The 72089-nt window shown below is 45.6% G+C and overlaps 1 protein-coding gene across 4 annotated transcripts; it reads left to right on the top strand.

The window, feature by feature from the left end:
- Positions 1–32317: 32317 nt before the first annotated feature.
- Positions 32318–39422, top strand: LOC109744289 (uncharacterized). 4 transcript variants are annotated; one of them, XR_012188906.1, is made up of 3 exons: positions 32323–32511; positions 33133–33226; positions 33380–35825. XR_012188906.1 is itself a non-coding variant. In XM_040397077.3 (3 exons), the coding sequence occupies exon 3, from the start codon at positions 38929–38931 to the stop codon at positions 39220–39222; it is 294 nt and encodes a 97-aa protein (XP_040253011.1). In that variant the 5' UTR covers positions 32334–32511; positions 38127–38162; positions 38903–38928; the 3' UTR covers positions 39223–39422. The 4 variants fall into 4 exon arrangements, 3 of the variants coding, with proteins under 3 accessions (XP_040253009.1, XP_040253011.1, XP_040253010.1); XM_040397077.3 differs by lacking the exons at positions 33133–33226; positions 33380–35825 and adding exons at positions 38127–38162; positions 38903–39422 and having other exon boundaries at positions 32334–32511; XM_040397076.3 differs by lacking the exon at positions 33380–35825 and adding an exon at positions 38903–39422 and having other exon boundaries at positions 32337–32511.
- Positions 39423–72089: the final 32667 nt, after the last annotated feature.

Genomic DNA, 72089 nt, shown 5'->3' with positions numbered 1-72089 from the left:
TCCGGAGCTCCGCCGGATGGGGCATCGATCATGGAGGGCTTCTACATCAACACCATAGCCTCTTCGATGAAGTGTGAGTAGTTTACCTCAGACCTTCGGGTCCATAGTTATTAGCTAGATGGCTTCTTCTCTCTTTTTGGATCTCAATACAATGTTCTCCCCCTCTCTCGTGGAGATCTATTCGATGTAATCTTCTTTTGTGGTGTGTTTGTTGAGACTGATGAATTGTGGGTTTATGATCAAGTTTATCTATGAACAATATTTGAATCTTCTCTGAATTCTTTTATGTATGATTGGTTATCTTTGCAAGTCTCTTCGAATTATCAGTTTGGTTTGGCCTACTAGATTGATCTTTCTTGCAATGGGAGAAGTGCTTAGCTTTGGGTTCAATCTTGCGGTGTCCTTTCCCAGTGACTGTAGGGGCAGCAAGGCACGTATTGTATTGTTGCCATCGAGGATAACAAGATGGTTTTTTTATCATATTGCATGTATTTATCCCTCTACATCATGTCATCTTGCTTAAGGCGTTACTCTGTTCTTATGAACTTAATACTCTAGATGCATGCTGGATAGCGGTCGATGTGTGGAGTAATAGTAGTAGATGCAGGCAGGAGTCGGTCTACTTGTCTCCGACGTGATGCCTATATACATGATCATACCTAGATATTCTCATAACTATGCTCAATTCTGTCAATTGCTCAACAGTAACTCGTTCACCCACCGTAAAATACTTATGCTCTTGAGAGAAGCCACTAGTGAAACCTATGGCCCCCGGGTCTATCTTCATCATATTAATCTTCCAACACTTAGTTATTTCCGTTGCTTTTTACTTTGCTTTTATTTTACTTTGCATCTTTATCATAAAAATACCAAAAATATTATCCTATCTGTTCTATCAGATCTCACTCTCATAAGTGACCGTGTAGGGATTGACAACCCCTTATCGCGTTGGTTGCGAGGATTTATTTGTTTGTGTAGGTGCGAGGGACTTGCGTGTAGCCTCCTACTGGATTGATACCTTGGTTCTCAAAAACTGAGGGAAATACTTAGGCTACTTTGCTGCATCACCCTTTCCTCTTCAAGGGAAACCAATGCAGTGCTCAAGAGGTAGCAAGAAGGATTTCTGGCGCCGTTGCCGCGGAGGTCTACGCAAAAGTCAACATACCAAGTACCCATCACAAACCCTTATCTCCCGCATTACATTATTTGCCATTTGCCTCTCGTTTTCCTCTCCCCCACTTCACCCTTGTCGTTTTATTCGCCCTCTCTTTTTTGTTCGCTTCTTTTTCGCTTGCTTTTTGTTTGCTCGTGTGTTGGATTGCTTGTTTGTCATGATGGCTCAAGATAATACCAAATTATGTGACTTTACCAGTACCAACAATAATGATTTCCTTAGCACTCCGATTGCTCCTCTTACCCGATACTGAATCTTGTGAAATCAATCCTGCTTTGTTGAATCTTGTCATGAAAGATCAATTCGCCGGCCTTCCTAGTGAAGATGCCGCTACTCATCTAAATAGCTTCGTTGATTTGTGTGATATGCAAAATAACAAAGATGTTGACAATGATATTGTTAAATTGAAGCTATTTCCCTTTTCACTTAGAGATCGTGCTAAAGCTTAGTTTTCGTCTTTGCCTAAAAATAGTATTGATTTCTTGAATAAGTGCAAAGATGCTTTTATCTCTAAGTATTTTCCTCCCGCTAAAATCATCTCTCTTAGAAACGATATTATGAGTTTCAAGCAACTTGATCATGAACATGTTGCACAAGCTTGGGAGAGGATGAAATTAATGATATGTAATTGCCCTACTCATGGTTTGAATTTGTGGATGATTATAGAAAAAATTTATGCCGGATTGAATTTTTCTTCTAGAAATCTTTTAGATTCGGCTGCGGGAGGCACTTTTATGGAAATCACTTTAGGAGAAGCTACTAAACTCCTAGATAATATTATGGTTAATTATTCTCAATGGCACACTGAAAGATCTACTAATAAAAAAGTGCATGCGATAGAAGAAATTAATGTTTTGAGTGGAAAGATGGATGAACTTATGAAATTATTTGCTACTAAGAGTGTTTCTTCTGATCCTAATGATATGCCTTTGTCTACTTTGATTGAGAATAATAATGAATCTATGGATGTAAATTTTGTTGGTAGGAATAATTTTGGTAACAACGCGTATAGAGGAAACTTTAATCCTAGGCCTTATCCTAGAAATTCCTCTAATAATTATGGTAATTCCTACAACAATTCTTATGGAAATTTTAATAAGATGCCCTCTGAATTTGTGACTAGTGTTAAGGAGTTTATGAATTCACAAAAAAATTCAATGCTTTGCTTAAAGAGAAATTGCTTAAAGTTGATGAATTGGCTAGGAACATTGATAGAATTTCTCTTGATGTTGATTCTTTAAAACTTAGATCTATTCCTCCTAATCATGATATCAATGAGTCTCTCAAAGCCATGAGAATTTCCATTGATGAGTGCAAAGAAAGAACCGCTAGGATGCGTGCTAAGAAAGATTGCTTTATGAAAGTGTGTTCTTCTAATTTTTATGAAAACAAAGATGAAGATCTAAAAGTTATTGATGTGTCCCCTATTAAATCTTTGTTTTGCAATATGAATCTTGATAATGATGGGACTGAATATGATCCACCTTTACCTAGAAGGCATTCCAAAAATTCGGAGTTTTCAGATCTTGATGCTAAAATTGATAAAAGTGGGATTGAAGAGAACAAAACCCTAGATATTAATAAACCCACTATTTTGGATTTCAAGGAATTTAATTATGATAATTTCTCTTTGATAGATTGTATTTCCTTGTTGCAATCCGTGCTAAATTCTCCTCATGCTTATAGTCAAAATAAAGCTTTTACCAAACATATCGTTGATGCTTTGATGCAATCTTATGAAGAAAAGCTTGAGTTGGAAGTTTCTATCCCTAGAAAACTTTATGATGAGTGGGAACCTACTATTAAAATTAAGATTAAAGATCATGAATGCTATGCTTTGTGTGATTTGGGTGCTAGTGTTTCCACTATTCCCAAAACTTTGTGCGATTTGTTAGGTTTCCGTGATTTTGATGATTGCTCTTTAAATTTGCACCTTGCGGATTCCACCATTAAGAAACCAATGGGAAGAATTAATGATCTTCTTATTGTTGCAAATAGGAACTATGTGCCCGTAGATTTTATTGTTCTTGATATAGATTGTAATCCTTCATGTCCTATTATTCTTGGTAGACCTTTCCTTAGAACAATTGGTGCAATTATTGATATGAAGGAAGGGAATATTAGATTCCAATTTCCATTAAAGAAAGGCATGGAACACTTCCCTAGGAAGAAAATAAAATTACCATATGAATCTATCATGAGAGCCACTTATGGATTGCCTACCAAAGATGGCAATACCTAGATATATCCTTGCTTTTATGCCTAGCTAGGGGTGTTAAACGATAGCGCTTGTTGGGAGGCAACCCAAATTTTTTTTTTGCTTTTTGCTTCTGTTTAGGAATAAATTTTTTATCTAGACTCTTGTTAGATGTGTTTTTATGTTTTAATTAGTGTTTGTGCCAAGTTAAACCTATAGGATCTTCTTGGATGATAGTTATTTGATCTTGCAGAAAAATCCAGAAACTTTCTGTTCACGAAAATATTTGTTAAAAATCACCAGAACGTGATAAAATATTGATTCCAATTGCTGCTGATCAATAAAAAAATTGCCTAAGTCGTCCTATTTTTTCTGATTTTTTGGAGTTCCAGAAGTTTGCGTTAGTTACAGATTACTACAGACAGTTCTCTTTTTGACAGATTCTGTTTTTCGTGTGTTGTTTGCTTATTTTGATGAATCTATGGCTAGTAAAAGAGTTTATAAACCATAGAGAAGTTGGAATACAGTAGGTTTAACACCAATATAAATAAAGAATGTGTTCATTACAGTACCTTGAAGTGGTCTTTTGTTTTCTTCCGCTAACAGAGCTCACGAGATTTTCTGTTAAGTTTTGTGTTGTGAAGTTTTCAAGTTTTGGGTAAAAGATTTGATGGATTATGGAACAAGGAGTGGAAAGAGCCTAACCTTGGGGATGCCATGGCACCCCCAAGATAATCTAAGTACACCGTAATGCCAAAGCATGGGGATGCCCCGGAAGGCATCCCCTCTTTCGTCATACTTCCATCGGTAACTTTACTTGGAGCTATATTTTTATTCACCACATGATATGTGTTTTGCTTGGAGCATCTTGTATGATTTGAGTCTTTGTTTGTTAGTTTACCACAATCAACCTTGCTGTACACACCTTTTGAGAGAGACACACATGATTCGGAAATTATTAGAATACTCTATGTGCTTCACTTATATCTTTTGAGCTATATAGTTTTGCTCTAGTGCTTCACTTACATCTTTTAGAGCACGGTGGTGGATTTGTTTTATAGAAACTATTGATCTCTCATGCTTCACTTATATTATTTTGAGAGTCTTAAAATAGCATGGCAATTTGCTTTAATTAATATCATGAGAAATTTGATGCTTGATAATTGTTCTGAGATATAAAGGTGGTAATATCATAGTTGTGCTAGTTGAGTAATTGTGGAATTGAAAAATACATGTGTTGGAGTTTGTGATTCCTGTAGCATGCACGTATGGTGAACCGTTATGTAACAAAGTCGGAGCATGAAGTATTTGTTGATTGTCTTCCTTTGTGTGGCGGTCGGGATCGCACGATGGTTAACTCCTACCAACCCTTCCCCTAGGAGCATGCGTAGTAGTACTTTGCTTCGAGGGCTAATAAATTTTTGCAATAAGTATATGAGTTCTTTATGACTAATGTGAGTCCATGGATTATACTCACACTTACCTTTCCGCAATTTTCTAGCCTCTTCGGTACCGCACATTGCTCTTTCTCACCTTGAGAGTTGGTGCAAACTTCGCCGGTGCATCCAAACCCCGTGATATGATACGCTCTATCACACATAAACCTCCTTATATCTTCCTCAAAACAGCCACCATACCTACCTATCATGGCATTTCCATAGCCATTCCGAGATATATTGCCATGCAACTTTCCACCGTTTCATTTATCATGACATACTCCATCATTGTCATATTGCTTTGCATGATCATGTAGTTGACATTGTATTTGTGGCAAAGCCACCGTTCATAATTCTTTCATACATGTCGCTCTTGATTCATTGCATATCCCGGTACACCGCCAGAGGCATTCATATAGAGTCATATTTTGTTTTAAGTATTGAGTTGTAATTCATGAGTTGTAAGTAAATAAAAGTGTGATGATCATCATTATTAGAGCATTGTCCCAAGTGAGGAAAGGATGATGGAGACTATGATTCCCCCACAAGTCGGGATGAGACTCCGGACTGAATAAAAAAAGAGGCCAAAAAAAGAGAAAAGGCCCAAATAAAAAAAATGAGAGAAAAAGAGAGAAGGGACAATGTTACTATCCTTTTACCACACTTGTGCTTCAAAGTAGCACCGTGATCTTCATAATAGAGAGTCTCTCATTTTGTCACTTTCATATACTAGTGGGAAATTTCATTATAGAACTTGGCTTGTATATTCCAATGATGGGCTTCCTCAAATGTCCGAGGTCTTCGTGAGCAAGCAAGTTGGATGCACACCCACTTATTTTCTTTTTGAGCTTTCATACACTTATAGCTCTAGTGCATCCGTTGCATGGCAATCCCTACTCCTCGCATTAACATCAATTGATGGGAATCTCCATAGCCCGTTGATTAGCCTTGTTGATGTGAGACTTTCTCTTTTTTTGTCTTTCCACATAACCCCTACCATTATACCTTATTCCACCATAGTGCTATATCCATGGCTTGCGCTCATGTATTGCGTAAGAGTTGAAAAGGCTAAAGCGCGTTAAAAGTATGAACCAATTGCTTGGCTAAAACCGGGGTCATACATGATATGAATATTTTGTGTGGGGAAGATGGAGCATAGCCAGACTATATGATTTTGTAGGGATAACTTGCTTTGGCTATGTTATTTTGATAAGACATAATTTCTTAGTTAGTATGCTTGAACTATTATTGTTTTTATGTCAACATTAAACTTTTATCTTGAATCATATCAAATCTGAACATTCATGCCACAATAAGAAGAATTACATTGAAATTATGCCAAGTAGCATTCCACATCAAAAATTTTGTTTTTATCATTTACCTACTCGAGGACGAGCAGGAATTAAGCTTGGGGATGCTTGATACATCTCCAACGTATCTATAATTTTTGATTCCTCCATGCTATATTATCTTCTGTTTTGGACATTATTGGGCTTTATTATTCACTTTTATATTATTTTTGGGACTAACCTATTAACCGGAGGCCCAGCCTAGAATTGTTTTTTTGCCTATTTCAGAGTTTCGCAGAAAAAGAATATCAAACGGAGTCCAAACGGAATGAAACCTTCGGGAACGTGATTTTTGGAACGAACATGATCCATGAGACTTGGACCCTAAGTCAAGGAAGCTTCCAGGAAGCCACGAGGTAGGGGGCGCGCCTACCCCCCCCCCCAGGCGCGCCCTCCACCCTCGTGGGCCCCATGTTGCTCCACCGACGTACTCCTTCCTCCTATATATACCTACGTACCCCCAAACGATCAGATACAGAGCCAAAAACCTAATTCCACCGCCGCAACCTTCTGTACCCACGAGATCCCATCTTGGGGCCTGTTCCGGAGCTCCGCCGGGGGGCATCGATCACGGAGGGCTTCTACATCAACACCATAGCCTCTCCGATGAAGTGTGAGTAGTTTACCTCAGACCTTCGGGTCCATAGTTATTAGCTAGATGGCTTCTTCTCTCTTTTTGAATCTCAATACAATGTTCTCCCCTTCTCTCGTGGAGATCTATTCGATGTAATCTTCTTTTGCGGTGTGTTTGTTGAGACCGATGAATTGTGGGTTTATGATCAAGTTTATCTATGAACAATATTTGAATCTTCTCTGAATTCTTTTATGTATGATTGGTTATCTTTGCAAGTCTCTTCGAATTATCAGTTTGGTTTGGCCTACTAGATTGATCTTTCTTGCAATGGGAGAAGTGCTTAGCTTTGGGTTCAATCTTGTGGTGTCCTTTCCCAGTGACAGTAGGGGCAGCAAGGCACGTATTGTATTGTTGCCATCGAGGATAACAAGATGGGGTTTTGATCATATTGCATGAACTTATCCCTCTACATCATGTCATCTTGCTTAAGGCGCTACTCTGTTCTTATGAACTTAATACTCTAGATGCATGATGGATAGCGGTCGATGTGTGGAGTAATAGTAGTAGATGCAGGCAGGAGTCCGTCTACTTGTCTCGGACGTGATGCCTATATACATGATCATACCTAGATATTCTCATAACTATGCTCAATTCTGTCAATTGCTCAACAGTAATTCGTTCACCCACCGTAAAATACTTATGCTCTTGAGAGAAGCCACTAGTGAAACCTATGGCCCCCGGGTCTATCTTCATCATATTAATCTTCCAACACTTAGTTATTTCCATTGCTTTTTACTTTGCTTTTATTTTACTTTGCATTTTTATCATAAAAATACCAAAAATATTATCCTATCATATCTATCAGATCTCACTCTCGTAAGTGACCGTGTAGGGATTGACAACCCCTTATCGCTTTGGTTGCGAGGATTTATTTGTTTGTGTAGGTGCGAGGGACTTGCGTGTAGCCTCCTACTGGATTGATACCTTGGTTCTCAAAAACTGAGGGAAATACTTACGCTACTTTGCTGCATCACCCTTTCCTCTTCAAGGGAAAACCAACGTAGTGCTCAAGAGGTAGCAATTTGTATGCTACAACCTTGCCATCTTGCATGAGTACACATCCAATACCTCTCATGGATGCATCACAGTATACATCAAAGCTGCGGTTGATGTATGGGAGAGTCAATACAGGTGTTGTTGTCAATCTGGTTTTCAATTCCTGGAAACTTTTCTCACAGTCCTCAGACCATACAAATTTCTTATCCTTCTTGAGAAGTTCTGTCATTGGCTTGGCAATCTTAGAGAAGCCTTCGATGAAACGACGGTAGTATTCGGCTAATCCAAGAAAACTCCGGATCTCAGTTACAGTCGTGGGTGCGGTCCAATCAAGAACGTCCTTCACTATGCTTGGGCCCACGGCTATGCCTTCTTCTCAGACAACATGCCCCCAAAACCCGACTTGCTTGAGCCAAAACTCACATTTGCTGAATTTTGCATATAACTCATGGTCACGAAGTCTTTGCAAGACTGCTCTGAGATGTCCCTTGTGCTCTTCTTCACCTTTCGAGTATATGAGGATGTCATCGATGAAGACCACCACAAACTTATCCAAGAAATGCATGAATACTTTATTCATCATATGCATGAAGAAAGCGAGGCGTTGGTGAGGCCGAATGACATGACCGTATATTCATAAAGACCGTATCGAGTAGTGAGTGTGGTCTTAGGAATATCTTCCTTCTTGATTTTGAGCTGGTGGTATCCGGTCCTCAAATCAATCTTGGAGAATACTTTTGCCCCACTGAGTTGATCGAACAAATCATCAATCCTCGGAAGTGGATATTTGTTCTTGATAGTGACCTCATTCAACTGACGGTAATCCACACACATTCTGAGACTGCCGTCTTTCTTTTCCACGAATATTGCGGGTGATCCCCATGGTGAAGAGCTTGGACGGATGTATCCTTTCTGAAGCATCTCATCAAGTTGTTTCTTTAATTCCACTAATTCTGAGGAAGGCGTCCGATAATACTTCTTGTATAATGGTGCGGTTCCGGGCACAAGGTCAATTGCAAATTCAAGCTCTCGGACTGGCGGCATTCCTGGTAATTCCTCAGGGAATACATCTGGAAACTCACTGACCACAGGAATTAATTCCAATTCTTCAGCTATAGCGGTGAAGACCATGTCTTTCTTGGGTATGCTTCTTTGAGCAAAGAATTTTGTTATCCGACCTTCCTGACTTGTCAGTGTGACTTTCCTGGTCGAATAGTTGATGCACACTTGATGTTGGGTCAACCAGTTCATTCCCAAAATAATATCCAACTTGGTAGACTCGATGACTATCAAAGAAGCTGGGAAGGTGACTCCCTTGATGCCAATTTCCAAATTGCGGCAAAGCAGATTGCTTCTGAGCACAGATCCAGGGGATTGTACCATCATACTCTTTCCCAAAATCAAGCAAGGAAACTTGTTTTGGGCAACAAAACTCCGCGAAATAAAGAGTGGGAAGCCCCAGAGTCAAATAAAATTATTGCAGGTATGCTATTAACAGGAAACATACCAATGACGACTTCTGGGTCCTCTTGGGCTTCGTCTGCGGAGAGGTGGTGCACTTGCCCTTGGATGGTCTTCTGACCAGGATATGGTCCCATGTGGTTGACTTGCGGCTTGAATGGAGCATTTGACTTGCCGCTCTTAGGGCATTGTCTGGCATAATGTTCGGTTTGCCCACAATTAAAACACGAATTGTTGCGCTGACATTCTTCGCGTACCGGGCTGGTCACGACATTCTTGACTTGGGTAGTGGTCTTGTTCATGTTCTGCTGCCAATTGGGCTTGTACTCAACCTAAGTCTGCTGCCAGGTACGAGCCTTCTGCACTGGCTGTCCATCCTTCTTGGGCTCGAACTTGTGCTTATGATCATTATTAGGGGGCTTATTGTCGTGCACGAGCTTATGTTCTCTTTCTGCAATGAGGGCTTTGTTTACCAGAGTCTGGAAATCCGAAAAGTCGAGCATATAGAGAGTGCATCTGAGGTGTTGATTCAGTCATCCAAGACATCGGTCGATCTTTCTTTCTTCCGTGGCCACATCATCAAGAGAATAGCGGGCCAAATGGTTGAACTTATGCAGATACTCACTTACTACCAGGCTTCCTTGGGTGAGAGCGAGGAATTCACACTGCTTGACCTTCATAATACCGGCGGGAATATGGTACTTGCAGAAATGGTCCTTGAATTTTGCTCAAGTGATTTCTTCGTCCCCAGGCCACATAGCTTTAGCATTATCCCACCATATAGCGGCAACTCCCTCAAGATAGTGTGTAGCAAAAGGAACCTTGTTAGCTTCTTCAGTATGAGCAATCTCAAGCTTTTTCTCAGTAGTTCACAACCAATCATCGGCTTCTAATGGATCGATAACTTGACTGAAACTGGGAGGCTTGGTCCTCTGAAAATCTGACAGTTTAGAGTGATGACCATTCTGGTTTCCATTCTGCCCAACCATAGCTTGCACACTTTTCATTGGCTCAATCAAATCGTTGTTCCTTCTTTCCTCGAACATGCACATGATTTGTTCAGTGGATGACGGATGTGGCGGTGGAGGCGGTGGTGGATACGGCTCGGGGGAATCTCCTGTCTGTCTCGCAAAGCGACGAACAGGGACATCCTCACAAGCGTGACTGCTGCTGCCTCCCTGCGTCATCCTATTTTTTATTTTTCTCAATATAAAGCAACCGAGATGAGCAACATCCAAAATGGGATGAAAAGCAAGCAACAAACCCGAAAGAGAGCAGCAAAAACCAAAGTGAATAATAAAAAGTTCCAACATAATTATACATAGACTCATACATGAAAGGAAACATCATGGCGGGTTCGACTACGCTCATACATGAAACAAGACATCATGACAAGTATGACTATACCCGTACATCGACATCATGACAACTGTGGATACTCTGATACTCTAGTGCTCTGCCGGTCCTCTTGGGTCCTCTCCTGATCCGGACTCAGATCCTAAACTGACGACATTAACGGAAACCTCCGGGTTAAAGGTGACACAACGACGCTGCCTCGAGGGCTCTCCCTCAAGGGCAGGTGCGGGATGAGGCTGGAGCATAGGGGCTACAGGAGTAGCGAGAAGTGAAGCCCACTCAGCACGGGCACTGTGGGGAGTCACAGTCGAGGTGCCCGAGCTACTTGAGGGAGTAACTGGGGGAACGGGCGAGCCAGAAACTGGTGCAATATAGGGAGTAAATCCCATGGAAGGTGGAGTGGGATAGGACCTAGCGGCTACTAAAGCAGTACGAGCACGAGTCAGCTCTCGAGCCAGCTCGTGAATCAGAAGATAACTAGCAGTGATATAGCGAAAAAGGTGACTAGTAGCACTATCGGCCACCGGGTCAATGATAGGAAAGCGGACACGACCATCATCGTGCGGGGATGGATAGTAGTAAAAACCTGGGTGGGTATGCATCTAGATCTCGTTATAGCGAAGCTCAACGAGGATCTCAAACGCAGCAAACTGCACGGCTTGAGCGGCGGTAGAAGCGAAACCACTCTTAGAGGTACGAGTGTAAGAGCCTGATGCTGAACTGCTGCATAAGGTAACCACGGCGTAATACTCGTATATTGAGTCTGCTAGACGTTCCCGGTACACTCGATACACTGGGTCCTCACCGTGAGGGTAGAGTCGACGCCATACATTCCGAAGAAGGTGCGGCGAAGTGTACGGTAGCAACTCCAACTAGCACGCATACGACACTGGAGCCATCTACACTCACAACCATTAGTCCGTTAGAGATAACAATATATCAAGTGCATGCAATCAGCAATCAGATGCAAACACTACCAGCACTCAAATTAAGCTAGCTACTGTTCGACTAACGCGTCGGCGGTCTAGCGTGTCCTATAGTCAGCGCGACTCTGATACCAAGCGTTGTGGCACCCCAGCTCAGAGCAACCTATTTACCTTGCATTGCCAGCCCAGAGATCAAATCTTCAGGCAACACACAACAACTTGGTACAGAAAACAACTGCTTTATTGATGCTAGCGGAAACATAGGTTCGATATTACATCAAGTAGTGAGGCCAAGTGGCACACATGGTGCAGCTGAACAATATGTACATTATTTAATGAACATGAAGGGGCCTCGATGACGACAACTACGCGACAGCGGAACGACGACGAAGTCGAACTCCGTAGCACAGGGACACCAATGTGGACACGATCTAGACACGTGAAGCACTTCCGATCCGGTGAGACTTTCCTGAAATCTGGCATGACACACCAGGTCAGTACATTGAATGTACTTTCAAGGTCACAACAAGCATAAGCATAATGGCAAACAATATTATGACAATTAAGCAGGTTAAATGCAATACTTCAACATACTACTCATGCAGTGAATCAAAGTTGTGCACCGAGTCCCTCGGACTCTCTTACCAAATGGGTTACCTCGTAACCAACATTATCAAAATGGTGATCATTCCCGAATCACAAACGAACCAACACTTTGGTTCCCATAACAACGACCATCTTCATGGTCTCACAAATCTCATCACAAAACCAGTGCCAAACATTTAACTTTAGTGTGCAAGTTTACTTAATCATGTTGATCCATGGTGTGACCTACTCATGAGCTATGTCCGTAACCAAGGATGTGACTATCGATAGATTTAATAAACACTCTGCAGAGGATAGTACATTGTACCCACACCACAGAATCCATGGCCTCGCACTCCCATTCGGGTGGACTAACCGCATTCCGACAGAACCCCCCCATTGCCATGACACCCTCCCAGCCAATCCGACCAACTCCCCTCTTGGGCTAAGTCATGGGTGGCCTCGACGTCTACCACAGACATCCAACGGCCACCGTCGTGGCAAAATAAATTAACGGTCCCAAACGGGGACAAGGTACCATAACAACAATGGGCACACAAAGGTTATGTCTGCTTACCGGGACAGGGTACCGCACGCCCATAACCTTCCCTCGTTGGAGGCACCGACTAGAGGCATGACAACGGACCGAATAAAGGCCTTCCCATAAAGGCAAATGTGGGTGCACTTGGAAAGCTCGATTCAGTGGCACCATGACCCGATCAACATTATGTTCAAGTTGAATTATCATCAGGTTTAACTTGAAATAAAATAACTCGAGTCACAGTATGCCATGAACATGCAGCTATATGACATGCACTATATCCACATAGCACTAAAGTGAACGGATCAACATCATAGAATCATTCTACTTGCACTACTCATCAATTTAACTCACTGGTTTCAACCTCACTGGTTTTGAATTTCATCATTTTTAGTTATGCCATTAACATATTAAAAATCAATAACTCTCATATGAAAGTACTACCGATCATAACCAAAGTATAGCCTTACTAACAAAATACTTCTACTGCCTCATACTAGTCCATGCATACAAACACTACTTTAAACTAGGCATTTCAAGCATGACAAAGTAACTAACATAAGCAATATTCATTTAATGATTAAATGCATGAAATAGATCACATTCAAGTTGAAAAAATCATAACTATTGAAATGACACCATGCAAATATTTCTGTGGCTTGCCTTAGCACAGAGGAGGGTCACACTCCTCCTGGTTCTCCTCTAAGCAAGCTTCTCCTTCTGAAAAATAATTAAAACAACAAAAAGAAAATATCAAGAACACTTTTGAAATTCACCAGAAATTCTAGGTAGTAGAGAAAAATCTCAAAATTTGTGTGCTGCTAGAATATTCCAATACAAACACAATGCAAAAGAATCAATTCATTTGGACTTATGCTTTAAAAGTTATGGCTGGTCAAAGTTTCTGGTCAATATTTGAATTAAATTCAAATAAAAAGAAAAACTAGGGGGGTGACGTCGAAGGCATATTTCCGCGAGGCTAGAGGTGGACGGAGTAGGTAGGTCGCGGTGGTCGTCTTCAGAGGCGTCGGCGGAGGGGGCTCGTCGGAGTTGGCGATTCCGGCGAGGCAGGGCCGGTCTAGCAGCTCCAACAGCACTAGTGCGACCAGTGGAGCACCACGAGCACCTTGGAGAGGTCGAGGGGAGGCGAGAGGCACCAGAGGAAGCAGAACGCCAAGGTGGGGACGGCGGTGATCCTGTCCGATCTCGGGTTCCGGCAAAACCCTTAAGGTTCGAACTCTGGGGTGCGCGCGAAGATCTTCCCCTCCTACCGATCCACGCCCTAGCTCACTAAGGTCTCGTGGATGAACTCGACGCACTCGCAACACAGAAAGACACGAGATTTATACTGGTTCGGGCCACCGTTGTGGTGTAATACCCTACTCAACTATGTGTGGTGGTGGATTGCCTCTTGGGCTGATGATGAACAGTACAAGGGGAAGAACAGCCTCCTGAGGTTGAGGTGTTCTTGTGCTTGGTGAACTAGCGTGGGTCTCGATTCCTCTGGATCAGATGCCTCTACTGTGGTGGCTAGCTCTACTTATATAGGCCCTGGTCCTCTCCCCAAATATTGAGCGGGAAGGGAGCCAACAACGGCGGGCAAATTTGAAAGGGGACAGCTAGTACAAGCTATCCTGACAAAAGTGGTCTTTGCCTGCTAAAGGCTCTGGTGATGACGCCGTCTTGGGCTCCACGGTGACCTCCGTCTTGCCGTCCTGCTGGTCTTGGTCTCGTTGCACCGATATGGAAACCTTTGCTTGATGCCTCGGTACCCTGCGCATGCGCCTGCCTCCTTAGCACCAAAGAGGAAACAAGGATGCTGCGCGCGCTGGCGCCCGCCTTGCGCCCGCCTGGTGTCGATCGTCATGGCCCACGTCACGAGAGCCTCGCGAGGTTTGCCCCGCCTTGATATCTCCGCTCCTCGTGAGCCTACCTAGCTAGGCTGCTCCTGAGAAGGTCTTGCGTTGTCCGCCTCGCGAGGGTCTTGGATGCCTTGTTGATGAAGATGGGCCGTACAGCCCGCTAGCTTAGCCACGCCGTGGGCCGCAGGCAGGCAAGTCTGGGGACCCCCGTTCCCAGAACGCCGACAGTAGCCCCCGGGCCCAAGGCGCGCTCGGGCTTGGCTTCGAGGCGAAGCCAAGGGTCAAGTACGGAGCACTGCGGGCCCCAAAAGCCTGTGGCCTCGGTTGACGCGTGGCGGTTGATTGGACGTGGGCGTCTCCGCTTCCCCACGCTGCCTCGGCAACTGCCCGACTTGACAAAAGGATGGCGCAGATAGTGCTCGCCCTCATTGCTTCTTCCTCGCCTTGCTCCAGATCCCCTTTCTTGCTTCTCACCTCCGGTACCTCCAGATCTGCTCCAATCTTGTTCTGAACCCGCGACAGATGGCGCCGCGCAAGGCCAAGTCCTCCTCGGCGCTGGCTTGGTACGAGCCAGCTCTTGAAGCGCCCACCGTCATAGAGAAGAGCCTTGCCTCCACGCGCTTGCTGACGGCGGGGGAGAGCAACGAATGGGGGGAGACGGAGCTCCGGCTCGCCTCCGACGTGCCGGAGCCTGAGGGGAGCACCTTTTTCCCCTTCTTCTCAAGCAGCGTTGCCGTCGGGTTGGTTCCCCCTTCTCTAATTTCTTTTATGAGGTCCTCGGCCATTACGGGCTGCAGGCGCTGCACCTCCATCCTAACTTTGTCCTCCTCCTGTCCATCTTCGCCTACTACTGCGAGGCATATCTGGGCGTGATGTCGTCCATGGCGCTCCTGCGCCACTTCTTCCTCCTTCATGTCAGTGATGGACACATCTCCGGGTGCGCCAATCTCGTCGCGTCCGGCAAGGCCAACTCAATCTCGAGCACCGAGAAGAGGGCCAACAACATCCGGGCCAAATGGGTCATGATGGACGCTAAGCGCGCCCACCCGCGCCTGGTACTACCGACGGAGGCGCCCCAATCCAACAAGGGGTGGCTCCGTGCAAAGCTTGCCGATGAGCGGGCATTGCCGGTGTTGGTGCAGATGCAGGCGGACCTGAAGCCGGGCAACGTGAAGGCGGCGAAGGTTACAGGGGCCATGCTCCTGAGGGAGTTCCTGGTGCCGTGCGTCGCCCCGCTTCAGGCGCATGGGCGTCCCTTGTGGGAGTTCGGGGGTGATGAAGACAAGACCCGCCTGAGACAGGGGGCCCTTCCTGGTGTCGAACTGGTTGCTGTCCTGCGAAGAATCATGAAGTACCCCGTGGGGGTGTGTAAGGACCCATGATGCCCTTTTGTGTACATCTTCCTTATTATGAAAATTTGCAAGCACATGTCCTGTCAAGGCTCGGTCTCCCCTTTCCAACCTCGCGATGGCTTGTTGCTCTACGCTGACAGGTCCCCAGGCAGGCTACAGCCGTCGCTGGTATGCCAGGTCGCGTGCCGTGGTCAAGGCCAGGAGGTGTGCGGCCCGAGGTCCGGTAAGAGCCCCTGAGGCGCGATGCTCAGGAGGTCCCCTTTAGCGCTCAAGCAGCCGCGGCAAGATAAGAAAGGGAGGGGACGTGGCCGCGACAGAGCTTGTGATAACCGTGACCCTAAGGTTCCAACGATTAGCTGATCCGAGCGCGTGACTTATCTCAGTGGTGCGGGGTCGATTCTTCGCGACGCGCCATGCCTGTGCGCGGATTCCCGCAACGTAGCTAGGTTAGGCCCGCACGAGTCTTCCCTCCCAATGCTCTCCTTAGTGCTCTACGTCCTCAGGTCCCGGCCCTCTAGCGAGCTCAGCCGCCGCTGGTATGCCAGGTCGCGATGCCGTGGTCAAGGCCAGGGGTGAGGGCTGGAGAGCCAGTAAGAGCTCCTGAGTCGCGATGCTCAGGAGCCCCCCTTTTAACGCGCAAGCGTATTGCATGTAAGAGGAGAGAGCCCGCGGCACCGCCCGCTATTATCCTCGGGAGGTTCCTGCAGGTCATCACAAGGAGAAACACGGTTTTGTCGTTATGGTTGCCAGCGCGCCGCTGGTCGATTTGAGACGAGATGAAGGCACTGAGGGCCTGGCGAGGTGATGTGTGCGGGGCGTGCCGCGAGCCAGAGCTCGACTGCTCAGGTTTGTCGACGTGGCAGGGACGGACCCATGCACCAGCGTCGTGCCTGTGTGAGGAGGCCCCGTGGGAGGCGACGATCGACTAGGTGGTAACCGGGTAGGTGACTGTCGTAGGCAGGTTAAGCATGGAAGGTAAACCAACTTAGGTAAATGCAGAAAGATACATGTCACTGGGTCAGGCCCGAGCGGCTTGGGGATGATGCAGCCTGAGGGGCGCTCCCAGCAAGGTAAGCTAAAGACATAAGCAAAGGATACACGCCACAGGGACAGACCCACGCGGCCTGGGAATAATGCAGCCCGAGGGGCGTTCCCAGCTAAATGAACTAGGAAAATGTCACCTGGTTCTGTCGGCGAAGAAGGGTTGGTGCAGCTGAAGGCGTGCGGCGAAGGAGTGGCTCCTCACGAGCCACCGGGGCCCTGAGCCTCGGGAGGCTCCGGGGGTTCAGGTGGTTCCCTGAAGACCATCTCCATCGCTGTCAGGACGGCGTGGTGCCTGGCCTCCTGAGCTGCCATGATACTCCGCATGTTGCGCTGATAGGCTGACGACACGCTCGGCAGGCCGAAAGGCATGCGAACGTAGCTGTGCGGTGGACCCTCGCAGCGTCCCACGCGCGAAGGCCAGAAGAGCTCCTAAGAAGCGGCCCTATTGAGCCCCGAGACGTCGATGCATACGCGCAGCCCAGCAACCTCGCCTGGATGGGGAGCTGCGCCTGGTGAGTGGCAGTCGCCGCGCATGGCCCTTGCGTCCTGCAGTTCATGAGTGGTCTTGGTGATGAACTCATGAGTGGTGGGCGCTCCTTGCCCTGTGTTCTCCTAAGGGAAACGTGCCGCAAAGCACGCCTCCAAGTGGTGCCCAAGCGCCTCCCTCATGAGGTTGCCAAGGTCTGAGGCCCTCCAGAAGAGAGCCCCCGAGCCCTGCCCGAGGAGGGCACCGGGCGCGCCTTCCTATGCGACGGAGGGAGGCGCCCCTGGAGCGGGCACTGATCCCGACGAGGTTCTAGCCGCGATGGCACCCTCTTGAGGCCCGGTGCGGCGTACCTGCTTCTTCTTGGGGGTGGCCTCCGGAGGGCCCCCACTTTTGCTGTTGGGGTCATTGATTGCTGCAGCTTGGAAGGCGCGCTCGAGGGAGCACACCGCATCTCTTTCTTCATATGGGACCGTGATGATTCCGCCGCTTCCCGGCATATTGAGGACGTTGTAGCCGTGGTGGGTGACGGCCATGAACTTGGCCAGGGCTGGATACCCAAGGATGGCGTTGTATGGCAGGCGGATGTGCGCGACGTCGAAGTCGATGAGCTCGGTGTGGTAGTTCTTGCGTTCCCCGAAGGTGACAGGCAGGCGAACCTGCCCTATCGGTGTGGTGGAACCGTCGGTCACTCATGAGAAAGGCTTGGTAGGATGAAGTTGCTCGTATGGCACTTGGAGGTTGTCGAATGTGTCGACGGACAGGACATTGAGCCCTGCGCCGCCGTCGATGAGGGTCTTGGTGACTTGTACATTGCTGATGACTGGGGAGCAGAGCGTCGGGAGGGCGCCAGCAGTGGCTGCGCACTTGAGCTGATCTGCAGAGTTGAAGGTGATGGCGCACTGGGACCACTTGAGCGGGCGCGTGGCCTCGAGCTTGGGGAGGACTGCGTTCACTTCACGAGCAAACTGTTTGAAGATGCGTTGTGGGGCTGGGGCCTAAGCTCCGCCCAAGATACAGGCAATCGCACGCGGCTCTTGGAAGCCCCCAGCCCCCTCGTCTTGGTGGTGGTCGTCGTTCCTTCTTGGTGGTGGCGGCAGCGGGGGAAGACCGGCGTTGCCCTGAGGGCGGTCCTCGCGAGGCTGGTCTCTCCAGACGCCCTCGCGAGGATGATCCTGCCAGCGGTCCTCACGAGGACGGTCGCGCCACTCCTGGCACGGCCTACGGTCGTCCCAGCGTCCGCCGCCACGTCCTCCTCCTTGGCCGTAGCCACGATCGCTGCGTTCGGGGCGTCGATCGAAGCGCCCTTCGCGAATGGCTCTGAGCTCTTGACAATCACTGGTGTTGTGGGTGTTTAGGTTGTGGAAGGCGCAGAACGGTCGGCTGCCCTTGGATGACTCGGGCTGATCTCTGCCCCGCTTGGTGTCGGGCTCTGCTGCGAGCACAACTACTTCCTTGCGCTTCATGTCCTTGGCCTTGGCCTTCTTCTCCTCTGCACCTGCAGCTAGCAGCTCGAGTAGGGAAAGGCGCCCCTCCTCAGCTCTTGCGCACTTGGTTGCCAGGTTGAACAGCTCTTGAGACGTGCACAGCTCCTCGTGGATAGCGAGCTCTTCCTTCATCTTGACGTCACGGACGCCGTCAGAGAACGCGGAGATGATGGCCTTGTCCGTGACCTTGGGGATCTTGAGGCGAGTGTTGTTGAAGTGCTGGATGTACTTCTGGAGGGTCTCTCCTGGTTGTTGCTTGATGCGGCGCAGGTCGCCCGCGGCCGGCGGGCGGTCGCGCGTGCCCTGGAAGTTGGCGACGAAGCGGTCGCGCATCTCATCCCAGGAGGAGATCAAGCCGTGCTGCGGGTTCAGGAGCCAGGAGCGGGCACCATCCCTGAGAGCCATGGGGAACCAGTTCGCCATGACTTTCTCGTCGCCGTTGGCCGCTTCGATGCTCAGCTCGTAGAGCCGCAGGAACTCCGCGGGGTCGGCGGTGCCGTCGTAGCGAGGGGGCAGATCCGGCTTGAACTTGCGCGACCAGGCGACACTACGCAGCTTGGGGGTGAAGGCGCGGCAGCCGGCCATGGTTGCCGGGGCCCGTCTCGAAGGTGGAGCTTGGTCTTGGTGAGGTCCGCGCGCCGCCACCGCAGGCAGCGCGCGGTCTTGACGAGGCGGCGCGGGGAGCGCAGGTGCAGCTTCTCGCGGCCGAGGAATTTCTTGGCAGCTTCTCTCTTCACGCACGGGCACCGCGCGTGGCGGATCACGCCATGGGGCCACGCGCCTTGGCGCCAAGGCGCGGTCTTGGGGCAGAGGTGGTGGAGGCGCGCCATGAGCCATGTCGCCTGTGGCTGGCGGAGGGTGAGGCAGAGAGAGGGACGGCGCCGGGGAGCCCCCTGCGGCGCGGACGAGCTCGGCGACGCGGTCGAGCCACTCCTCGTAGAGGTCGTCGACCGGGCGGTAGCACAAGAGTTCGTTCGCAGCAAGGAGTGCGGCCTGCGCCTCCATGGGAGCGCGGCGTGCATGAGACGAAGAACCGGCCGGGGTCAGCGATGGAGTGGCGGTGCGGCCGTCCTGCCGCACCGATGGGTGCAGCAAGGACGCTTGCTGCTCGTTCCCCACCGGGCCGGTGGCGGCGTTGGCGGCGGGAGACGGAGAACGACGTGGTGGCCCGCTGACAGGAGTCGTCTAAGCGACGCGGGCGGTGAGGGCAGCCCGGCGCTCAGCTCGAGCGCGGCGAGCGTCCGCCATGGAGACAACGGAGCGGCGGAGCGATGGGTCGACGAAAGGGAAGCTACGGCGCACCTGATAGAAGGCGAGGGTCCCGATCTATCGATGAGATGATAACTATCGATTTGGTGGAGACGACTTTGACGATCTGACTACAAACATGCACGACGTTGCGCCTTAGCAATCGCTAAACCAACTCCGAGAGGTTATTGACCACGCTGCAGCACAATCAACCTGACCACGAAGGTCTATTCCTGCAAGCAATCGAAGTACAAGCAAGAATATGATAATGCAATCTGAATATTGTGAATATAGATGAAGTATTGATAAAGGTGGGGATCCGTAAGCGGTCTTGGTCTGGTCATTGGACACAAACGAGGTACACGAAGTTGCAATGGCTAACTTTTAGCTAAACAAATCGCAAGCAAAAAGCTACTAGATGGATCTACTTATATAGGAGCAAGGGGTGGCGGCCAAAGAGGTGGGAGGACGTCCCAAGGCAGCCTAAAACTAACCCTAGGTCGTACAAGGTTCATGGGCCCAAGTGGAGGTGATGCAACACCTTTGGACTTGTTGTTTGACTCGGATTCTACTGCAACATCAGATTGTTTCTTCCATATCTCAACGCTCCGGGCGAATTTAAAGGTGAATCCAATTGGGTTGGAAAGAGGACGAAATCTACTTTCCAACAAAAAAAGAATCACCCAATTCGGAGTTCGTATGAAAAAGTTGTTGGCGTTTTGAGTCAGGTATGTCTGTGCAATCCGAATCTGGATCGAGAACGTGAGAGACTTGGACTCTATCTTCTCTTGGCCCAAAAGTGACGTGAGAGGACTTTTTGAACAGAACATAAACTTCTTCTTTTCCCCTATCTTCATATGTGGATTGTACAAATGTCCCATACACCTGCAATTAGACAAAACACAAAAGCGTGTGAAGTATTTTTGTTCTGGATAACATAAATAGATTATTGAATAGTTTGCACTAGAAATCACCTGGCAAATATGCATGTATGCAATATTTTTGGTCGTATCCAAGGTAGTCATGTCCTCATCATCCTCCCCTTCTTGAAAATAGAGTCGTCCTCGGCGTTGCTTAATCTGAAATGTGACTAACAAAAGAGACAAGGTGTACATGTTGTATATGTATATGTCATCCATTTTTACTTCCCGTGGATTTTGCACATATGACACATGTATAAATGAGTAACTTTCATAGTTAATAAAATATGAAGCCGAAATATTATCACAAGAAGTAGAAGGCATGAAAGTATTGCAACTCAGTTTGCACATATAAGTGAAGCTCTTATTCATATGAAAAGATTGACAATATTCATCATTAAACCATCCCAACATTGGTGAATAAACCTTACTTGCATCAAATTTACATGCTACAACATGCTTAAATAAGCAAACATGCAATAAGTCATTTGACACAGAATCATCACCAAGATTAGAGGTCATATCAAAATGATTAAACATTGGTTGTTTTGCATCAACAGTTAATTCATTGGGTGCACTCAAAATTGTTGGTATTTCAGTTGTTTGATCACATGACACATTCATGACAGTAACATGATTCTCTAAAATAGGTGATGTGCTCAAATCAACAGGTAACTCAACACATGATGTATTCAAGTTAACTAGGCATGCATCATTCTCATGTGAAGTTATATCATCAATACCTTTACAGTTACCTTGTCGCAAAGATGTAGCTGATGTAGGTACGGATGATGGCAATGTACCATACTCTTGAGATGATGTCGCGCTCACCATCTGAGGTGTGGCTGCTCTAGTAGGTGCAACGGTGGAGGAACCAAGTGGTGGTGGTGAGCATGAACTAGAATAGTAGTTGTTGTAGTCACCCAATGCATCCTCCTGTAACTGTCTCTCAAAGGTACAAGCACGAACATACATACTAGTAATGCAATGAGGAATATACTGAAATCGTTCCTGAATATCATGGTTCAAACCACGAAGAAATCTATTCATTGTATCATCCACAGATTCTTCTATGTCACAATGATGCATATAAGATTTGAACTCTTGGTAGTAAGCATGAACAGTGTTGTTGCCTTGTTTAAATTGTTCAAATTTGCGAAGCAATTCACGACGACAGTAAGGAGGGAAAAATTGTTGTCTCATTACATCTTTCAAATCTTTCCAAGTTGTGGGTTGGTTATCAATGTTTTTCCTACAATGCACACTCCACCAAACAGAAGCAAAACCAGTAAATGCTCTAGTGGCAGCTCGTACTCGCTCAAGTTCGGAAAAGTCATGGTGACTAAAAACTTGTTCTACTTCAAGCTCCCAAGCTAGATAAATAGCAGGATTAAATCTACCCTCAAATGACGGTAAAGAGATAACCTGAACATGTGCTTGTGTGTGTTGTCCCAACTCTCGTGATGGTGATGATGTGTTCGTCGTCCAAGAACTTCTATCTCCGGAACCTGTCATGATTAGTAGAAACAAGAAACAAAATTCGAGAATAATGTTTCGATGAACTACTAGGATGTGGTTGTAAAGTGCTTACAGTAAAGCAAATATCAATGTCTTACAAGTTCTTACCACGCGGTAGGTGGTGACAGGCAACCAGCGGTGTCAAATAACTCCGAAGATTGTGTAAAGCGATTGCCAGGAGAACGTACGTATACACGGTGTAGAAATATGTGGAGCTGGGTTGGCTATATATGGTAGCAAAATATTAGCAATAACCAATTCAAAGATGCAATGTTGAATAAACGCTCAACGACGGTACTGTGCTGGTCCTAGGCTAGACCGAAACTAGAGACGCGAGCCTAGAACACTAATAAGGTCACGGCGTAGCACAACTAGCATCAATAAAGCATATGAAGTAGCTCTAGACAGCAAGATATAACTGAAGATCACAATAGTAGTAAATATAATGATGCGAAACCACAGCCAAGCAGGATATATCAACAACTTTCTCCTCAACTTTTCTCGGGAAAAGTTTGTGCTAATTTTCTAATAATTTTTCTCAAAATGGCACTGACTTAAGCTTTCAAACGCAAAAAGAATCACTGAATTCCAAGTTGATATGAGGAGTCAAAAAATTCTAAAACTGGCTTGAAAACCTGGAATAAGTTGTGTTCATGAACTTCGGAGGGCAAAAAGACCTATTTAGAAGCCGATTTTGAGGTGCCAAATATTGAACTAGCTTTTGCAACTATTTAGATGCGGCTCGTCGCTAGCTTTCGCTTGAGTACTCGCGGAGCCAAAACGGACTTCATACGAGGAAGTTATGCTTGTTTTACTAAACAGTGCACAAAACAGATTCCAATCCGAATTCAATTACGAGATTGAGTCTAGATAGATCCGATTTTTTTTCTCTCTTTTTTTTACTCACACTTTTTTCCTTTTTCTTTCTCTCTTTTTTTCTCTTTTTTCTCTTTTTTTCTCTCTCCCTATTTTCAAAACAAACTAGATAAGATGCAGGCTGGATCAAGCGAAGATGTGAACGATCTCAACTATGATTATGACAATGAATGGTGGGTAGCACGTGGTGGAAATTGATGGATGGGTGGTGGACAGCGTAAGGGATAACGATGCAGCGGCGGCGTGACTAATGTGAACAGAACTCGAAACTCTAAAGGAACTAGACACTAAGACCAGCAACTCGACACGACGATGCAACCGATAATTCAATAATGGAAACTACGAAAAGAAGATTGCAAAGGCTCAGACTGGTTTGGACAAAGGATGAATAGATCAAACTTTTTTGTGGTTTTTTCTTGGACAATACGTAAGAAAATAAATCTAATCTAGGGAAAACTGGAAATTCTCACCGAGCAACCTGAAAACTGATACCACTTGATAGAAGGCGAGGGTCCCGATCTATCGATGAGATGATAACTATCGATTTGGTGGAGATGACTTTGACGATCCGACTACAAACGTGCACGACATTGCGCCTTAGCAATCGCTAAACCAACTCCAAGAGGTTATTGACCACGCCGCAGCACAATCAACCTGACCACGAAGGTCTATTCCTGCAAGAAATTGAAGTACAAGCAAGAATATGATAATGCAATCTGAATATTGTGAATATAGATGAAGTATTGATAAAGGTGGGGATCTGTAAGTGGTCTTGGTCTGGTCGTTGGACATAAACGAGGTACACGAAGTTGCAATGGCTAACATTTAACTAAACAAATCCCAAGCAAAAAACTACTAGATGGATCTACTTATATAGGAGCAAGAGGTGGCGGCCAAGGAGGTGGGAGGACGTCCCAAGGCAGCCTAAAACTAACCCAGGTCGTACAAGGCTCATGGGCCCAAGTGGAGGTGATGCAACACCTTTGGACTTGTTGTTTGACTCGGATTCTACTGTAGCGTCAGATTGTTTCGTCCATATCTCAACGCTCCAAACGAATTTAAAGGTGAATCCAATTGGGTTGGAAAGAGGACGAAATCTACTTTACAACAAAAAAAGAATCACCCAATTCGGAGTTCGTACGAAAAAGTTGTTGGCATTTTGAGTCAGGTATGTCTGTGCAGTCCGAAACTAGATCCAGAACGTTGGACTCTATCTTCTCTTGGCCCAAAAGTAACATGAGAGGACTTTTTGAACAGAACCTAAACTTCTTCTTTTCCCCTATCTTCATATGTGGATTGTACAAATATCCCATACACCTGCAATTAGACAAAACACAAAAGTGTGTGAAGTATTTTTGTTCTGGATAACATAAATAGATTATCGAATAGTTTGCACTAGAAATCACCTGACAAATATGCATCTATGCAATATTTTTGGTCGTATCCAAGGTAGTCATGTCCTCATCAGCACCCCTACCTGGCGCCAAATGTTGGATCTCGGGTTCCGGCAAAACCCTTAAGGTTCGAACTCTGGGGTGCGCGCGAAGATCTTCCCCTCCTACCGATCCACGCCCTAGCTCACTAAGGTCTCGCGGACGAACTCGACGCACTCGCAACACAGAGAGACACGAGATTTATACTGGTTCGGGCCACCGTTGTGGTGTAATACCCTACTCTAGTGTGTGTGGTGGTGGATTGCCTCTTGGGCTGATGATGAACAGTACAAGGGGAAGAACAGCCTCCTGAGGTTGAGGTGTTCTTGTGCTTGGTGAACTAGTGTGGGTCTCGATTCCTCTGGATCAGATGCCTCTACTGTGGTGGCTAGCTCTACTTATATAGGCCCTGGTCCTCTCCCCAAATATTGAGCGGGAAGGGAGCCAACAACGGCGGGCAAACTTGAAAGGGGATAGCTAGTACAAGCTATCCTGACAAAAGTGGTCTTCGCCTGCTAAAGGCTCTGGTGATGACGCCGTCTTGGGCTCCACGGTGACCTCCGTCTTGCCGTTCTGCTGGTCTTTGTCTCGTTGCACCGTTGTGGAAACCTTTGCTTGATGCCTCGGTACCCCGCGCCTGCGCCTGCCTCCTTCGCACCAAAGAGGAAACAAGGACGCAGCGCGCGCTGGCGCCCGCCTAGTGTCGATCGTCATGGCTCACATCACGAGAGCCTCATGAGGTTTGCCCCGCCTTGATATCTCCTCTCCTCGTGAGCCTGCCTGGCTAGGCCGCTCCTGATAAGGTCTTGTGTTGTCCGCCTCGCGAGGCTTGGCTCGTCGCGAGGGTCTTGGATGCCTTGTTGATGAAGATGGGCCGTACGGCCCACTAGCTTAGCCACACCGTGGGCCGCAGGCAGGCAAGTCTGGGGACCCCCGTACCCAGACTGCCGATAGATCCCCGGAGCAGAACGGCGGCCAGCAGCCTGCCTGGCCTGGCCGAGGCTATCTAGAGGAAGTGTGGGTGCCAGAGAAGTGCGGTGGTGGAGAGAAATGAGCTCGGGGGGGGGGGGGGGTCCTACTTATAGGCAGGGCGAGGGAGAGGATCTCGAGCTCCGCCGGAGTTCTCTAGAGACGGCGCCCGACGTCGAGAGGCGTCAGTGAGAGGGGGAGAAGAAGACATGGCTCACGCGACCACTTTGGGAGGAAGGAGACGAGCACAGGAGCGCGTGTGGTGACGAGCACACTGGCACAGGCGCACTGTATGCTTGGCCGCGTCGTGCCCGTGCCCGCTGAGGCGAGCTCCAGCGTCGGCGAGAGTTAAGGGCGTCAAGACGATGATTGTGGCGAGGTTTGGCAAGGTGCGGCGAGCTAGGAAGCGAGCACGAGCTCAATAGAGGCTCGGGCGCGACGCAGAGCGCGTCGGCCGCATGCCAGCACGCTTGGACGAACGCGGTCACCGCGTGAAATCTGGCATAGAGCCACGCCGAGCATTAAAATCATGTCTGGCGTGTAGTCCTTGATGGTTTGGGTTGAGCCAAGGCTTTGAGTTGAGCACAAGTCAACTATGTGCGAGTGTATCTTCCTGACAAGTTTCTGGACAGAAACTTGTGAGGTTAACTGAGAAAATTCTAGAAGGAGTTTAGGGCTGATCTTTGGTGGTTAAGGTTTTCTTAGGAGGGTAATGAAGCCCTTAAAATCTCAGCTTCATTTGATCAACGAAAAATGCACTTCATGTAGAAACTGCATTTGTTGTCTAGAACAAAAAAGATTTTCTGTAGCAAAAATATCCCAAATAACTATGAAATATTTTTACACAGGGAGGTGTGCTAAGGTCCAAAGAATATTCAGGAATTTTCTCAGACTTCTATGGGCAAGAAAAATGAGGGTTGCTTTGGAGCATATGTGACTGAATTCGTGATTTTCTGAGAGGAAATGAATATGTTTCATTTACGAAAAATATTCCTATGGACATTTTGGGATAAATCAGAGAGGAAATGATGTGTTTGAGAGAGAGGTAAGTCACTTGAGTGAAAATCAAGGATATGCCCAAGTGATTAAGTCCAACTGAGTTGATTCAAAACTCCAAATTCAAATCAAATGGCAATAGAATCCAGAAAAAGAAAAAGAGCAAAAACCAGGCTGTCACAATGACAAAGGGGAAGAATGGTTGACCAACAAGGCCCGAATCTCCTCCATCCTTGCATCTCCCTCCTCCTTTTTTGCAGAAAGCTTGTTGTCGAGGTAGTCTGTTGTGTGTGCTTCCGAGTGCCGTATGTCGATGGCGAGGTTATCGATGCGCTCTCTCAATCTTGATTGTGCGCCTTGCATTTGTCATTGTAGATCAAAGATGGACGTTTTGGCGATGTAGTTGGTCACGCCGTCGTTGTCGTGGAAGACCGGAGATGAAATGCTTTGCCTATCCATCACAAGACTCGAGCTAATGTGAGTGGGAGAAAGAGAAGAACTAGACCAAATGTACCTTACCCGATGTTGAAAATGGATCAATGATCACTCAATAATGTATCAAGGAAATAGCACAATTGGTACCGGATCTTGTCAATTCTCACACCTACACAATTAAGGCTTATGGAGTAGCTTGGTGAGGATAGTGGCACAAAAATTTGATGCAAAATGTTAGCAAGAGTCAATAAAGTTGAAAGAGATTCACAAATCCGCAAGTGAAACAAGTAGACCAATAGCAATGAATGGCACACGGAAACACACACACACACACGGATAGATAGATGGGGTTGTGCAACCAAGGATCGAGCTCAAAATGTGGAATCCACAGAAAATCCTCTTGTTGCACAACGCTAGAGAGACGCTAGCTCGATTGCTCAAAAGGCGGATACAACACTTGTGCACAACCTATAAGAGACAAAAATGCAACGACTTCTATCCCAAGTATGCTATGTATGTATGGTCCCCGGTGTTTCTCTCAAGATGATCAGATACGACAATCTTATATGCAATGTGGTATGATGCTATGGCTATTGCTTACAAGCTTCTTTTGCTCTCTTTTTCTTTGCTTAAAAGCTTTTTTTATATGGCCACTATGTGAAATGCACAAACCAAGATAGCAATTGTGTATATGCCGGAACAAGCTTGTGACACAAGGGATGGTACTATGACACCAAGATGATACCAATATGATATGGTACGTATGCAATGGAAGGGATGATCATTATGTGCACAAGTAACGTTGCCGGCAATACTCAAATGGCTAGTCTCGATAGGCAAGTGACCCAAAATGGGCTAGGGGTTATCAATACTATGGCAAGAAGAATGTACAATGATGGGATACCATGATACCAAGGTGATATAGAGGTTACCGTTCTTGCGTACGGTTAGGGTGTCAAAACGGTGAAGTGGTCGTTATTGATGACGAATCTGTGGCGATGATGAGAGGCGGTGCTCTTGATGTAGAATCGTTCCTGGTCATGCAAAGCACATATGTTTGAGGTAGTAGCCATGTCTCATGTGTGGAAAGTGAAGGTTCGGAGAGGAGCGAGTTAACCTTGTGTCCAATGGCGTATGGTCGAAGTCTCATCGTATGTCCTCTTGGGGCTTGGGGAGTAGTCATAGTGTACATGGGGATGATCGTAGGATGCTCTGCATCAATAGTACTTTGACACTATTCACCTACAATTTTGTCCTTTTTGTTTCTATTAATATAAGTTGAATTAGTCGCTAATTTTTTTGAGGCTGTATATCAAACATTAATGTGTGTCCACAAAAATTTTGAGGACATTTGAACATGTATTTTTTTTTAAAATAGATCTCGTCTAATGTAAGATCTCATGCAAGTCTCCCTAGATTCACCATAATTCCTGTAAACCGAACTCCTAGTTATAGTTTGTTAATAAAGGACGCCGTAATTCCTGTAAACCGAACTCCTAGTTATAGTTTGTTAATAAAGCTTGGTTTATACCGTAAAATAATGTGGCTTGCAAGACGTCACCGCTTCCCTCTCTCCTCCATGCGGCATTTTCTTCTCCCCACCCCCTCTCTCTCCTCTGATTCTGTCAACGAGAGAGATCCCCACACCAACGAACAATCCCGCCGCCCCAAGTCGTGGATCTGCTTCGACGCAGGCAACCCAGTCTTGCTGTGAGTGCAAGACTCCGACCCATTCATGTGCCATTTTTCCTATTCGTGGGTTGATTTGTTTGGAGATCGTCGACGAGCTTTTGACGGCGAGGGGGTGGAGGGCGCTGGGTTTCTTGTGAGGCGACTCAGATTTCGGGGGCCGGCGCCGGTCATGGCTCTCGGGTTGCCCAACACATAACTTCATTTCCACAAATGATTAAAGCTCTCCTCACTTCCAATCACCACAAATAAACATTGCCTCGCTATATACCTTTTTGTGGTGTCTTTGGACATCTCGGAGTGACAATCCTTTTTGCGGGAAATCTAGATCACCTTCTTAGGTATACGCAGCTGCGGCGGTGATCTTGAAGGAAACTAGACTGGAAGTTGCAATCCCTCCGAGCAATAGTGCAGTAGTCTCAACGAGACTAACAAGGTTGTGCCTGTGGAGACTCATGTACAAAGCCAAATCACTACGGTCAGGCAACACCATCTCTAGGAAAAACAATTATGGACATTTCTAGTTTTCCAGGTCCTTCTGTCTACTCTGAAGCAGCATGGAATTTAGGACCTGAAGGTCAACCGATAGTGGCAGGTATAGGCGTATTCATACATTTTTCAAGCGATCGATAGTGCAAGAACCTATGCACTTCGGTTGTTTCTCCACCAGTGACATCAGCCATATAGGCTGAAGCATTTGGCATCATGCTTGCATCCAAGATAGCAGAGCTGCTTCAGCTTCAGCAGGTCACTCTTCTGACGGACAGCGCGACTCTGGCAACAACACTTGCAGCTAACAGCCTGGTTCATACTCCAGGCCATAGGACCATTAGGCCTCAACTTGCTTACATTACAACCTCTCCGGCTTTTGATGCTACCGGCATTTACCATGTCAACAGGAGCTATAATTTTCGGGCACATCATCAAGCTAAACTAGCACTCAAAATCCAAAATTCTCTTTATGTGCAGGCAACAGATCTTGCCTTAATGAAGATGTAGCGTCACTCACGGAAGTGCTGAAGTGCATAGTTGTATATGTACGTTGTTGTTGATCAGTAGTATTTCCCATGTTAATAAATAAATAAACTCTAACGAAATATATAAAGTGATTAGAGTAACTCCAACGCGTCGACCCAAACAGACGGCGCATTTGTCCATTTTTTATCCGTTTGGATTGGCCGCTCACTCGGTGTCCGTCCTCTTTTTGATCTGGGTCGGCAGTGCGCCCAACACGCCAACCCATATTTGCCGGCGTGGCCGGCTGGCCTCCATTTTCAATGAACACTTTGCATATTTCACAAGCAAATATATAGTTTCACAAGGAAGCAGAGTTTCATAACCAAATATAAAGCATATTTTAACAAGCCCGAATATAAATTAAATTGTCCTCACATAGTTTTACAAGCCAAATAAAAAGGATACATCTATTGATTGCCAACATGAGCCCACATAGGCTCGACCAAATCATTTTGCAGCTGCATGTGAGTTTCCCAATCACGCATTTCATGATGAAATTGGGTGAACTGTTCAAACGTTGCCACTTCTCCATGCTCAGGCACAACATTCTCACCCTGAAGCTGAAACCCTTGATCGTAGATACGTTTCGGACGTTCATATTCCACGATCATATTATGCATGACCACACAAGCAGCCATCACCTCCCACAGCTTCTTCGTGCTCCAAGTCCTAACAGGATACCGAACGATGCCCCGTTGAGATTGCAAAAGACCAAAGGCACGCTCGACGTCCTTCCTAGCACCCTCTTGTTCTTGGGAAAATCATTTCCTCTTCTCTCCGACAGGATTGGGGATTGTCTTCACAATAATGATCCACTGAGGATAGATACCATCACCTAGGTAGTATCCTTTGTCGTAGTTGTGGCCGTTGATGGTAACATTCACCGGAGGGCTGTTGCCTTCGGCAAGCCTTGCAAACACCGGCGAGCGTTGAAGCACGTTGATATCATTGTGTGACCCGGCCATGCCGAAGAAAGAGTGCCAGATCCAGAGATCTTGTGATGCCACGTCCTCAAGTATGACAGTGCAAGCCCTGACATGGCCCTTATATTGCCCTTGCCAAGTAGAAGGGCGGTTCTTCCACTCCCAGTGCATGCAGTCTATGCTGCCAAGCATCTATGGGAAGCCCCTGCTGGCATTCATCGACAACAAGCGGGCTGTATCTTGAGGAGTTGGCTCTCTCAAGTACTCAGGGCCAAACACAGCAATCACAGCCTTGCAGAACTTGTACATGGAGTCTAGGCATGTAGACTCACGCATACAGACGTACTCGTCAATGAGATCATCGGGCACTTCGTATGCAAGCATCCGGACGGCTGCAGCGCATTTCTGATAAGGGAAGCCAATCTTTCCAAGGGCATCCTCTTTGCACTCGAAATAGTCATCGTATCCGACCACCCCCTCTCTAATACGGTTGAAAAGATGCCTACTCATACGGAAATGGCGCCGAAATTTCTGATGTTTGAACAACGGGTTCGTTGTGTCAAAGTAGTCCTTCCGAAGAAGGAAATGCCCGCTCTCTCGGTTGTGATTCAACAAGGGAAGGTGCCCCAGAATGGAGCCACGGAACAACGGTCGCTGGCTATTAAGGTGGTGATGGACCAGCACGGCAGCCAAGATCTCTTCCTCATCATCGGACGAGGAATCGTCGGAGTCGCAAAGGAAATTATGGAAAAAGAACTCGTCGGCGGAGTCCATTTTGTAACTTGGCAAACTGTCGAACAACTTGCCGGCGCCGACGAAGGAGTTGGCCGGCGAAGGGAGGCGCGCTGCCCTTGGACCAGCTGGCTGCCCTGACGGCGTCCGACGAGCGTGCCGGTGTCAGGACGAAGGAGTTGGCGGGGCGGCGAGGTGGCTTCTTGGTCGCGGCTGTGTCGGGGAGGTGGGGGTGGGAAGCTTTCGGAGCCCCGACGGCGAGACGACGGTGGCGGCGACGTGGGAGGTGGCAGCGTTGGAGGGGGATGGGGGATGTTACGTCACTGTCCGCTGGTAGAGGCATCGAAAAATGGGCAGCAACGGCCTTCGACGAAGGAGGTAGGCGAGGATTTGCTTTTGGAATGGAAGAGGATAGCCAATATGCCACCGACTAGCGGGCCAGGGGAAAAGTAGGTGAGCGCCACGCGCGTCCGTTTTGTGTCTGCGACGACGCAAATAAGGCTTAAAATTGGGTTGAAAATAGATCGACAGGTGGACAAAAAGTGAACGCGCATTCATTTAGGTCGACGCGTTGGACGGACTTTTCTGTCCGGACGCGAACCCAAACGCGGGCCGACGATGGGTTGCGGCCGCGTTGGAGTTGCTCTTATAGTGTTTTCACACAGTCACGCTATAAATAACAATCCCTCCAATATCACAAAAGGTCCACCGAAGGATACCCGATAAATTTCTGCTACTTTATCTTCCCCTTCTCTCTCCTTTCCCACAAACCGCGTCTCCGCTTCTCGAGCCCACCCACAAATCTTCGGAGAAGAGAGAGAGAGAGGGGCAGGGCGGCCAGAGGAGGCACGCCTGCCCGGATCATAACCAAGTAAGTACTGTTTTATGTATCCCCCACCCACTTTCCTCGGATCTGAGCTGCGCGCTTCCCCCGCATTTTTTTCTTTCTCTCGTTCTTCATGCTCGGTGTGCCTTGTGCTTTGGCTGTGGTAGACGAGATCTGTCTATTGCGGAATCATTTGATCATGTCTTGTACGATTGCAATCGGAGCAAACCTGGTTTGGATCGCCGTTTGGTGTGTACCGTCCGCGTTCGAATTTACTCCTATTTACGTTTTGGATTCACCAGCTATCCTGGAAGATTATGTTTAAGAAAGATCTGCAAATCATGAGCCACAGAATCAAGGATAAATAAAGCACAGTTTTGCACAGGTGGATAGAAAGCCACCTTTTAGTTTAGCTGATTTTGCACCTGGGGAGAATGTTGCCAAAAACAGGAATTGGCTGAGTTTGGCCCTTCCCTTCCTTTAGTTGTGTTATTAGTTTCTTGTAATTTGGCTTGTTCATATTCTTAAAATTTTGATAAATGAAAATTACCATAGAACAATTGTTCTACGTTCAGTGCTTCAAACATTCTTTTATCAAGGAAGACCACAACTGTGCTATAGGTGTTTGAGTTTCCAAATTTCAGTGTTTTGCTTTTTGATTGGCAGCTGTAGATGAAAGAAGGGTCTACAAGAATTAGATGACAAATAGCCTGGAAGCTGGCCTGCGTGTTAGGTCTGAGAAGACGAAAGAATTCGTTTGGTAGTAACTGATTGTATTTACCCGTGTTCATTCCAGTTTTGTGCTTAATGCTTCGGTGCCTGTGGTTTTGGACTGCAAGTCCACAATACAAGTCAACTTGTAAATCATGATGGACTTTAATAATTACTCAATGTTCTTATTTTGGACTTGTAGGTTTTCTTCAAGTAACCACGTCTAATTCATTAGACAAACATATTACAGGGATTACACACGTGATCATCACACAAAACAAACATAGGTGTCTTGCAATTTTGCACCAAAGACTCCGCAGCAAGTAGAACTATAATTTCACCCGTAGAGAATCCTGTGCCATGCTGAATCATCGTCCAGCATCGTCCTCAGACGCCACCGAGGCAACATCGGAGAAAGAGGGAAACTGCCACTATACCTAGATCTGAGGGAGCACCTTCGCATACAAGGATGCCTTTTGAGCCGATCAACCAGGCCGCCACAAGCGATGAGACCGAGGCTTTGTGGCCCGTCGGCCAGGGTTCTTCCCCATGTCCACCAAATCCTGGCCCTGTCAACTTCTTCCGATGCTGTTAAAGAAAAGGAACGCCGTCGCCTGCCACCACCCATGTACCCTGCAAGACAATAAACAAAACTGTACCGGTCACAAAATCAGATCGGATCTGGAGGCTGGCAAGAAGACCAAGCCACCTGCTGCCTTGTGCAGCCGATTAGAGCACCGCCGATTCAAGGGAAGAGCAGAGGCAGATTATTCCAACGCGGCGTCGTACCCACCATTGATTTAGCGCCTCTCGAAGCAAACTAAGCTTATCCTATGTCACCGTCGGACAGAAACCGATGAGGTCCCCGCCCACTCCTGCTGGACAAGGCCCTGCACCAACACTGACGGCGAGAGGAAGCAACAAAATAACCTCCCAATCGCTGCTCCAGAGAGGTTCCTGGAATGTACGGAGCGGTTTCAAGTGCTCATATCATGGATGGAGCATCACTTTCCCTCTTCACTTGCCTGCTTTTTTGAATATGATGGACATGGAGATACTCTAGCTTTGTTGTGTATGCTTTTCAGTTTTACAACCAGGTGGACACCAATCTTAGGTTGTATTTGTTTGGTCTGCAACTTCTGCGGCTGCAGCTGAAACGGCTCCGGCTGGAAGGTGCAGCTGTAGCTGCTAGCTCCAGTTGCAATTGTTTGGTAGTGGTACTGAGCTGCAGCTGGTGCTGAAACATGCTGAATTGACTAGAATGCCCTCTGTTGTTCTGTAGATTGGGTTCAAGTGCTGATTATCCTCAACAGTAAATGACCCGATTAAGAGCTGTTTTAGTCTCATATGTCCAGTTTTCACATGTTTGAACTGAAATTACAGTAGTTTCAATGAATTTGACATACTAGACGTATGACAATAATTTTGAACCCATCATAACATATGTTACGAATTACTATATATTACATGAAACCGTCCTTTGGTTGAAAAATACACGGTTTTGGTGAACTGCAACCTACTCTCTCGCCGTCGCCGCCATCATAGAATCAGCAATCATGTTACCAGTTGTGTCCATGGTTGTATTTCCACCTCCTGCATGGTTCCTCCAATTGTGTTGAGCACATTCCCTGGAGGATAGTAGTTATCATCATCATCACATGTAACAAAGTGGTAATCATACAAATCACTGTCTCTTATGAAAATTCTGCAATGTCATACAAACAATGATAATCCTCGCTTGCTTCCTAGGTGGGTAGCTAGGCAAGTGTTTTAGAATGCGCCATTTTGTTTCAACACAGCAAAGGATCGTTCTATGACATTTCTAAGTGATGAGTGGAGATAATTGAATATTTCTTCTCAGCCACTTGCAGCATGGCCAATATGAAACTCAGATAGATGGTATTCTGTTCCTCTGAGTGGTGTTAGATAACCAACCTGATTGGGGTACCCAGAATCAGCGAGGTAGTATTTTCCTACACAATAAAGATTAATGTCAAACAGGACACACAATACATTGTCAAGTTGAGTTGTGTGATTGTTTGAAGGAAATACCTGCTGGAGGATGAGGGAACCTTTCTTTGTGCTTGTCAAATGTCTACTTGAATACCCTTGTGTTATGTGCTGAACCAGGCCATCCAGCCACTACAGTAATGTATCTCATGTTGAAGGCACATACTCCCTCCTATCGAAATTAATTGACGCAGCCTCTATACAACATTGTATAGAGGCTGCATCAATTAATTCGGATCGAGGGAGTACAACCATCACATTTTGTGATGAATAACCATGTCGACCAAAATGGTTGATCATGTTTTTAGCTGGCACAGTGACAGGGATGTGTGTTCCATTGATGACACCAATGCAACCATTGAAGTGAGGAAAGAACTTAGGGTCTTGAAGTCTCTCCTGCACATTTCTGAATTGGGGATCAATGGGTCTAATGATGTCCGCAGCAAATAAAACCAAACACTTAAAACACATGGTTGAATTTTCTGTGAACTGTTTCAGTGAACCTCTTGAATCGGTTCTGGACTTGACTCACTGACTGGGCTGTCAACAGTCCACAAGAATATCCCTAGAGCCTCCTCAGAACACATGTTGCATGCTGCTCGTAACCCATAGTCACGTACCAGAGTCTCATGTAATAAGTCAAAAGAAGGTCTGTGCATACGAAACATCTTGTAGCAATCTCTGGAGGACCCCAAGCAATCATAGACCACTCGTCTAGTGCATCTTACCTCTGTCCTTTGTTTCTTCATTAGATACTTCTCATTGTGTGTGGTAACAACAAAAGCAACATACATATATCGATGAAGTCTCTTCTTCCTAAGCTTCATCTTCTTTATGTCAGATTCACTTTAACTTGCACTCTCACTTGAACAATGGTACCATCATTCATAGGTGTTTTACTCATCTATGCACATACAATTGAAAAAAAAAATCAGTACCACATACCATAATTCAATCCATACGTAACATGACATGAACAAAGTGCTCAATTAAGCAAGCAAATACATAGTTCAACAATTGTTCAATTAAGCAAGCAAAAGGTACATAGTTCAACAAGTTCTCAATTGTTCGAAACTAAGCAGGGAAATGCATAGAGATACATGACAGTCAACAGGATGCACTACTTCCTTTCATCAAACTGTCTCTTGAGCCAGTCTCCCTTCATTTGTCTCCATTGCATAAAAGAAGCTATGGTTTGATGGTTTAGCAAACAACTTGTAGCCATGTTGTACTCATCACTAGTCCCGGATGCCTCACACTTGGCAACCTCTTCCATAATGGCAAGAATATCATCATCGTTGGCTGTCTTACTAGTTTGCCCCGCACAGTCTTCCTGTATGACATGGTCAACAAACCTCCTTAAGTCTTTTGGCACATTATTTTTCTTGAACTTAGATGGACTACAAGGAATTGCATTTGTTGGACGCTTCGATTTGGTTGTTCTGGGCTTGAGTGTACTGGGGACTAGGAGCAGTAGTATCATTCTCTTCTTTGTACAAGTCATGCACATCTTCCTGCGTTTGAGTTTGTGCCACCTTTGCATCATCCATTCCTGGCATGACAGATGACTGTCCATCAATATTCGCCTTGTCAAACATGATCGCAAGCTCCGTCAAGCTGTGTGGAGGTCCTTTGCGGAAAGCTTTAATTGGCTTGTAAATCTGCACATAAAAGAATTAACACTTGTTAGTAGCATTATACAACATGGCATTTCTAAAACTGATATTCATGTACGAAATAAACTAACCGCGATAAATGCTTCCCATTGAGCATTGTGTGCCGTAATAGTTTGCTTCACATCATCTTATCCAAGTCTAGTTGCTTTGTTTTTGCAAATATCCATGCTGAATATATAGCCTTCATATCATCCCAACGATTTCTGAACTGTTTTCTTATATAGGTTCTTTGGGTCCGTGCTTTGAACTCTGCCTTGCCCTGATAGCCAGCGGCAGTTAAGGACCTGGTTGGCCTATGCCCAAGCTGTATTTGCTTAGTGGCACACTCACAAAAAAACTATGTTGGCCTCTCTATCCCACTGAGCTTTCACTTTGGGCTCTTCCATCTATATAGCCATTATCATTTTGCAAATTTATATAAACAAATGACAATAGAGTAGCACTCACTTGTCTCATAGCAGCAGTAGCACTCATTAGTACCAGTATCATTCTGCAAATGTTGCAGTCACTAGTACCAGTACAATTTGCAATTCTAGAGCAGTTCACTAGTACCAATGTCGATTAGCAAATCTAATGAAATGTTAGCTCTAGTACTAGATGAAACATGAACGAAGTTATGTCCAATCAACCGGCTGAGCACATTGCCTCAGGAAGATCATGCACACAGGTAACACACGAAGAGCATGCGCACGCCTCTGCGAGGGGGGAGGGAGCAGAGAGAGCTCTGAGGGAGAGAGGCGCAGGAGGTTACCATGGCATCCAAGTGGCCAGTGGCCGGGGTTGGGGCGGGTGGAGGCGGTACTGTGAGGGGGAGTGGCCGGTGGCAGAGGCAGTGGACGGGGCGGCGGCGTCTCTGATTTGCCGGCCGGTTGATGAGGTTGAGCCGGGTGGCGGCGCAGATTGGGAAAGACCAACCTAGCGGTGGGGTTGGAGCTAGCTGTGGCTGAAAGAAGCCCGAAATATGGGCCGAGGCTTTTGGACATTTTTTCAGGAGGGTTTCGACTTTCGGCTGCATGGAGCCAGCCTAAAAATGGCCCGTTGTTTGGGCTACAGCTTTTAGGGAACAGAAGCCACTGAAAAAGCCCGAAACAAACACACCCTTAATGAACCAAAATACATCACACTTGATGCATGTTGCTGGAGATTGCCTAATGTATACTTATACATGCTTTTGGTGCTGCATTTTGTGATCAACTGATGTAAACTGTAAACACTCAGTCAGTAACTTGTATTTCAATGTATGTAACATAGATATTTCTACAGGGTTTAATTTATCCAGGAATTTACAGAACAGTACTGGTATGTCCTTGTCCTTCAGTATGTATTTACCAAGGAACATGTGGTACACTAGGTGACAATTATTCAAGAAAATTCCTGGCAGTTAAGAGTGGAATTGTGGAAAGAACAGGCATCTTGGACATCAAGTCTTATTTTGTTACAAACTCATGTTTTTTCTTTACACTTGTTTTGAGCAACCCTACTCATTGTTCTGCTTTCTTTCTTGTTGTTATATATTTGTTTTTATTCTTCCTTTCACTGAGAATATCTGTTTTTCTTGAAGTTGCTGATTGGAATACTAGGTTTTCATAAAGTTGTCTCACTCGCAAAACATATGGATGTATCATAATAAATCATGAAATGTGAAGTACGGAATATACAGGTAGAATGCTTATGAAGAGTTAAGCATGTGAGTGAATATTTTAGTATGATACACTGCTATTTGCTGCTGCTTCGGATTTTCTTTTCTAGACCTGTGTGTGATTACTGACGGTCAAAGGTCTATTTGATAAAATACGAATTTCTCTGTTTATATTCTGAAAATGTCAGTTTGATTCTTGTTGAGTTACATAATAGTTTCACATCATTAAGGTTTGTATTGTGAGAGATTTAAACATTTAAAGTTTTTGTTTCATCCCAGGGTGACCTGTTTTGAATTATGTACTCCCTCCGTCCCAAAAAAATCATGGTTCTTGCTTATGAACATTTAAAGTAGCTTAAAATATGTATCTCTTGTTAAACTTATTCTTTGTTTTGTGCAGGATTCAAATTTGCCCGCTCATCAATCATGGTTCTTGATTCATTATCATCGCCTCACAGGAGGTCGCAAAACACATTCTTTCTGTCATCTCCTAAGAAGCCTCAATCATCTCGTGATGATGTTGGTAGTTGGTCTGCCCTGGTTGAGCGGCATCGCTTTCTCTTGACAACGCTAGTGGTGCTTGCCTTCCTGTGCACCATATATCTTTACTTCGCGGTGACCTTGGGGGCACCACAAGCTTGCTCAGGGTTGGCGGGCGATGAAATGACCGTATGTCAGGAAAAATCAGCCCTGCAACATGGAAAGTTGAAATATCGCTAACTCCGCTTGACAGTTTACAATGTGCTTGTGGTCCAAATTCGTATATTCTTTAGTTGTGGATGCTGAAAGGGCTTGTATTGATGCTGCTGTACATTTTAATGGAGTGATAGAGGGGATTGTATGTGCTCTGATGAAACCGTATAACTGAATAGGTCCCATTTTATTATTGTCACGGTGTACTAAAAATATCATGGCACTAATTCATCCTGGTGATTCTGATATTGTTATATATATATATATATATATATATATATATATATATATATATATATATATGTATATTGATACAATATTATCAATAATATGGGCGGGGTAGACAAAAAAGTGAATATTTCTGCAAGAAGCAAGCATCATCCACAAAAAAGAAGAAAAGAAGACCAAGCTTGAGCTTGGCCGCATACATCGCAGAAGAAGGCAGGTGTCTGAGTCAAGACAGAATGTGAGTAACGAAGCTGAGAAGGCTGCAATGCAAGTAACGAGGAGCTGAGGAGGCCGGAATGCAAATAACGAGAAGCTGCCAGCCGTTCTCGTGAAGACATCCTTATCCTCGCTCCAGAAGGCTCTGCCATATGAATAAAAAAGAGAAGGCTCCCTAACGCCTCCCTCGACTATAAAAGGAGAGGCTGGCTTCACAAGAACGGAGCAGCAACACAAGCAGAGCCTAAAGTCTCCCTCGAGCAAGAAGAGCAGCCTCCAGAGCACTCTTAGTAGTAGTACCACCACCACTTGTAGAATAGCCGCCATATCGAAGGCGCTGTAATCGCCAAGAAAAATAAGGTATCCTTCCTAGTTCGTGTAATCCCTTCGGGGCTTCCCGAAAGGGAAATCCATATTTAAATTATGTTGTTGAAATGAAGTAGTTTCTTTCTTCACTTGGAATTTTTATTTATGAATTTGTTGGATGAGTTCTTATGCTAAGGATCCTATAGGAGAAACCTCTGCTAGAAGTTCTCTGTTTAGCCTTGTGTGGCGTTTGAAAGAGAACCTTGTGATCGTAGAGAAGTGTTCCCTTTGGGTGGAACTGCCTGGGAAGATGATAAGAATTTACTCAATACTTTTGTATTCAAAATATCAAATGAACGAACTTAGCTACATCTGAGTACAACATAATGAGAAATATGGTGAGTACTAAGTAGGATATCAAACCACTGTGAACACCACCAGTTGTATTGTTGGCCTCACCAGCCCTTGATAAATCCTGCATTAAAAAATAACCAGCTTAATAAAGAATACGTGTAAACAGTAGCAACAAATTGAATATTGGAGATCGAATAGAATACTAGCCTAATCAGCGTATTAGCCTAATTGCATGTTAACCTAATCACGAATTAGCCTAATCACATATTAGCCTAATCAGATATTAAACTAATCACATATTAGCTTAATCGCATATTAACCTAAGCGCGTATTAACTGAATCTAATATTAATTTATTTAATTAAATAAATCTTTATATTGTTGGTATCATGTCCTGTATTTAATCATTGAAAGGTTAAAGTATTTGAATTTAGAAGTTAGTACATGTAAGGTAATAAATAGTAATAAATATATTAATATAAGCTGCCAAATCCCTCTGAAGAACATACGTGGCATACTTCTCATAGCCAACTAAATTTAATTGTTGATATCATCCATAAATTTTACATATCTTGGGAAAAAAGGCAAGATAATTTAAACCAAAAATTTGAAAATCTATTTAGAGAATATAAAAATTTAGCAGAAAAATACTCAGGTTTGAATAATAAAATTGATCTAGTTCTACATAAATTAGAAGAAGCAAAATGAAGAAATCTTACCGTCAGTAACAACAACGATTATATTAAAGAAGAAGTGGTATCCATAGGCAAGAATCTAAGTGGTGTCCTAAATGAAGGTAAAGATCCATTATCAGGTGCTGAAATAAGACGCGAAATATTTGAAGTCAAAAAGTTAGTCCAAGAGGTAAAGACCCTAGTTATATCATAATTTATATGAGTGAATATAGTCAAGCATTAAACGAAGTAGAAAAATATTTATCACCTCCCACCGGTTTTTCTGATCACAACTCGCCAAAAGAAGACTCCAAAATAATAATAAGACAAAATAACACAATTCTTCATCTACTAATCCAGGTTTTAGATAAGCTAAATAGTGTTCAAAGTAACAAAGAAATTATCCTATCATCCTCCGGAATAGTAGCCTCGTCAAGAAATATTAATTCAGAAAAATGGACATATCTAAAGGCTTCCTTAGAAGAGACAAAACCCTCCAATTAGTAAGGCAAGATTCAAGACCTCTAGCTATGAAGCATAGATTATCATGTAAAGCTGATGATATTGATAGTATTGAAGAAGTTATATATATTCAAAGAGACTTAGAGAGATATCATATGGGTATGTTTGAAAGTAAGAGTGGTTTATACAGAATATCTAGAGAAGTAGAGTTAAGTGTGTTAATGCAGCCAGTAGATTTAAGAGTTGTGAGCAAAAATATTGAAAATGAACTAAAATATTGTGGTTATAAATATATTCATCAAGGTATGTATATCATAGGAGTTAAAGGCATGAAAAGAAAGAAATTAGGAGTGAAGGTACTAATAACGCTATTAGACAAAAGATGGGAAACCGTAGATAAAGAAACATTAGGATTTTTGGAAGGAGACATGAACGAAAATAGTATAATAACATATATAGCTCCATACCTAATTATGCTTCTAAAATAATTTATTAAAAAAATGAGTTTTGGTTTCCAAACTAAAGGATATGAAGATTTTAAAGGAACAAATTTGTTAGTAAGCATAGAATTTATAGGAAGACTCACTAACAGAAGTAGCTCTAGATATAGAGTGAATGTGAATGATGTTATTGATAGTATGCAATCAAAAGGTATAAAATTTATGAATTCGCTTAAAATTGGTTCCGAAGAAAGAGTGGGTGAAGAATGGAAGATAGGTGAACTAATAGAGAAAAAAGACTTAAAGTTACTTGAAAACTACATAAGCTATCAAAACTGTGAAGGAAGTAGTAGTATTAGGTTTATGAACTATAAAGTTGCATTAATAGAAGATACAAAATCTCTTATGTCAGAAACGGAAATTAGTAGTGACAAAGATAAAGGTGCAACTGAATGCATGGAAAAGACTAATTTAGATGATGAAATAAATCATTGGGAAAAGAAGCTTAAGCATATAGAATGGGAATATAGCAATTCTATGACAAAAGATTGGCCCAAGATAAGAGAAAGGGAATTGTTTATCATTAGAGAAATTGCAAGGTTAAAGAAACTAAAAAATGAGAAAAAGTTAGCCACTAGCAGCCCAACCATATCAAGCAAAGCCATAGCATCGGTAGAAAGGAGAGAACATATTAGTAGTAATAATAATGCTATCATTAATAATAATAAGGATAAGAATATTGTTCAAAAAGACAAAGTTGTTAGTGAAGAAGAGCAATGCGACACAAATAATAAACTTTTACTAGAAAGTTATGAGGAGGAAGAATAATTAATGAAAGAAATGTTGATAGAAGATCCAAATTATGATGATTCAGAACAAAATAGTGATTTTCTAAACTCACTAGATGATGTTGGTCTACATAATTTAGAGAATGCAATGGAGGCTATGGAAGTAGAAAGTAGTCATAAAAGAAAAAGAGCATATGGGGAAACCTCAGTAAAAACAGAAGGTGAAAGAGAGAGACCTACTAGATCAGCTGGTGAAAGCACAAGTGCTCCCTGGGTGATTTTGATAATTAATGTCAACATATCTTTTGTTGGACTAATGTTTTTATCTACTGTATGTCAGACAAGTTCAACAATGGCATGTCATGGACAAGAGGATGTGGAACACCTTCAAAATGCTAAGGACACATATTGGCAAAGCTCAAGACTCTTCATTTATATTTTAGTGATCCAAGATCACATTGAGTCCATAGGAAAGCCAATACTATTAAAAGGGGATGAGGTGTTGCTTAATGGTCTACTTGCTCAAAATGCTTAGTGATATTGCTCCAAAGCCCTCAATCACTTTCCCATTTTCAAATATGTCCAAAACACAAAGTCAAACTCGGCCCCACCGAAATCTCCTATCCGGCGCCACCGAGTTTATTTGACATAGCCACTGCCAGAAACCCTAACACCTCGGTCACACCGATACGGATCTCGGTCTCACTGAGATGGCCTTGCAAACTCTCTGTTTCCCTTTTTATAACATTTCAGTCTCACCGAAATGAGCGATCGGTCACACCGAGTTTGCTTGATCTACTCTCTGTTTGCTCTTTGCTGAAATTGGTCTCACCGAGTTCACGCAACCGGCGCCACCGAGATGAGGTTTTGCCCTAGCCCTAGCACATCGGTCCCACCGAGTTCTTCCAGTCGGTCCACCGAGATTCCTAACGTTCACATTTTGAACTAAATCGGTCTCACCGAGTTCTTCTATTCGGTCAGATCGAGTTGGGTCAAATGTGTGTAATGGTTGGATTTTGTGTGGAGGATATTTATACCCCTCCACCCCTCGTCCATATGTGAGACAGCCATTAGAACGTGCCTACACTTCTAGCCTACATTTTCTGAGAGAGAACCACCTACTCATGTGTTGAGATCAAGATATTCCAATCCAACCACAATAATCTTGATTTCTAGCCTTCCCCAAGTTGCTTTCCACTCAAATCATCTTTCCACCATCACTACAAAAAAAAAATACACTTCTTTGATGATACGTGTTTGTCACAGTAGGTCACATTTTCTGTCATGTATGTACATCCATGACGATTTTATGACATAATCAAGATAGTCATACCTGTGCTGTCGTAGAAGTGTTCCATGACAATACCAAAATTATCATCACGGAAGTGTTCACTTCCATGACGATAAATGACGCGTCATGGAAATGCTTTCGTCAAGGGTAACCGACATGTGTCATCCACCGTAACGGGTCGCCATTAAGCTACCGGGTCCGGTTTTTGATCCGATAACCCGTTAACAGCCCAGACCAATGGGGATTTTCCATGTGTAAAATTCTCATTGGCCAAAGGAAACACGTGTCAGCTCGTCATTGGGTCAGATAGGTGCCTATGATATGTCGACACGTGCGATGGCCCAACAATGGCCCATTTAGCTTACAAAGGCCGCCCCGTTTGACTTGGTCAAAAGTTAGCCGACCGACCCATGAAAAGCCTGTTAACGGTCTGTTCGCATATAGCCCATTTTACGGCCCGGTAACTCACGACCCGTTAGGGCCTTCCCGAAATTGGCCCAACAGCGTCATGTGGGCTGTCGAATATAACACCAGCCTGTTTCACTTTCGGCCCATGTATGGCCCACGACGTCTTCCGGCCCATATGAGGCATTTTGTATCTTTAGGCCCTTTAGTGGCCCATGGTGACTCTGGCCCATAATGAACAGTAACTTTCTTTGTACCCATTAACGGCCCATGATTCACATGGGCCGTTTCTAGCCCGTGTTAGCTTTCGGCCTACTGACAGCCCATACGTTCTTGGGCTCCTTTCCGGCCCTCGATTACTTCCGGCTCGTTATTGGCCTGTTCCCCTAATGGGCCAAATTCGGCCCGTGGTTAGAATCGGCCCGTTTGTGGCCTGTTAACCCGTTGCGCCATTTCCAACCCGTCCTATATTCTGGCCCATTAACGACCCGTTATGCCTGTGACAGAATTAAGCCTTTGCTGTCTTCCGGCATGTTAACGGCCCGTTATCGTGCTGGCCCGATACCAATTACGTCTACGGCCCGTGTGGACCCATTTATCCGACGCCCCGAGGCCCACCGATTCTACGGCCCGTTGGAGGCCCATTTATCCGATGGCCCGTAGGAGGCCCATGGATCCTACGGCCTATAGCAGGCTCAAGGTTACCACGGTCCGTATATGGCCCATGGTTGTTGCGGCCACTAGCAAACCAGGGAAAAAGAAGACTAGGAAATAAATAAGCCCAAAACTAACGCTAAGCTATTAAGGCGATTGCACAGATTACATCCACTGGGCATCAAAGTTCGGCACTAGTGCAAATATAGGGAACACCCTACACTATACAAAAATGGCTTGCTGTTTTTTTCAGCCGGTGGCTGCACGTTAAGAACAAAATTTGTATCGCAACAAAACAAATTACAACCACAAAACAAAAGGAAGGTTGGCATAAAAGTTAACAATCTGGCAGATAAATGCACCACCAGAAGTTTAGAAGCTCAGTTCATTTGACCTGACTGTTACATTTTCATGCTATATTGTCTGATGGAGCACCATAACCTTCGCCTTCATTTCTCTGAGGCTCCTGAATAACATAGCAAATGTCTGATAGTCTGGTTTCAAAACCATGCATATCTTGACGACATCAAACAATGGCTGTCCTTGTTTCACAAAGGGTCTCTGTTAGGGGATAGACTTGTGTCTGGAGCGCAGATATAACATTGTTTTGAGCTTGCATATCTTGATCATGAGGCAGTTTGGACGAGATTGTGTTAACAACCAACCCAATATTACGCAAGAACGTGATTTTGTCACTGTTAGTGGATAGGTACTGACCCACTGCAGCAAGAGGTGACATTGCGGTTATAGTTGCCTCGTCACCTTCAGAAGGTGGCGGTTCCACCATTTTTTCCATAGCTTGCTGAAAAGTTGAGTTTTTGCATTAGTAGTACCAGAACAGAAGATATTAAGGAGGCAGCGAAACCAAACAAAATAGCTTTGGTCTATATACAAAACTTATTCTGGTGAACCCGTGTAAAATATTAGTTGTATTTTACTGCAAAATACATAATAAAACCAGGTTCCAAACATATGACCATGTACCATGGATAATGTATTGTCTATTTCTTCACATTGTATTGACAACTAAGGATAAAGAGATAAAGTTTATAATACGGATAGTATGACACCATTCATATCACAAAACAACTGAGAACAGACAAACAGGCAATTGTAACATTGTGTGGGCAAGTCCAGCACGGAACTAGATTATAGATCAAGGTCAAAGGAACATCACTCATCTCTTTTAAACCTTGTAAGGTGCAATGATACGCTAAGGTAATTGTGTATAAAATTGAAAAGAGTAATAGATATTGGCTGCAAACCATGCAGTTCAATGCACGAGTCAGAGTAAGTAGTAGTTAAAAGGCATGAGGATTAAGGACTTACAACAATGGCTTTGACTGGTGTGTCATGCCCTTCGTCTTGCTGGTGTGATAGTCCTTGAAGATTTCCACAGCATTTGGTTCAGGTACTTTTTGGTCCTTGCGGGCTTTCCTCTGCATTTGGAACAAGTCAATATAGATCTGATAATATGGCACAGCGAAAAGAGTGAAACGGCAGCTAATTACAAGAGCCTCGCAGTGTGCAATATAGCTACGATATCCTGTCGTCTGTTGGAATTTCACTTTCGTATGGTTGGCCTTGTTCTTTGAACAGTTCACCTACATGAAGATAGATTTGCGAGGCACATGCGTAAATAGGAGTTCAACATGTGATCTGATCACATACATATAACGTACTTGATACTTTGGATCAGACCAGTGTTTAACGAGGCCTCTCCAGTCTTCATCCGATATATTTTCCACTGGAGATGTTTGGGCAAGTTCACTGTTAGCCTTGCCTTCAAAGTGAGTTTTCCTCAGTTATACCAATACTGTCGCAGAGCAGACTTGAAAACATGGGTGCAAGCTTGTCTGGTTGCATCATCTTGGCTATCCAACTTGAACCTCATCTGTTGAAAATTATGGGGGTCTCATTATCAACAACCTAGAAAGTATGGGACAGAGCAAGACGATATTACTAGTTTCCATACATAAGCATACTTATAGATAATGGTCGAGGAAGGTGTTGAACTGGGTTTCGTCTTTGTCATTCCTGTACTGAATCCATGTTGGGAGTATACGTGCATGACACCTAACGGCAACCGCTGCCTCTAATAGTAACTTGACTGACTTTGTAGCATCACGTGGCCTTTTTAAACCTACCTCAAAACGGATCTCCATTCTTCCTCCTCTAGATTTAGTTAACCCATCGAGCATTATCCCTGATGTTTGTTTCCTCTTGTGCCTAGGTGCTAGTCTAACAACGAACGTGGGAAGTGTTAGTGTACATCAAACTGTGAGACTACATATAAAGAAGCATGCAACTGTAACTTGACTCCAGCAACTACCTTCTTGCTGTTGAAGCTCACAAGGTTCATCTGATCTTGCCAACTCGTCTTGTGTCAAGAGTGCTTCGGAAGTAATGTCAGGTGGCAAGGGAGCTTGGGAACGTGCTGCTAGCTGAGTTGACAAACGAGTAACTCGTGCAGCTGGTGGTACTGTGGAAGGTGTTGCAACAACTAGGGTTGTCTCTGCTTGTTTGGTGGCAGCTATTAGTTTCTGTTTGGCTTGTTTTGCAGCTCGTGTAGCACGGGATACCATGTTTGTACAATTTTCCGCTGGACTTTGACCTTCTATTGCACCATCAGTACCGGCAGAACCTGCATAATTCTTCCGCTTCCGTTTCTGTGTGTACTTAGTACTAACACCATCCCCTGTCATTCTGTGTTCCTTCCTCTTTCTCTGTGCCATGTTAAGTCAAGCCGACAAGAAAAAGGAATAAAAATTTAGTTCTTCAGAACAAATTGATGCGTGATACAGACGAACTAAACTCTGATGTTAGACAACCACATGATAGGAGGATGTAATATGTGCGAAAAATAGGACAACATGAGATAATCAGAACTATGATGTGTAAACTAAGTAGAAGGCATTTCAATAAATTAGAAGCAATGCAATGGAAGGTAGACACCATATGAAAGATGCTACAAATATCGCTCTGCCAAGTTAACAGTGTCTCGTCATAACTGGCGTTTAAACAAACGTGAAGCAGTACAAGAAATAAATCATATGCAAGATGCAAACAACATCACACTACCAAGTTAAAGGTCTCTCGTCATTAGTGCCATTGCATATTCACAGCATTGCATATTCACAACTTATGATGTGTAAACTAAGTAGAAGGCATTTCAACAAATTAGAAGCAATGAAAGCTAGACACCATATGTAAGACACAACGAATATCAGTCTACCAAGTTAAAACTGTCTCGTCATTAGTGCCATTTCAACAAATTAGTAGTACAAGCTAGAAAATAATGCGAGATGTAAACTATATCAGACTCCCAAGTTAAATGTGTCTTTGTGAAAAGTGATTGTTGCTGGTTGCACAACAGTAGTACTTTAATGTAAGAACATGGTGTGATAGACAGATATTGTATGTCCTAGAAACAGGAACACATGTCTTATTCACAAGTATAATGTGTAAAGTAAGCAGATGGAATTCAACAAAATCAGAAGCAATACAAGCTAGACATCATACATAACATGCAACCACATATAACAGTGCCATGTTAGAGGGAGCACCTGTGATGGTGGACAAGGGGGGCCGTGCTCATCATCAATACAACTACTTTGAGTGTCTATGCATGTGTTGTCTTCCAAATCTTGTTGGGGGGATGGCCGAGTAGAATGTAGCGAGGCCCTCCGTTTGGAAGAAGCACCTTTATCCAATACCTTGCTAATTTCCTTCTGCTTTATTGATTTTGCATTGTCAAGTAAAACTGACAAGAAAAAGCAATAAAATTCACTCTTCAGAACTCATTCATGCATGATACTGACAATCACTACCTTGATGTAAGGCAAACACATGATACGAGGATGGAATATGTACGAAAAATAGATGGCATGGAATATTCACAACTATTTGTGTACACTAAGCAGAAGTAATTTAATCAAATTGCAAGCAATACAAGTGAGACACCGTATGCAACATGCAAGACAATATCACACTGCCAAGCTAGAGAAAGCACCTGGGATGCCGGTTTCGCCGGAATACCGCCATCAGTCCCTGCCTTATTTTTTTCCTTCCTATTTCTTAATTGTATTGCCTTGTCAAGTCAAACCCACAAGAAAAATGAATAAAAATTCGCTTTTCAGAACTCATTGATGCAGGATGCTGACGAGCACTACTTTAATGTAAGGCGACCACATGATAGGACGATTGAATGTGTAAGAAAAAAGGACAACATTGCATATTCACAGCTATGATGTGTAAACTAAGATGAAGGCATTTCAACAAACTAGAAGCAATGAAAGCTAGACACCATATGAAAGATGCAACGAATATCACTCTACCAAGTTAAAACTGTCTCGTCATAAGTGCCATTTCAACAAATTAGAAGTAGTACAAGCTAGAAAAGAATGCGAGATGTAACCTATATTACACTCCCAAGTCAAACGTGTCTTATGGTAAGTGATTGTTGTAGGTTACGCAACAGTAGTACTTTGATGTAAGAACATGGTGTGATAGACAGATATTGTATGTTTTAGAGACAGGAACACGTGTCTTATTCACAAGTATAATGTGTAAAGTAAGCAGATGGAATTCAAAAAAATTAGAAGCAATACAAGCTAGACATCATACATAACATGCAACCACATAGAACAGTGCCAAGTTAGAGGGAGCACCTATGATGGTGCACTAGGGGAGACGTGCTCATCATCAACACAACTACGTTGAGTGTCTATGCATGTGTTGTCTTGCAAATCTTCTTGGGGGGGGGGGTGGCGGAGTAGAATCTGTAGATGCCCTCTGTTTGGAAGGAGGACCTTTATCCACTGCCTTGCTAATTTCCTTCCGCTTTATTGATTTTTAATTGTCAAGTAAAACCGACAAGAAAAAGCAATAAAATTCACTCTTCAGAACTCATTCGTGCATGATACTGACAATCACTACTTTGATGTAAGGCAAATACATGATACCAGGATGGAGTATGTACGAAAAATAGGACGACATGGCATATTCACAACTATTTGTGTAAACTAAGCAGAAGCCATTTCAACAAATAAGAAGCAATGCAAGCTAGACACCACATGAAAGATGCAACCAATATGACTCTGCAAAGTTAAAAGCGTCCCATCATAAATGACGTTTCAACAAATTAGACGCAGCGCATGCTATAAATCATATGAAAGATGCAATTAATATCACACTGCATATACTAAAGGTGTCTCATCATATTGATTGATGCGGGATACAAAAAAACAATAGTTTTATGTAAGGACATGCTTAATAGACAGATGTACTATGTACTAAAAACAGGAAGACATGTCACATTAACAGGTATAATGTATAAACTAAGCAGAATAGCACATGCAATTTAACTAGATTAGAGAAATTACAATCTAGACACCATATGCAACATGCAACCACATATCACGCTGCCAAGTTAGAGCAAGCACCTGCGATGCTGGTGTAGGGGAAATGCGGTCATCAACAACAGAGCTACGTTCACTATCTTCATCTAGCCTTGTTGTTTCTTGAGAATCATGTGGGGAGGCTGACACTGCATTCTTTAAAAGAGCGTATTTTCTCACAGTTACCCCCTGGTGTGACTGTCTCATCATAAGTGATTGATGAGGGATACACAAAAATATTAGTTTGATGTAAGAACATGGTTAATAGACAAATGTACTAGTATGTACCAAAAACAGGAAGGCATGTCATATTCAAAGGTATAATGTGTAAGCTAAGCAGATGCAATTTAACCAAATTGGAAGCATTATAAGTTAGACATCCGACTGGAGTGGTGAGCATGATCATCGAGGACCTGAGAGCCTGGTGGGAGGCGAGCTGCTTCGCCACCATTGCGGCTTTTTAGTTGGCTTCCAGGTGATGCTTGTCTGTGCTGGGCTTGTCACTGGCTCGACCAGTGCCCTGAATAGCTATTTGTCTTCTGGTGCTCCCGGGATGGTGGTTCATGTAAAAAATATCTTTCCTTATCTTAATAAAGACCGACTTCGGCCTTTCGAATACAAGCTAGACACCATATGCAACATGCAACCACATATGACACCGTGAAGTTAAAGCAAACACCTGGGATGGTGGTTCATGGCGAGCGAGGTCATCAACTCCGGAGCTACATTTACTGTCTCCATCTACTGACACTGCACCCTTTATAACGCTGAAACGTGTCTTGCCTGCCCGCAAAGAAAGCAGGAGTGACTTCTCTCTTTTATTTCGTGCTTCTGTCAAGGTAGAGTCTGAAATACCCATGCATAAAAACATAACAGTGAGAGTATGGGTGAACTGTGTGCAGAACTAGTGCACTGTAAAAGTAGTAGAATGCAGGTGGCTGAAATATAAATGACAGGAGACATATGATAGCTCTACAACATTGCATGGCAAACAAAATTAGATTCTACTGCGTATGATTTTGTCATATATGAGCACAAGGATGGCTGGGAAATGCAGGTACTCCTCCAGCACACCACCACATGTGGTCCTATCAAAATAACAGTCGACTAAAAATAAATAGGCCAGTCGATTTTTTATGAACCGTCCGATCTATAAGGAACGGGCAGATGGCCTTCATTTACCTCCCGCCAGTAACTGTTGACGATCTTTCTCGAACCGCCAGCGACCACCGGCCCAGACCCCTACCTTCGCCGCCCCGCCCTCCCCTCGACCTCACACCACCGCCGTGCTTGGCAGCGCCCCTGGCCATCCCTTTAATCCCGACCGACCTCTAGATGGGCGCCAGCAGCTCCTAGGCCCCACACACCCCTAAGATAAACACTGAGGCGCTGCTTCCTCGGCGTAATAGGCGGACTAGAGCCTATTACGCCGGGGAATGCTTCCTTTAATTGGGAATCAACTGACCAGGAATTGAAATCCAGGGGGCCGACGGACCTCTAGATAAGGTGAAATAGTATATGAGGAGAGATCTTGTGCATCGCGAGTTACTAGGAACATCTAGTATCAGGAAGAAGTAGTCAACTAGTGTCTTCTGTGGGATGAATACCGTGCAAGCAGACACGTAAGATTTGCACGAATAAGGGAAGAGGAGTACCATTTCTAGTTGCCAGTGCTGTGTCCTCCAGATGTCGCGGCAATTTTCTTGTTTTTACCAAGGGAACCGATGTTTTGGAAGAGGGTGGAGCCATGGATGAACCCGTGGCCAAATTGTTGACTGTGTTGCGGTGGCCGTCTGTCGGCGGAGGGGAAGCAGATCCGAGGCGGCGCCCACGGAGTACAAATGGGGAATCGGACTGGGGAGGGGGAGCTACTGCGGGTCGGGGGAGGATGGTAATCCCAGGTGTCCCAAATAGTGGGCGGGAGCGGTTTCGGCCGTGTGCATGTGTGCTTAGGCGGCCATTGTGTATGAATGTTTTTCGGAGGTGGTTGAGTGGCGTCTAGATGAAGCTACAAACCTACCCCGGTTTAAACCTTTGGACGTCGGGCCGGTAGGTTTCACGGGTCGGAGTTAGAAAAGTAATTTCCTTCTACCAAACATTGGTCTTACGCGATTTTGGGTGAGTAGAGGCTCTTTTGGTGCTTCGTTCGAAATTTTGAAACGGAAGCATTCACGTTCAGAGTACTCTTGAACTTTGAGGATTGACCTAAATAGACAACGTTAAATTTGACCTTGTATGTTTGAAAATCTTATTAAATTACGCGCTTCTTTTTGAAATTTTGACACTTGAAAGTCCTATAACTACGATTATTTTGGAATGGAGGAGGTAAATTTGAATCTATTTTGTACACGACTATATATGCTATTATGTACAAAATCAGAGCAAAGATTGGTGCCCCCATAATTTAGGTATGATTTACAAATGCCATGATATCGAATTCAAATAATTGAATGGACTTCATGTTGAATTCAATTTTTTTAAACCACCTTAAGTTGAATTCAAATGTATGCTAGTTCATAGCTAGCTATTTATAATGTTCATTGTGTAACTTTTGTATGTATAATGTGCTTTACACACACAACATGAACTATACTCACGTTTATATTCGATTGCTAAAGCGATGCATTGTCTGGAGTTCAAAATACTAACTCTGTGGATCAATTATGTTGAATAATAACATAGACATGCTCAAATTTGATAGAATATAGATGTCTGATGGATCAATGACCGTTCCTTACGCGAATTGCAAATATCATGACCCCATCCTAATATTTGGATACAATTTATATTTATAATCAATGTGTACATCAGTCTTTTACGTGTAGTTTCACTCTCCATAGGCCCCTCCTCACACACACGCTGACTTTCTCTCTCACACATACGCGCACACGGTGTATATCCATCGGTGGTCTCTCACACATGCTCACACACTCTCTCCCGAGGTGTCTTTCTCGCATACATGCTCTCGGTATAACCCTCCCTCCCTCTCGTAACCATTTACGACTGTTTTCACTAACCTTTATCACAAGAACTCTTCCTCTCACAAGCATACACACGCACGATCCCCATAGACCCTTTCTATATACATAGACCTGCCTACGTGTCTCTCGCACGGACATTATCTTTAGGACTGTCTCTCACGCATTGTCTCCACCTCTCTTTCTAATTGACGAGTATGATTCTAGCAGAGCATTCTGTAGGATGCCCCTTAAAGTTAGGTTGGATGAATAGTAATATCAAAGACAAGGGGTTACCTTAGTCTGAGGACCTAGGGTTACAAATCCTAGCCAGCTTTGTCAGTGGACACACAGTCCTTCACGACTTTGCTATCTTTGTCTCTTAAGACTAGTCCTCCATGGGTCTCCCTAAATGCGTCACGGGCCGAGCAATGTGGCGCAGGACGGAACCAAACCAAGGGCCTCACCTCGGCCCACCGGACCTCATGCGGTGACACACCCTCTGCCCCCAGGTCTCGTTATCTCGTCACACCCACACATACCAACACAGACACCACACAAAATATTTTCTCCTCGTGCCTCTATCCCCTCCCCCTTGCATACACACACTCAAGGGCATCTCCCACCGTGACATCCTATTCGTCTCTCTCTCTCTCTCTAGACCTCTCTCATTTCTCGTGCTATCTCTCCCATGCCCCCGCCGGCCCCTCTGTCCATGCCTCTCTCGAATACGTAATACATACACATACCTCTCTAGGCCCTGCCAAATACATCAACTACACATTCACGTACCCCATTGATCTAAAAAGCCCTCTCTTCACGTTTATTTCGCATACAACATTCCTTTTGAATAAAACCACATAAAGTGTGGCCAAAAAATTATTTTAGAATTTCTACATATTGTCACATCCCTAGTTCTGGTATGACCTAGACTAGCTAGTCATGTGTGCATCATTTTTAAATTCCATTTAAATTGAAGTGGGGATTTGTGAAACCCTCAGAATCATTTCTGGAAATGACCCAGATAAAAAGGGTCCAAGAAAATGTTCATGTTGCTCTCTGAAAATATTGGACAGAGAAAAAAATCAAACCAATATTTTTAGGAGCTCATAAATATTTATCTTGGCCATTTGGAATTAATGCAGTAATTATTTGCATTGGATATATATATGTTATATATTTTATATATGTCCAAAAATTCTGAATTTTGGTGAGGGGCTTTGGATTAATCCCTTAGGTCCCTGCAAAAATTGACAGAAGTAAATAAAATGATTTAGTACTTTACTAAATCAGAACAAATGTCAGAAAAATAGAAAAGAAACAGAAATAAAAAGGAACTTACCTGGGCCACTTACCTGTGTAGCCGGGCACTGTGCAGCCCGGCGGCCCAACAGGCCGGCCCAGCCGACTGGCACTGCCAGTCGTCGTCTCCACCGTGCCAGGAGGACGCCGAGCACGCGCTCGCCGCACGCGGCCACGCGCCCAGCCAGCTCCTGCCTCCCTGCTTGCTCCGCGACCCCCTGCAACGTCGCCACGCAACCCCCCCGGCTCCCCTCACTCTCAGCCGCGCTCATCCCCTCCCCTTTCTCTCTCTCGCGAGCACCACCAAACGCTGCCGTCGCTGCCACTCGCCATTGCCGCAACCACCGCCTCCCCCTCGCCTCTCCGACACGCGCAGGAGCTCCGCCTCCTCGCTCTGAAGCTCTCCGCCGAGCCACGCAAGCCGGAGCGCCCCGTGGAGCCGTCACCATCTTCGCCTCCGGCCGCCGTGGATCCCCATCGCCGCCCCGCCGACTCCAGCCCTTCCCCGAGCTCTCCAACGACGCCCGCCGATCCGCTGTGAGCCCCCGCGTTGGTTTCCCCTCCTCTCCTGCCTCCCCGTGCTCTGTAGCCCGCAGCCGCTCGAGCCCGAACTCTGGCCGCCGCCTCGAGCTCGTTTCCGACGAGCTCCGGCCACCCCCGTCTCCCCCGCTTGCTCCAGATGACGCGGACGAGCGCTGGCTCCTCGCCCGTGGTCTCCGCCGCCCAAATGGTCGCCGGAGCGACGATCCCGAGCCCCTCCGCCGCGTTTGCCCTCGCCGGCAACTAATCGACGGTCAAACCGGGTCAACCCCGCTAACTAACCCCCTGTGACACTGACATGTGGGCCCATGCGCCCTAATCCTTTAATTAGATTAGTAAAACCCCCTTGTTTAACACCGTGTCACTGACGTGTGGACCCCACACGTCAGGTTGACCCAGTCAGCGCTGTTGACTTGCTGACGCAAGCATGACGCAATGCTGATGCAGTTATTTATTTTCCTCGATTTAAATTAAATCAGGAAATTCCAGAAAATGATATAAACTTCAAAAATTCATAGAAATTCAACCGTAGCTCAGATTTAAATAATTTATATATGAAAAATGATCAGAAAAATTCAATCTATCCATCTGTGCCATTTTCATGCATGACAAACCAACCTATACATGCTGTATATATGAAAACACACTTATGGCATTTAAAGGGACTTATATTAGAGTTGCATTTGAACCTTTGGTTCAAATGGATCTCTTCCAAGTTGAATGCTAAATGCATTGGCTCAAAACAGCATCACATCTACATGCCATGATCATGCATCATATTGTTTCATATGCCTTTTTATTGATTGTCGACACCATTCCTTCTCGATAGGTCCTGCTCCGAAGAGTGCTCGAGAGTACCTGTCTGAGGAGCACTGGAACCCTGTTGATCTACCAGGCAAGCAAACCCCCTTTGTTCATTCCGATACAATCCTACACTCTCGCTCCTGCTCTCTTTTATTGCATTAGGACAACAACGATTCAACTGCTACTTTATGCCGCGGTAGTTGAACCCATTCCTCTGCATGACCTGTCATTGCCACAGTAAATAGTTGAAACCCACTAGCATGTGTAGGAGTTGATTGAGCCATGTTGTGTTCCTACCATGCCATGCCTGCTATTGCTTAGAGTTGTGTCAGGTCTGATTCATTGGGAATGAATTGGAGTGGTACGATATGTTCTGGTGCTGAGAGTTAAGCGTGTGAACACGATTTGGTAAATGTAGCGGTGAGAGGCCATGTAGGAGTACATGGTGGGTTGTCTCATTGGGACCGTCCTTAAGAACCGAGTTCTGTGTAAGTTGTCCAATGACTAGCTACTACCACACATTGGGCTCCGGGCGCTCCAAGCTCCCTCGACTTATTAACCAACTTGATCTCTGTCCAGGAGTTGCAATTAGTTTATGGTGTTTGTAGGTAGTGTTAGTAGTCTACCAAGTGGCACCCGGCCAGGTGGGCTTGGGACAGACTAGGCACAAGTGGCATGGTGTACCAAGCGTAGATCCATCCGACGAGGTGGGCTTGGGAACCCTGCACACATCGTTTGGGGCCGTGAGCGACACCCCGGCCGGATCTCCTTGCGGATGGAACCCGAATAGGCGATAAACCTGGACTAGAGTCTTGTGTGGTTAGTCAGGTCGTGGCCGACACCCTCGCCAGGCTTCCGCTTGAAGGTTGCCGAGGTACATGACGTGTACATGGCGGTAAGTGGCGAGAGCGTGTGTGAAGCAGTACACCCCTGCAGGGTTATCATGATCTATTTGAATAGCCGTGTCCTCGGTTATGGACTTCTTGGATGCTTACGTGGTACATAGACAACTTGAAGTGGATACTCTAAAATGCTCAAGATAAGTGTGAGTGCTATGGATGGCTTCTCGTAGTGAGACGGGAATGAATCCATAGTGGTGTATTGAGGTGGTGATTAGTGGACTCGTGTGCGCCTTCTTACCTCAAAGAAGTTTCTCATAGTCGTAGAACAGGATAGCCACTGAGTCAAAGCTGGCTTGCTGCAACTAAACCCCACACTACCTTCTTGATACAAATGCATGTATGATAGGATCTGATGTAAGTCTTGCTGAGTACCTTTGTACTCATGTTGCTTTATTTATGTTTTTGCAGCGGGGACTTCAGTCTTACTAGTAGTTCTGCTTGGACTTCGACGAGTAGCTTGTACCTCAGCTATGATCTTGTACCCTTGGGAGGGGCCTGTAGATAGTCAGGCTTCTCAGCCTTTTCTTTTGTAGTTGTCTGTACTCAGACATGTAATGCTTCCGTTGCTTGTATGCTCTGAATGATGGGTCATGTGACCCCTGTTTGTACTTAATGCTATGTGGCTCTTCTGGGCCTTTTATCTATATGAGTTTGCGTTATGTTGTGATGCCATGTTGTACAGCACATACTTGCATGTTATGCGTACGTGTAACGTGTATTGCTATGTGTGGGATCCGACAACCTAGTTGTCTATCCTTGGTAGCCTCTCTTATGGGGAAATGTAGTCTAGTGCTTCCACCGAGCCATGGTAGTCCGCTACAGCCCGGTTTACCAGAGTCCTGCTAGCCCAGCACTACTGCTCCGGAACACTTAGACTGGCCGGCATGTGATTCACTTTGTTCCTGTGTCTGTCCCTTCGGGGAAATGTCATGCGGTGACATCCGGAGTCCTGCCTAGCCTGCTACAGCCCGGGTTCCCGGAGTCCTGTTAGCCCAGTTGCTATAGCCCGGATTCACACGCTGCTGACCGACATGCTCGATGTTGTTTCATGTATGCCTGTCCCCGTAAGTTAGTGCCACTTTGGGTTCACGACTAGTCATGTCGGCCCGGGTTCTTTGTCATATGGATGCTAGCGACACTATCATATACGTGAGCCAAAGCGCAAACGGTCCCGGCCATGGTAAGGCGACACCCGTGGGAATACCGTGCGTGAGGCCGCAAAGTGATATGAGGTGTTACATGCTAGATCGGTGTGACTTAGAATCGGGGTCCCGACAGCTTTGGTATCAGAGCCTGACTGCCTGTAGGATTTCCAAGCCAACCTGGTCGAAGTTGAGTCTAGAAATTCTTTAGTTATATCAGGGAATTGATTGTGGAAGGGAACGTAAGGCTCTTTTTACTCCTTTTACCTCATGCCCTTCTGATCTGGGTCATCCTATCTTTCCTACGGGGTTAAGGAACTAGGCTTCCTCTTCTGTCTATCAGGATCACGTGTTACTACTCCGTAGTCTCTTAGGATTGGTTGATCAGAGTCATATCCCAGTTTGAGTACCTCCAGTGTAGCCTGTTTAGTAATATCTCAGAACCTTGAGTGACGATGTTGAGTATGGTGCTACCCCGCCTTTTGCAGAATGTCTCATTTTGAGCATTTTACTGCCGTTATGCTGCCGGATTTGTCCTAGGAGTTTGAGAGATACTAAATTTTCTTATGCTACATGTTGCATCCTATAGTTGTTGTTGACCTCGTCCTTGGTTCCACTTCTCAGGATGTCGTCAGTTAAGCGAAGTTCTGTTGCTCGTTGCCTGAACCACGGAGGTGGTAGGGATGAGGAGGATCCTCCCGACCAGCCTTCGTTGGCAGAGTTTATGTTAGAGATGGAGAGGAACAAGCATGAGTCTAACCGCTTGTTAGCACGTATCGAGGAGAACACCGCACCTCAGTGCAAAGAGTCAGCGACCATCTATGATTTCATTGGTTTGAAACCACCTACCTTCCATCATTCCATTGAACCACTCGATGCAGATGACTGGCTCCGTAGTATCACACACAAGCTGCGTTTTGCGAACGTAGCTGAAGGTGACAAGGTCACTTATGCTGCATATCACCTGGAAGGTCCTGCTAGTCTTTGGTGGCAGAACTATGAGGCTATGCTTCCAGCTGGCCAGATACCGACCTGGAGGGATTTCACTGAGGCTTTCCGCGAGCATCACATTCCTCAGGCTCTCATTGACCGCAAGAGAGAAGAGTTCTGTAGTTTTACCCAGGGTAAGATGGCTGTTGATGCTTACAGTAGAGAGTTTGAGAACCTCGCCCGCTATGCTACAGAAGAAGTGTCCACGGATGCTAAGAAGCAGGCTAGGTTCCGGAAGGGTCTCAACCCCAAGTTGCGTCGAGATCTCCACCTGCACCATTGCAATACATTCCAGGCTCTTGTGAACAAGGCCATTAATGCGGAGACAGCTCAGCTCACCTACGAGGAGTCTCATAAGCACACCCGTGAATTGGGTTCTTCCTCCGGTTCTAGTTCTTAGAAGCGCCGAATTTGGATTCCGAACTCTGCTCTTCCACCCGGTTATACACCGAGGCCATCTTATGTGGCGCCTCACCCAGTTCAGCCGTATGCTCCACCCAGGCCTATTGGTGGACCGCCTGCCAACGCGGGTCCACGTCCTACATCCAAGATTTGTTACAAGTGCGGAGAGCCAGGACACACCGCCCGTATTTGCACTCAGACCCGTGTTGCTCCACCCCAGCCCGAGAAGTCTGTTGGCCGTGGTAAGCCATCACGCAAGATGATTAGTACCAAGTCAGCTCCCACTGAATGTGGACGTGTGCATCACGTCTCAGCTAAAGATGCTCAGGATGATCCAGATATCGTTCTTGGTACACTCCTTGTAAACTTTCATCCAGCTTCGGTTCTATTTGATACTGGGGCGTCTCATTCCTTCATTTCCGAAAGTTATGCCCGCTTGCACGACATGTCATTTAATGATATGCCCTCCTCACTACTCATTCAAACCCCTGGATCCAAATGGCAAACTTCTAGGATAAGTTATGGCAATGAAATACATGTTGACAGACTTGTATTCCTAGCTTCCTTGATATCTCTCAAGTCTTCAGATATTAACATCATCTTGGGTATGGACTGGATGACAGCTCATCATGCCAAGATTGATTGTTACACCAGGTCTGTTCAACTCACACACCCATCTGGTAAGTTAGTCACTGTCTCCACCAGAGTTGCAAAGCGTCAGCTTTATTCTCTTAATGCCAGCCCTCTTCCAGACCTTGAGGATATCCCGGTAGTCTGTGACTTTCCGGATGTCTTTCCAGAGGAACTGCCAGGTATTCCACCTGACAGAGATGTAGAGTTTGTCATAGATCTTATCCCAGGAACCGCCCCAATTTCTAGGAGACCTTACAAGATGGCACCCTTAGAGCTAGCCGAGCTTAAGAAACAACTCGATGAATCCTTGCAAAAGGGTTTCATCCGTCCTAGTTCTTCTCCTTGGGCTTGCCCCGTTCTCTTCGTCAAGAAGAAGGATGGTACGGACCAGATGGTTGTAGATTATCGTCCCGTTAATTTGGTCACGATAAAGAACAAGTATCCGCTCCCCAGGATCAACGACCTGTATGATCAACTCGCTGGATCCTCAGTCTTTTCCAAGATGGATTTGAGGTTAGGCTACCATCAAATCAAGATTAGAAACGGGGACATTCCTAAGACGGCTTTTGTCACTCGTTATGGCCAGTACGAGTACACCGTCATGTCTTTCGGTCTAACCAATGCTCCAGCCACATTCTCCCGCTTGATGAACTCGATCTTCATGGAGTACTTAGATAAGTTCGTCGTGGTTTACCTCGATGATATCCTTATTTACTCAAAGAACGAGGAAGAGCATGCCGAACATCTTAGACTTGTGTTAGAAAAACTCAGAGAGCACCGCCTTCATGCCAAGTTCTCCAAGTGTGAATTTTGGTTGCCAGAAGTGACCTACCTAGGCCACGTGATCTCTGGTAAGGGCATTGCTGTCAATCCTGAGAGAGTTCAGGCCGTTCTTGATTGGACTCCACCTGAAACAGTTAAGCAAGTTAGGAGTTTCCTTGGTCTAGCCAGTTATTGTCGCCGCTTCATTAAAAACTTCTCCAAAGTAGCCAAACCCCTCACGGAACTTCTCAAGAAAGATAAAAAGTTTGAGTGGTCCCCACAGTGTGAGTACAGTTTTTAGGAACTGAAAAGACGCCTGACTTCTGCTCCCATACTGGTGCCACCGGATTTCACGAAGGACTTTGTTATCTACTGCGACGCCTCAGGACAGGGACCAGGCTGCATCCTTATGCAGGATCGTCATGTGATTGCCTATGCATCTCGACAGTTGCATCCACATGAGGAGAATTATCCTACACATGATCTAGAGCTTGCAGCCGTAGTCTATGCTCTTAAGACATGGCGACATTACCTTCTCGGTAAACGTTGCGAGATTTACACTGATCACCAGAGTCTCAAGTATATTTTCACCCAACCAGATTGAACCTTAGGCAAAGACGTTGGTTGGAGTTGATCTCAGATTACGACTTAGGGATTACCTACACCCCAGGCAAGGCAATGTCATGGCTGATGCGCTAAGTCGTAAGTCCTATTGCAACAATCTTATGTTGCAGCAGGGCCAACCACTTCTCCATGAGGAATTCTGTAGGCTTAACCTTCACATTGCTCCTCACGGATTCCTTTCTACCTTGGTGGCGAAACCTACTCTTGTGGATCAGATCATCTCTACTCAGAAGCAGGATACGGGAATTTCCCGGATCAAGAGAAACATTAATAAGGGAGTTGGTGGAAGTTTCTCTATAGATGATCGAGGTGCTGTTTTCTTTGAGAATCGCTTGGTGGTTCCCAAGAATCAACATCTGCGACAATTGATCCTTAAGGAGGCGCATGAATCCCCTCTCACGATTCATCCCGGTAGTACTAAGATGTATCAGGACCTACGCCAGATGTTCTGGTGGACTAGGATGAAGAGAGAAATTGCTGAGTTCATAGCTAACTGTGACGTTTGTCGTCGCGTTAAGGCAGAGCATCAAAGGCCTGCTGGCACCCTTCAACCTTTAGCCATTCCTGAGTGGAAATGGGATAAAGTTGGTATGGATTTCATCACCGGCTTTCCAGGGACCAAGAAAGGGAATAACGCTATCTTCGTAGTCATTGACCGTCTTTCCAAAGTGGCTCACTTCCTACCTGTTCGAGAGAGTATCACTGCTAGTCAGCTCGCTGACTTATATATTTCTCGAATAGTGTCACTTCATGGTGTTCCACTAGAGATCAATTTGGACCGTGGTAGTCTCTTCACTTCTCATTTCTGGGAGAGTTTCCAAACTGCCATGGGCACCCATCTTTCCTTCAGTACCGCTTTCCACCCTCAATCAAGTGGTCAGGTGGAAAGGGTCAACCAAATTCTCGAAGACATGCTTAGAGCTTGCGTTATCTCATTCGGTATGGATTGGGAGAAATGCCTACCTTTCGCCGAGTTTGCTTATAACAATAGCTATCAATCCAGTCTTAAGAAAGCTCCTTTTGAGATTCTGTATGGACGAAGATGTCGAACACCTTTGAACTGGTCAGAAACCGGTGAAAGACAATTCTTTGGACCGGACATGATCCAGGAAGCAGAAGAGCAAGTTCGCATCATTCGTGAGAATTTGAAAACAGCCCAGTCTCGTCAAAAGAGCCAGTATGACCGTCGTCATAAGGAAGTGGCTTATGAAGTTGGTGACAAGGCTTACCTTCGGGTTACTCCTCTAAAGGGTACCCATCGATTCGGTATCAAGGGCAAGTTGGCTCCTCGTTATATTGGTCCGTTCCTCATTCTCGCTAAACGAGGAGAGGTTGCCTACCAGCTGGAACTACCCCCACATCTTTCTCGAGTCCATGATGTCTTCCACGTCTCTCAACTCAGGCGTTGCTTCTCGGATCCCATCCGCGGAGTGGACCACGAAACGCTTGATCTCCAAGATAACCTCACATATCGAGAGTACCCTATTCGCATTCTTGATCAAGCAGAGCGTGTCACCCGACGTCAGAACATCAAGTTTCTCAAGGTTCAGTGGTCTCATCATTCCGAGAGAGAAGCTACTTGGGAGCGAGAAGATCGTCTTCGACTGGAGTACCCCACCTACTTTCCATCGACCCCTGAATCTCGGGACGAGATTCTTTCAAGTGGGGGCGAGTTGTCACATCCCTAGTTCTGGTATGACCTAGACTAGCTAGTCATGTGTGCATCATGTTTAAATTCCATTTAAATTGAAGTGGGGATTCGTGAAACCCTCAGAATCATTTCTGGAAATGACCCAGATAAAAATTGCTCCAAAAGGGTCCAAGAAAATGTTCATGTTGCTCTCTGAAAATATTGGACAGAGATAAAAATCAAACCAATATTTTTAGGAGCTCATAAATATTTATCTTGGCCATTTGGAATTAATGCAGTAATTATTTGCATTGGATATATATATGTTATATATTTTATATATGTCCAAAAATTCTGAATTTTGGTGAGGGGCTTTGGATTAATCCCTTAGGTCCCTGCAAAAATTGACAGAAGTAAATAAAATGATTTAGTACTTTACTAAATCAGAACAAATGTCAGAAAAATAGAAAAGAAACAGAAATAAAAAGGAACTTACCTGGGCCACTTACCTGTGTAGCCGGGCACTGTGCAGCCCGGCGGCCCAACAGGCCGGCCCAGCCGACTGGCACTGCCAGTCGTCGTCTCCACCGTGCCAGGAGGACGCCGAGCACGCGCTCGCCGCACGCGGCCACGCGCCCAGCCAGCTCCTGCCTCCCTGCTTGCTCCGCGACCCCCTGCAACGTCGCCACGCAACCCCCCGGTTCCCCTCGCTCTCAGCCGCGCTCATCCCCTCCCCTTTCTCTCTCTCGCGAGCACCACCAAACGCTGCCGTCGCTGCCACTCGCCATTGCCGCAACCACCGCCTCCCCCTCGCCTCTCCGACACGCGCAGGAGCTCCGCCTCCTCGCTCTGAAGCTCTCCGCCGAGCCACGCAAGCCGGAGCGCCCCGTGGAGCCGTCGCCATCTTCGCCTCCGGCCGCCGTGGATCCCCATCGCCGCCCCGCCGACTCCAGCCCTTCCCCGAGCTCTCCAACGACGCCCGCCGATCCGCTGTGAGCCCCCGTGTTGGTTTCCCCTCCTCTCCTGCCTCCCCGTGCTCTGTAGCCCGCAGCCGCTCGAGCCCGAACTCTGGCCGCCGCCTCGAGCTCGTTTCCGACGAGCTCCGGCCACCCCCGTCTCCCCCGCTTGCTCCAGATGACGCGGACGAGCGCTGGCTCCTCGCCCGTGGTCTCCGCCGCCCAAATGGTCGCCGGAGCGACGATCCCGAGCCCCTCCGCCGCGTTTGCCCTCGCCGGCAACTAATCGACGGTCAAACCGGGTCAACCCCGCTAACTAACCCCCTGTGACACTGACATGTGGGCCCATGCGCCCTAATCCTTTAATTAGATTAGTAAAACCCCCTTGTTTAACACCGTGTCACTGACGTGTGGACCCCACACGTCAGGTTGACCCAGTCAGCGCTGTTGACTTGCTGACGCAAGCATGACGCAATGCTGATGCAGTTATTTATTTTCCTCGATTTAAATTAAATCAGGAAATTCCAGAAAATGATATAAACTTCAAAAATTCATAGAAATTCAACCGTAGCTCAGATTTAAATAATTTATATATGAAAAATGATCAGAAAAATTCAATCTATCCATCTGTGCCATTTTCATGCATGACAAACCAACCTATACATGCTGTATATATGAAAACACACTTATGGCATTTAAAGGGACTTATATTAGAGTTGCATTTGAACCTTTGGTTCAAATGGATCTCTTCCAAGTTGAATGCTAAATGCATTGGCTCAAAACAGCATCACATCTACATGCCATGATCATGCATCATATTGTTTCATATGCCTTTTTATTGATTGTCGACACCGTTCCTTCTCGATAGGTCCTGCTCCGAAGAGTGCTCGAGAGTACTTGTCTGAGGAGCAGTGGAACCCTGTTGATCTACCAGGCAAGCAAACCCCCTTTGTTCATTCCGATACAATCCTACACTCTCGCTCCTGCTCTCTTTTATTGCATTAGGACAACAACGATTCAACTGCTACTTTATGCCGCGGTAGTTGAACCCATTCCTCTGCATGACCTGTCATTGCCACAGTAAATAGTTGAAACCCACTAGCATGTGTAGGAGTTGATTGAGCCATGTTGTGTTCCTACCATGCCATGCCTGCTATTGCTTAGAGTTGTGTCAGGTCTGATTCATTGGGAATGAATTGGAGTGTTACGATATGTTCTGGTGCTGAGAGTTAAGCGTGTGAACACGATTTGGCGAATGTAGCGGTGAGAGGCCATGTAGGAGTACATGGTGGGTTGTCTCATTGGGACCGTCCTTAAGAACCGAGTTCTGTGTAAGTTGTCCAATGACTAGCTACTACCACACATTGGGCTCCGGGCGCTCCAAGCTCCCTCGACTTATTAACCAACTTGATCTCTGTCCAGGAGTTGCAATTAGTTTATGGTGTTTGTAGGTAGTGTTAGTAGTCTACCAAGTGGCACCCGGCCAGGTGGGCTTGGGACAGACTAGGCACAAGTGGCATGGTGTACCAAGCGTAGATCCATCCGACGAGGTGGGCTTGGGAACCCTGCACACATTGTTTGGGGCCGTGAGCGACACCCCGGCCGGATCTCCTTGCGGATGGAACCCGAATAGGCGATAAACCTGGACTAGAGTCTTGTGTGGTTAGTCAGGTCGTGGCCGACACCCTCGCCAGGCTTCCGCTTGAAGGTTGCCGAGGTACATGACGTGTAAATGGCGGTAAGTGGCGAGAGCGTGTGTGAAGCAGTACACCCCTGCAGGGTTATCATGATCTATTTGAATAGCCGTGTCCTCGGTTATGGACTTCTTGGATGCTTACGTGGTACATAGACAACTTGAAGTGGATACTCTAAAATGCTCAAGATAAGTGTGAGTGCTATGGATGGCTTCTCGTAGTGAGACGGGAATGAATCCATAGTGGTGTATTGAGGTGGTGATTAGTGGACTCGTGTGCGCCTTCTTACCTCAAAGAAGTTTCTCATAGTCGTAGAACAGGATAGCCACTGAGTCAAAGCTGGCTTGCTGCAACTAAACCCCACACTACCTTCTTGATACAAATGCATGTATGATAGGATCTGATGTAAGTCTTGCTGAGTACCTTTGTACTCATGTTGCTTTATTTATGTTTTTGCAGCGGGGACTTCAGTCTTACTAGTAGTTCCGCTTGGACTTCGACGAGTAGCTTGTACCTCAGCTATGATCTTGTACCCTTGGGAGGGGCCTGTAGATAGTCAGGCTTCTCAGCCTTTTCTTTTGTAGTTGTCTGTACTCAGACATGTAATGCTTCCGTTGCTTGTATGCTCTGAATGATGGGTCATGTGACCCCTGTTTGTACTTAATGCTATGTGGCTCTTCTGGGCCTTTTATCTATATGAGTTTGCGTTATGTTGTGATGCCATGTTGTACAGCACATACTTGCATGTTATGCGTACGTGTAACGTGTATTGCTATGTGTGGGATCCGACAACCTAGTTGTCTATCCTTGGTAGCCTCTCTTATGGGGAAATGTAGTCTAGTGCTTCCACCGAGCCATGGTAGTCCGCTACAGCCCGGTTTACCGGAGTCCTGCTAGCCCAGCACTACTGCTCCGGAACACTTAGACTGGCCGGCATGTGATTCACTTTGTTCCTGTGTCTGTCCCTTCGGGGAAATGTCATGCGGTGACATCCGGAGTCCTGCCTAGCCTGCTACAGCCCGGGTTCCCGGAGTCCTGTTAGCCCAGTTGCTATAGCCCGGATTCACACGCTGCTGACCGACATGCTCGATGTTGTTTCATGTATGCCTGTCCCCGTAAGTTAGTGCCACTTTGGGTTCACGACTAGTCATGTCGGCCCGGGTTCTTTGTCATATGGATGCTAGCGACACTATCATATACGTGAGCCAAAGCGCAAACGGTCCCGGCCATGGTAAGGCGACACCCGTGGGAATACCGTGCGTGAGGCCGCAAAGTGATATGAGGTGTTACATGCTAGATCGGTGTGACTTAGAATCGGGGTCCCGACAGCTTTGGTATCAGAGCCTGACTGCCTGTAGGATTTCCAAGCCAACCTGGTCGAAGTTGAGTCTAGAAATTCTTTAGTTATATCAGGGAATTGATTGTGGAAGGGAACGTAAGGCTCTTTTTACTCCTTTTACCTCATGCCCTTCTGATCTGGGTCATCCTATCTTTCCTACGGGGTTAAGGAACTAGGCTTCCTCTTCTGTCTATCAGGATCACGTGTTACTACTCCGTAGTCTCTTAGGATTGGTTGATCAGAGTCATATCCCAGTTTGAGTACCTCCAGTGTAGCCTGTTTAGTAATATCTCAGAACCTTGAGTGACGATGTTGAGTATGGTGCTACCCCGCCTTTTGCAGAATGTCTCATTTTGAGCATTTTACTGCCGTTATGCTGCCGGATTTGTCCTAGGAGTTTGAGAGATACTAAATTTTCTTATGCTACATGTTGCATCCTATAGTTGTTGTTGACCTCGTCCTTGGTTCCGCTTCTCAGGATGTCGTCAGTTAACCGAAGTTCTGTTGCTCGTTGCCTGAACCACGGAGGTGGTAGGGATGAGGAGGATCCTCCCGACCAGCCTTCGTTGGCAGAGTTTATGTTAGAGATGGAGAGGAACAAGCATGAGTCTAACCGCTTGTTAGCACGTATCGAGGAGAACACCGCACCTCAGTGCAAAGAGTCAGCGACCATCTATGATTTCATTGGTTTGAAACCACCTACCTTCCATCATTCCATTGAACCACTCGATGCAGATGACTGGCTCCGTAGTATCACACACAAGCTGCGTTCTGCGAACGTAGCTGAAGGTGACAAGGTCACTTATGCTGCATATCACCTGGAAGGTCCTGCTAGTCTTTGGTGGCAGAACTATGAGGCTATGCTTCCAGCTGGCCAGATACCGACCTGGAGGGATTTCACTGAGGCTTTCCGCGAGCATCACATTCCTCAGGCTCTCATTGACCGCAAGAGAGAAGAGTTCTATAGTTTTACCCAGGGTAAGATGGCTGTTGATGCTTACAGTAGAGAGTTTGAGAACCTCGCCCGCTATGCTACAGAAGAAGTGTCCACGGATGCTAAGAAGCAGGCTAGGTTCCAGAAGGGTCTCAACCCCAAGTTGCGTCGAGATCTCCACCTGCACCATTGCAATACATTCCAGGCTCTTGTGAACAAGGCCATTAATGCGGAGACAGCTCAGCTCACCCACACCAGCTCCTAAGTATTTGAAGCGAAATCATGATACGTACATTGGACTTCAGAATCCACTCATTACGGTCACCATTTACGTTTTGTGGTTATTATACAGTCACGGGCTCACCGTACAACTCTGTATTTGCTCAAGACACGACTAGTTGACCAGTTAAACGCTCCACGTGGCACCTCTAGTGTTGCATCACATTATCTCACTACCATTTGGCCCACCTGTCGGCGTGTATAAGAATGAAAACAAACGATAAAAAAATATTGGACGGTGGTTCGAAGTCATGACCGCGGGCACATCAGACAAGGTGGCCTTGTATTGGTATGCTGAGCCATCTGTTTTAACACACAGGAGCTGGTGTGGTGATTATACACACATGCACGCATGCACACAAACTGCATGCATGCAACACTCACACTCACACACGCAGCCACGCACGCACGCAACACTCACACGTACACACACAGCCACACACGCACGCAACACTCACACGCACACACGCACGCATGCATGCACACACCACACGACCAACACACACTCTCAGGCTCAAGTGCTCAACCTACACGTGCATGCACACACATCAGGCCCTAACAGACACATACACAACCAGGTGGTTCCTGCCCATGGGTTGGAGTCTTGTCGTGCCTGCGTAAATTTGTGTTTATCTGACCTTTTTCCTATGCGAACTGACAGGTGGGTCCCACAACGAACGTGGTCAATTTAACTAGTCAACATAGTGCCACACAGACTATATGGCCGGTTAACAGAGTGTGATCCGATGCTGAACGGTGAGCAAGTGACCGTATAATCACCGCAAAACGTATATAGTGATCGTAATGAGCATATTCCGAAGTCCGGTGACTGTATTACGCTTTTTGCTTGAAATACACTGACCACCCGTGTATTTATCTCTTCTCTCGCTCTCTCTGTGGAGCCGAGTAGGCCAACATGCCAGTGCCTAAATTGGCACACGCCACCCCATTATTGCTATATTGGTTTCATAAGAGCGAACAAGCATTCACGTCTACTATACAAACTGTAGATATGAGTTACAAATGCTATGAAGACGAATACAAATATTTGAATCCACTTTATGCCCAATTTCTCTCTTTAGGCCCTCCAAAAGTACATCTCTACACATTCTCCCATGTTACATCTAACAACTATGCAATACAACACTACTACTACACTCTAACACAATAAATCATATGTGTTTTTAGTTTACTAGATCTCATATTGTTACTTAATTATTCAGTTTGCATACATTAAAATTGCCTTTGAAATGTATGGCTAGTATTATCTACCGCGCGGGAAAAATCCCGCCCTTGCCTGTTTAATCGGGTTTCTATCGATGGATCGTGCGAAACAGCCAAACTATAGTAGTACTACATTACAAGTAAGAGTTCACTGGGCCGCTGTGTTGTGTACTCCTCTGTCGTAAGAGTGGAGCGCTCGCTTTCATAAATGTTCTAGTCCCTTTCGCCGACATGTGGGACATCAAGGAACCGGGTCCACGTGCCATACCAAAATAACAGTGCAGAGCAGCAGGGGTGAAGCACCCCAGCCATGGCGCCGGCGTAGTAATTAGCAATGAGGCATCAAATCACAAAGCTGCACCTTTCCCGCAGTTAAGTTGGAGGGACAAAGTAGTAATAATGCTAAAAAAAGAAGTTGGAGGGACGAAGCAACCATCATTTCACTCGTTGCTGAATCCGCTTCTCCCTCATCTTCTCCAAGTTAACCACGTGTTGCTTCTGCCATTGTTCTCTGCCTCATGTGGGACGCGGATTGGCTTGGTAAAGCACTGACACCTGGGACCGCATGTTAGCAAACTGCCAAGCCAACGTTCTCTAAAAATAAGAAACCTCCCCCGCCATCCGCGCGGAAAAATCACCTCCTTTTTACTAATCTTGATACTATAATTTTTTAGATCAATATAATCGAGATTTGTATAGATAACACACAGGAGCAAAACCAAGTGGTACGGTTAAGGGCATCCACAATGTGTAGCCAAATGTGAAAATAGCTTTTAGCATCGATGGGAACCACTGTGGACGGTGCTGCCAAAGCCAAAAAGATGGAACCGAAGCTCCCTAATTGATTGATTGAAGGAATAGAAAAATGCAACCTCTCTCCTCTTTCTCCCGTGCTTGGACGCATGTACAGTATAGAGCACAGAGTCTACTCCCCTGTCCGTTCTATCACAAATCACCAAGCAGTGAGGCGTCAAATCACAAAGCACGGACGAAGCAACCATCATTTCACTCTTCGCTGACTCCGCTTCTCCATCGTCTTCTTCGAGAAACCACCTTACCGCACTAAGCTGGACGGACGACGCTATTGTGTAGTACTAGTACATTTACGCGTCCTTTGGTTCAACGGACTTTCTGGATGCAAATAATGCGGTTGTCTCGGCTTGCAGGCGACACTTGCGAATGACTTGCCGTCGTCTCCCTCAATGGTGTTCTCCGTCGAACGCACTTCGCCAAACCACAACGTTTGAGATATCGTCGACGTAACCGCAATGGGGAAGGAAGTCAAATAGGTACTACATCCATTGTTTTTGTACACAAGGACAATATATCAAAATTACAATTTGTAGAAGGCCAATAACACTAATCGAGGCAAAATTGATGGGGTTTGCCTCGTACTAACAACCAAGGACATTAATATACCCTTGCATGCATGCGGAAGTGAGAAGGTTGGTTTGCATGGCGCTGCATTAATCAAGCGATGAGGAGTGAGATGGTTAGCTCTTTGGGCGTTGGAGAAAAAATACGCATTAATTGACATGTCAAACGAGGATTTGTATCTATCAACCCCGCGAAGGAAAACCCCGCCTTTCTTTTTTAACACAAGTAGTACTCCTACGTACTACCTCCGTCCGCGAATAAGTGTACATCTAGCTTTTGTCTTAAGTCAAAGCTTTAAACTTTGACCAACTTTGTACGGAAAAGTAAAAGCATTTATGACACTAAATTAGTATCACTAGATTTGTTTTGAAATGTACTTTGATAATATACCAATTTGATGTCATATATGTTACTACTATTTTCTATAAAATTGGTCAAAATTTTAAAAATTTGACTTAGAACAAAAGCTAGATGTACACTTATTCGCGGACGGAGGGAGTACGTACTTGTATCCTGTTTGGGTCTAGGCCTTGCATTGCCATTCTTCGCCACACATTTTTTCCAAGCTTGCCTAAAATTTTCAAAATGAAAAGGAGGTACACTTGCGCACGGCTGTCGCGGTCGCACCGCACCATCACACAGTCGCTCCTGCACGCCGCAAAACCAACCAAGGGAACACACCCTCACGGACACGTGCTACCGCATGTGATCAAACCAAACTCAGCCATCCTACCACTTACACATAATTTTTGTTCGCATAGTATGTTTATCCAACCGCATGTTGGGGAAGATTCGTACGGCCCGTGCGGTGGTCTGTTGGGGAAGAAGAAGAGGTGAGGAAGAAGGGTTAGGAGACGTAGGACATTCATCCAACCGACTGACCCAAATGATTAAAGTTAGGCGACTTGCATAAATATATGTTTTTACACAACAAAAGATCCCTAAAAACAACAACATAAAGAAAAACTACCACTACTCGTGGAACGAGACGACCTCGTCGTCTTTGGCAGCCGGCGTGAACCAGCCATAGCTGCCGATGTGTGTCTCCGTACTGTGGTTGTCCTTGGCCTCCAGCTACTCATTCACGCGGAGCGTGCGGGCACTCTGCACAGACGCGAGCACCGCCCGGTTCAAGTCCAGGACGTCTCGTTCTGCCTCCGGGAGGGCCTCGATGGCAGCGGCATCCG

This window comes from Aegilops tauschii, chromosome 7 (genome assembly GCF_002575655.3).
Source record: "Aegilops tauschii subsp. strangulata cultivar AL8/78 chromosome 7, Aet v6.0, whole genome shotgun sequence".
Taxonomy (NCBI): domain Eukaryota; kingdom Viridiplantae; phylum Streptophyta; class Magnoliopsida; order Poales; family Poaceae; genus Aegilops; species Aegilops tauschii.
This window is presented reverse-complemented; position numbering and strand designations above follow the sequence as displayed.

Coding starts and splice junctions, on each gene's coding strand:
- LOC109744289 (XM_040397075.2), top strand. CDS start 38,929: ATGGTTCTTGATTCATTATCATCGCCTCACAGGAGGTCGCAAAACACA.